At 48.0% G+C, this 67,320-nt stretch overlaps 10 protein-coding genes and 1 long non-coding RNA gene across 14 annotated transcripts; 6 read left to right on the forward strand and 5 right to left on the reverse strand.

Annotated features, from left to right (window-relative positions):
• Window positions 1-5,008: 5,008 nt before the first annotated feature.
• On the forward strand, window positions 5,009-7,039 carry LOC117851838 (F-box/kelch-repeat protein SKIP25). The gene has a single exon (XM_034733740.2). The coding sequence runs from the start codon at window positions 5,482-5,484 to the stop codon at window positions 6,775-6,777; it is 1,296 nt and encodes a 431-aa protein (XP_034589631.1). The 5' UTR covers window positions 5,009-5,481; the 3' UTR covers window positions 6,778-7,039.
• Window positions 7,040-10,202: 3,163 nt separating this feature from the next.
• LOC117853711 (zinc finger BED domain-containing protein RICESLEEPER 2-like) lies at window positions 10,203-13,097 on the reverse strand. Its single transcript, XM_072293498.1, has 3 exons — window positions 13,049-13,097; window positions 10,684-12,450; window positions 10,203-10,237 (listed from the first exon to the last, which is right to left on the reverse strand). The coding sequence occupies exons 1-3, from the start codon at window positions 13,095-13,097 to the stop codon at window positions 10,203-10,205; spliced, it is 1,851 nt and encodes a 616-aa protein (XP_072149599.1).
• Window positions 13,098-13,583: 486 nt separating this feature from the next.
• Window positions 13,584-15,369, reverse strand: LOC117853151 (inorganic phosphate transporter 1-6). The gene has a single exon (XM_034735523.2). The coding sequence runs from the start codon at window positions 15,342-15,344 to the stop codon at window positions 13,710-13,712; it is 1,635 nt and encodes a 544-aa protein (XP_034591414.1). The 5' UTR covers window positions 15,345-15,369; the 3' UTR covers window positions 13,584-13,709.
• A 5,107-nt stretch (window positions 15,370-20,476) lies between these two features.
• LOC117851349 (cyclin-A2-1) lies at window positions 20,477-25,377 on the reverse strand. The gene is made up of 12 exons (XM_034733149.2): window positions 25,040-25,377; window positions 23,636-23,947; window positions 23,223-23,520; window positions 22,823-22,929; window positions 22,549-22,641; window positions 21,972-22,105; window positions 21,726-21,801; window positions 21,558-21,634; window positions 21,442-21,475; window positions 21,209-21,358; window positions 20,993-21,127; window positions 20,477-20,882 (listed from the first exon to the last, which is right to left on the reverse strand). The coding sequence occupies exons 2-12, from the start codon at window positions 23,939-23,941 to the stop codon at window positions 20,826-20,828; spliced, it is 1,467 nt and encodes a 488-aa protein (XP_034589040.1). The 5' UTR covers window positions 23,942-23,947; window positions 25,040-25,377; the 3' UTR covers window positions 20,477-20,825.
• Window positions 25,378-27,872: 2,495 nt separating this feature from the next.
• Window positions 27,873-28,909, reverse strand: LOC117851550 (21 kDa protein). The gene has a single exon (XM_034733374.2). It carries the CDS (start codon window positions 28,767-28,769, stop codon window positions 28,137-28,139), a length of 633 nt encoding a protein of 210 aa, XP_034589265.1. The 5' UTR covers window positions 28,770-28,909; the 3' UTR covers window positions 27,873-28,136.
• A 2,866-nt stretch (window positions 28,910-31,775) lies between these two features.
• Window positions 31,776-33,349, forward strand: LOC117851917 (uncharacterized). Of its 2 annotated transcripts, none has more exons than XM_034733828.2 (3): window positions 31,776-32,337; window positions 32,781-32,846; window positions 33,106-33,349. In XM_034733828.2, the coding sequence occupies exons 1-3, from the start codon at window positions 31,971-31,973 to the stop codon at window positions 33,207-33,209; spliced, it is 537 nt and encodes a 178-aa protein (XP_034589719.1). In that variant the 5' UTR covers window positions 31,776-31,970; the 3' UTR covers window positions 33,210-33,349. The 2 variants fall into 2 exon arrangements, with proteins under 2 accessions (XP_034589719.1, XP_034589720.1); XM_034733829.2 differs by having other exon boundaries at window positions 31,787-32,337; window positions 32,784-32,846.
• A 1,862-nt stretch (window positions 33,350-35,211) lies between these two features.
• On the forward strand, window positions 35,212-37,471 carry LOC117851643 (probable pectinesterase 67). Its single transcript, XM_034733500.2, has 4 exons — window positions 35,212-35,820; window positions 35,953-36,159; window positions 36,233-36,480; window positions 36,574-37,471. Exons 1-4 carry the CDS (start codon window positions 35,389-35,391, stop codon window positions 36,728-36,730), a joined length of 1,044 nt encoding a protein of 347 aa, XP_034589391.1. The 5' UTR covers window positions 35,212-35,388; the 3' UTR covers window positions 36,731-37,471.
• Window positions 37,472-38,198: 727 nt separating this feature from the next.
• On the forward strand, window positions 38,199-39,381 carry LOC117851644 (uncharacterized). Its single transcript, XM_034733501.2, has one exon. It carries the CDS (start codon window positions 38,428-38,430, stop codon window positions 39,214-39,216), a length of 789 nt encoding a protein of 262 aa, XP_034589392.1. The 5' UTR covers window positions 38,199-38,427; the 3' UTR covers window positions 39,217-39,381.
• A 2,859-nt stretch (window positions 39,382-42,240) lies between these two features.
• LOC117852068 (lysophospholipid acyltransferase LPEAT2) lies at window positions 42,241-46,759 on the forward strand. Its single transcript, XM_034733999.2, has 13 exons — window positions 42,241-42,845; window positions 43,827-44,007; window positions 44,081-44,140; window positions 44,515-44,678; window positions 44,770-44,833; window positions 44,951-45,019; window positions 45,119-45,214; window positions 45,396-45,440; window positions 45,676-45,746; window positions 45,840-45,906; window positions 46,019-46,069; window positions 46,198-46,356; window positions 46,434-46,759. The coding sequence occupies exons 1-13, from the start codon at window positions 42,361-42,363 to the stop codon at window positions 46,578-46,580; spliced, it is 1,659 nt and encodes a 552-aa protein (XP_034589890.1). The 5' UTR covers window positions 42,241-42,360; the 3' UTR covers window positions 46,581-46,759.
• Window positions 46,760-47,012: 253 nt separating this feature from the next.
• LOC117852067 (uncharacterized) lies at window positions 47,013-53,037 on the reverse strand. 2 transcript variants are annotated; one of them, XM_034733998.2, is made up of 12 exons: window positions 52,658-53,037; window positions 52,438-52,556; window positions 52,168-52,274; window positions 51,992-52,079; window positions 49,738-50,743; window positions 49,573-49,627; window positions 49,416-49,497; window positions 49,200-49,280; window positions 49,008-49,112; window positions 48,889-48,926; window positions 47,950-48,121; window positions 47,013-47,341 (listed from the first exon to the last, which is right to left on the reverse strand). In XM_034733998.2, exons 1-12 carry the CDS (start codon window positions 52,857-52,859, stop codon window positions 47,279-47,281), a joined length of 2,118 nt encoding a protein of 705 aa, XP_034589889.1. In that variant the 5' UTR covers window positions 52,860-53,037; the 3' UTR covers window positions 47,013-47,278. The 2 variants fall into 2 exon arrangements, with proteins under 2 accessions (XP_034589889.1, XP_034589888.1); XM_034733997.2 differs by having other exon boundaries at window positions 47,013-47,344; window positions 52,658-53,036.
• A 2,700-nt stretch (window positions 53,038-55,737) lies between these two features.
• On the forward strand, window positions 55,738-59,895 carry LOC117851932 (uncharacterized). 2 transcript variants are annotated; one of them, XR_011898098.1, is made up of 5 exons: window positions 55,738-56,258; window positions 56,430-56,590; window positions 56,821-56,894; window positions 57,844-57,897; window positions 58,500-59,895. It is a non-coding gene; the product is annotated as an uncharacterized lncRNA (long non-coding RNA). The 2 variants fall into 2 exon arrangements; XR_004639683.2 differs by having other exon boundaries at window positions 55,744-56,258; window positions 56,821-59,895.
• The last annotated feature ends 7,425 nt before the right edge of the window (window positions 59,896-67,320 follow it).

Consider the following 67,320-nt stretch of genomic DNA (forward strand, 5'->3'; position numbering starts at 1 on the left):
GCAGGTATACAGGTCCGAGAATATCAATCTCTTTTACTAGGTGAACCAGTAAGTGCGTCATAATATTGAAAAAGGATGGTGGAAACACCAACTCAAAACTGACAAGACATTACACCACATCATTTTGTAGTTTTGATAGCTTGGATGGATTGATTGCTTTCTGCAAAATCGCATTAAGAAACGCGCATAGCTTTACGAGCGGCAACCGGACATTTTCTGGTAGAACACCCCTCAGTGCAACCGGAAGCAACTGGATCATCAACATGTGGCAGTCATGAGCCTTGAGATTTGTAAACCTCTTTTGTTTCATATTTATTATTCCCTTTATATTCGAGGAGTACCCAGACGGGACCTTCATACTATTCAAGCATTCAAACATGATATCCTTCTCTTCCTTGCTGAGAGTGTAACTGGCAGGACGTAAGTAATGCTGTCCATTATATCTCTTTTCCGGATGTAGGTCATCTCGTTGCCCCATGGCTTTCAGGTTCTGTCGTACTTCCAATGTATCTTTCGAGGTCCCATAAACACCCATGAAGCCTAGCACGTTCACGCAAAGATTCTTCGTCAGGTGCATCACGTCTATTGCGTTGCGAACCTCTAAGATTTCCCAATAAGGTAGGTCTCAAAATATTGACTTTTTTCTTCCACATGGGTGCACGTCCGTCATCGTCGTTCGGAACAGGTTGGCTACCATGACCCTTTCCAAAGACTACATTTACATCCTTTATCATCTCGAAGACACGCTTTCCATTATGGTGTGCAGGTTTTTTACGATGGTCTGGCGCCCCTTTGAAATGCATCCCGCTCTTTCTCAGCTGGTGGTGAGCAAGGAGAAATCGACGATGACCCATATAGACGACCTTCTTACAGTGCTCCAAATACATGCTGTCTGTGTCGTCTAAACAGTGGGTGCAGGCCCGATATCCCTTATTTGTCTGTCCCGAAAGGTTACTCAGTGCAGGCCAATCATTGATGGTTACGAACAACAATGCTCGTAGATTAAAGATCTCTTGTCTATCCTCATCCCACACACGTACACCTTCTTCCTTCCAGAGCTGTAAAAGGTCATCAACCAACGGTCTTAGGTACACGTCAATGTCGTTGCCGGGTTATTTTGGGCCTTGGATAAGCGCCGACATCATAATGAACTTCCGCTTCATGCACAGCTAAGGAGGAAGGTTGAACATACATAGGGTCACAGGCCAAGTACTATGGCTACTACTCAACTCACCGAATGGATTGAATCCATCAATGCTTAAACCAAACCTTATGTTCCTTGCTTCACTTTCCAAGTCCGAGAATGCTCTATCAATTGATCTCCACTGGGCCCCATCTGCGAGGTGTCTCAGCATCTCATCTTCCATACGTTCTTCTTTGTGCCATCGCATCAACTTAGCATTCGCCTTGTTCCTGAACAAGCGCTTCAAGCGTGGTATTATAGGGAAATACCACATCACCTTCGCGGGAACTCTCTTCTTGGGAGACTGCCCCTCGACATCACCAAGATCATCTCGCCTAATCTTATACCGCAGCGCTTCGCAGACGGGACAAGCATCCATTTTCTCGTATTCATCACCACGATAGAGGATACAGTCATTAATGCATGTATGTATCTTCTGAACATCCAATCTGAGAGGGCAAATAATCTGTTTAGCTTTATATGTTGTGGACGGTAATTCATTATTCTCGGGAAGAATCTTCTTAACAATGTTCAACATCCCCCGAAATGACTTATCGGACTAACACCATTTTTTACCTTCCATTGCACAAATTCTAGTGTCGTACCTAGTTTTTTATGGCTCTACTGGCAATCTGGGTACAACAATTTTTGGTGATCATCTATCATGCGCTGCAACTTTGCTGCTTCCTTCTCAGTTTCGCAATCTCTGTGTGCATCTCGTAGCACCTGACCAAGGTTATCAGTAGGGCCATTTTCTGCAAACTCATCTTCATCAGCCTCGCCCATTATAGTATCTGCAAAACCTTGGCCTGCAACCCAGTCCGAAATGTTGCCATCCTCCTCCTCCTCCTCGTCATCTTCCATTATAACCCCTCTTTCACCATGCTTGGTCCAAACCAAATAGTTAGGCATGAAACCGTATCTAAACAAGTGGTTGTGAATAGTACCCCAGAAATCCTTTGAATAGTCCTTCTTGTTATTGCATTGGAAGCATGGACAACATACGAACCCATTCTCTGGCTTGTTCGCTTTGGCCACTTCGAGAAAAAAATGCAAGCCATCAATAAACACCTTTGCTCCGTCTATCTGCTTTATACATCCATTGCCGGTCCATCTGCATCGTATTACGCATAAAAATTGATTACACTTGAAAATGGATTACGTGTGAAAATTAATCACACTTGAAAATGGATTACGCATGAAAATTGATTACACTTAAAAATGGATTACGCGTGAAAATTGATTACACTTGAAAATGGATTCACGATTGAAAGCATGTCAAACGTTGTAGTGCAAATAATGCTAAAAGTTTAGATATAGATACAAATACGCATATTTAAATTAAATATCCAAACAACATGATACAATACAACAAGCCATCCATTGGTTATTATCTAGGAGGACTTTAAGCATCCTTGGGCGGTGAAGACGAAGGTTCCGCTGACCCAGCCTCATCCTGTGGTTTATTTGTGCCGCCTGAAACGGTAGTACTAAGTGGATGTGAAACACCCGGGACTGAGGGTGGAGCATAACGACCATAAAAAGGAGGTTCCTGACCCGCGGCAACATCTTCTTTATGACGTTTCTGCAAATAACGAAGCATTGCTTTCTCCAACGCGCTCATTTTCTTCGGCTTATCCTGAGGGCCAACTATGATTTTCCCCTTGCCGAAAGAGGAACGACGATCGCCCCCACCATCGCCACTTCCTCCAGTAGCAGAAGCCATCTATGTACAAAAATTCTTACCTTAGCACTGCAGAACTTGTTGAACTTGAAGACCGTGATCATCTCGGTGAGCATGTTCTCAACTGGGCGGCACCGTACTTTGTCATGGAAGAGGTTCGATTTTACGAGAAAGGGGACACAGTCTTCCAAGATGTCTGTTGCCGCTCTTTCTCGTAAAATCGAACCTCCTCCTTGACGTCCGTTGCTGCTCCACGGAGAACATGCTTACCGAGATGACCACGGTATGCCTGCAGAAATTGTTGAACTTGAAGACCGTGATCATCTGGCGAGCATGTTCTCAACTGGGTGGTACCGCACTTCGTCATGAAAGAGGTTCGATTCTACGAAAAAGGGGACACGGTCATGATGTCCGTATCCACTCTTTCTTGTAGAATCGAACCTCCTTCTTGACATACGTTGCTGCTCGGCGGAGAACATTTTCGCCGACATGAACACGGTATGCTAGTTCAACAAGTATGGATTTTTGAAAAACCATATTGAATTTGATAAGATAAACCGTCTAGACAAGGTAGCATCATTATTAAACCACTGCAAGAATACATACTATATATGACACATCAATCTCCCTCACATTCTAGCTCAAAATACCTCTCCATTTTCTACTGCATCACATTCTAGCAAATAAACTTTCCATCTCCAAAGTATAAATCAAAGCGTAACACGAGGATGAAGTAGAAAACCTTCACAACACTTGTGTTGGCTGAGTGAAATTCCCACAAAAATGAGGGGAAAAAATTCGGGTAGCACCTCCCTTGCTTCGGCACCACCGGAGAGTAGGTGAAGTTGAGCTCTCTATCTTTGTGGTGGACTAGCTCGGGCTGGAGGAGGAAGAAAGGCCTCTATCTTGGTATATAATAGGGATGAGTTTTTATCCCGATTAAAAACTCGAACCGAGACAAAAAGGAACACCTTTTGTCCCGGTTGAAAGTTTACTCCCGGTTGGAACCTCCAACCGGAAGTAAACTTTTTGTCCCGGTTGGAGCCGTTACAATCGGGATTAAAGGGGGACCTTTAGTCCCGGTTGCAAATACCAACCGGGAGTAAATCTTTCCTCTATTTTTGCCTACCGTGGCGCACCCCTTTTTCTCCCGGCCTACTTTAAACCGGGACAAAAGGGGCGCATCGAAAGTCAATTCTCTACTAGTGATTGCACTTGCATGCATGGTTCCTGGTGGATGGTGACCAAGTTATAACCGGCGTGCTGTTTCCAACCTTTTATTGTTTGTTATCACAAATTAAAGCGAACCCATCACTGTCTCCTATCCTTCACCATGACACCATATTATTAGTATTTAGTTAGCAATTGGTACGTGAAGCGTGACACATGTTGTGCAGACGTGGCCTGCCCCGATTTGGTGTGACCCAACATGGGCAGGAAATGGAGTAGCCTTTTCGGTGCAAGTTTTGCATAGTGGATGTCCAAAGCTAACTGCAATCGGGGCTGTACCTTTACGCAATTATTTGACATGAACCTTTACCTTTTGTAATCAATCATGCGATTGTGCGTATATAGGTTGTAGGTGGACAATGAGCACATATGGCTTCACCAGCAGCTATATTGTTTCCAATGATTTTGAGTCCATGACTTTAATCAGTGCCCTAGAAGAAAATATGTACAAAAATAGGGAAATAGTTCCCTTCGACAGAGCCTGCGGCTAGAACAATGTAGTCATCACTCTTACACAACAAAGATGGATAGTGGTTTTCCATAGGATTCTGGGATCTAGTTACAAGGATCTACCTTTTCGTTTGAAATTGTAGGTTGTTTTTTTTTTGAAAATTGTAAGTCATTTTAGTAAGTCAAATTTGTCTACCTTTGTTTGCTCAAATTTAAGTTTTACTCTAGACAAAACAAAAGCACCACGTAAACACGATGTTGTACGGTTGGCGGTTAATATTTTGAATTATCCCATTCTCAAATATGCGATGTTTAGAACAAACTAGGTAATTTATTTTGAACCACTTTAGCTTTGTAAAAAGAGGAAACATGAGACAAGCCTTCAACGTATTTTTGGTGGTGCCCGATTGTTGCGCACGACAGCATGGGGCTGTGCAATGTGCATCATGGTAGCGACCGCGTGGACGAAAGACCCCAACCAAAAAGGCAAAACCAAAGTAGCCGGCCGGCCTCCCCTCCCTTCCCGCGTTTCCGGAATTGCGGCGGAGAAGCAGAGGAACTGGACGACTGGAGGAGCACTAGCTGCTGATTCGCTCACGCCCAGGCGGCAGCTGCCCTGCTTGCCGGTGCTGGCCTGGCCTGTCCACCACCACTTGCTTCAATGCTTGATGCTGCCTGCTCGCCTTCCCCATGCCATGCACATCATCAGCACATGCCCTCCTCCTCTTCCTCTTCCTCCTCCTCCTCCACATACAACTAGCCCTCCTCCCTCCTCCGACCTTCCCCTGCCATACGCCGGCACCTTTCCAGATTAATTGCGCCACGCCACGTCGCCCTCGGCCACCACCACATCCATACGCGCGCCATATAATACTATCGCCGTGCGAGCGGAAGCAAGGGCCTGGTACTAGTAGCGCTCCCCCGCCCGCCCCGCATGGCTGCACCCGCCGCGGCCAAGCGCCCCTGCTGGCCCCCCGCCGCCGCCGCCGCCGCCGCCGCCGAGCCCAACAAGCGCCACCGGACGGCCGCCGCCGCGCCCATGGACAACGCCGCCGCCGCCGCGGAGGCGGACCGGTCCCGGGCGCACGCGCAGCAGCGGCAGCCGTGGGAGCGGCACCCGCAGCAGCAGCCCCTGCTCCCGGGCCTGCCGGACCACCTGGCCCACCTCTGCCTCGCGCCGCTCCCGCCGCGTCTCCTGCACACCGTCTGCCGGCCCTGGCGCCGCCTGCTCTACTCGCCGTCGTTCCCGCCGTTCCTCTCGCTCTACGCGGTCCTCGACGGCGGTGCCGATGCCTCCGGCGCCGGCGTCTCGTTCGCAGCCTACGACGCCGTCGCGGGGCGCTGGGACGAGCTGCCGGCGCCGCCGATGCCGTCGCCGCCGCCGAGGCTCTGGCACCCGTCCTTCCTCTCCCGCCGCCTCCCGCTCCAGTCCGTGGCCGCCGCGGGGCGCCTCGTCCTCGTCGCGGGCTCCACGCGGTCGCTCAGCCCGGCGCTGCCCCGCCCCGTGGTGTTCGACCCGTCCGCACCGTCGCCGCGGTGGCGGCTCGGCCCGCAGTTCCCGTTCGCGCCGCGCCGGTGGTGCGCCGCGGGGAGCGCAAGGGGGCGCGTGTTCGTGGCGGGCGGGGTGGGCGCGGGGTACGACGCCAACGACGCCCGGTCCGGCGCGGTGTGGGACCCGGCGTCGCCGGCCGCGGCGTGGGAGCCGCTCCCGCCGATGCGGGACTGCCGGTTCAGCCGCGACGCCGCCGAGGCGGTCTGCTCCGGCGGGAAGGTCTGCATGGTCAGCCTCCGCGGCCGCGGCGCCAAGGAGGGCGCCGTGTTCGACCTAGCCGCCGGGCGGTGGGAGGACATGCCGCCGGGGATGCTCGCCGGATGGAAGGGCTCGGCCGCCGCCGTGGCGCCCGCCGGCGGCGCCGAGACGATCTTCGTGGTGGACGAGGAGCGCGGGGCGCTGAGCGCTTACGACTGGGGCGGCGACCGGTGGAGGACGGTGGCGGAGTCGGAGCGGCTCAAGGGCGCAGCCGAGATGGCGGCCGGCGGCGGCAGGGTGTGCGTTGCGGCCGAGGGCGGCGAAAAGGTGATCGTCGTGGACGTGACGCCGCCGAAGCCACCACGGTGGGCGGGATCGGGACCGTCGACGGCGCCGCCGCGCATGTGGGAGGTGGCGGCGCCGCCCGGGAAGCGGGTGGTGGCGCTGCACGTGCTGCCCAGGATGCCACGGGCGGAGTAGCCAGCCGGCAAATCCGGCAGCTTCCGGCCGCGCGCCACGTCGGGAACCATCTGGCTGCATGCATATGGGATTCGATACACGTGCTGCTGCTACTACTGTACAGAGCCATTCGCCTTCCTCCGTCCTCCTGCTCCATTTTTTGTTGAGAAATTTCTTCCCGAGTTTGATTCTTTCGCGTTACATAAGAGAGATTCTGTGAGATGAGATAGACAGCTTGAACAAGTTTGAATTGTAAATCCAAAATTTGACTTTTCCCGGGGTTTCTTTCCGTGTGAAAAAAAAAATGATGCTGTTCGGAACTTGCATGACCGTCGCGGTCGGCTCCGTTCTTTCTCGGCGGCGGAGGCTCGACGCGCGACGCGACCAGATCTTTCCTGTGGGATCCCCGCGGTGCACAGATGGATCGCGTCCCGTCCACGGATTCGATCCGCGTCTCATCCGCCGTGGGTCACGGGCCACACGCCGTCTCCAAGGCGGAGGAATATCCTATCCCTCGTCGCTTGCCCGCCGTCGGCGTTGCCTCCCCGGCTGGTCACCCATGGCAGCCTCGCGATCGCCTCGTTCGCGTTCCGGTCGCGCGGGCCAGGAAACGAGGCCGGTAGCGCGCCACCCGTTCGGCCGTTCCTCCCCCCACGAACCGGGCACCGGCCGCCGCGCGCCGCACGCGACCCATCCCGCCCGCCCGCCCGCCCGCCCCACCCGTAGACGACCGCGACCGACGCGCGCCGCGGGCGCTGACGGGAGCAACAGGTGCCGGGCAGGGGGCGCGCGCGTCGGTCTCCTCCCTCTCGTTTCGTTTCGCACCACCACCACCACCTCGTCTCTCGACATCTCCTCTCCCCCACATGTCCCGTCGCCGCCATAAATGGCGCGGCGCCAGTGGTGGTAGTTGCAGCCCAGGCCGGCAATGAATTGAGATGGTTTGGCTCATTCAATCGGGAAAGGCGGGAGGGCCGGCCGGCGACGGCGACCGGCCTCTCGGTTCTCTTTTCTCTCCCCCGCAACCGCATCCTTCAAATGGGGTGGGGTTGTGCTGGGCGAAAAGGCGGGGCGTAATTGCGATGGGCACACGGCAGCGTCCGGCTCCGGCCGCCCCGGCGAGCGCTTTCGCCGTTGGGTCACGCATGATGTCACTGCGATGGCCAATAAATTGCAGCTGCGGAAAAAGAAGCACACCTGCTCGTTTTTGTTCTGTTGCCCTTGTTCTCTCCGTCCTTAATTCCTCCATTTGCGGGAATGGAATAGCTACTGCATGCAGAAAATGTCATGTGAACAGGGATGGGCCCGCGGCGCCGTGCCATGCCACATTACTACTGCTCCACTTTACGCCGCGACTTTAATTCCTCAAGGACCACGGCCCATTCTTGATGGGACCGACTAGTCAAGTCCTTAATTCCTAAACACTCACGACTTTGTCTTGTTCTAGGGCTTTCACATATATGTGTAGTTATATCACTGAGGGCCTCTTGGAAACGAAGAAATCTTAAAATGTTGGAACGGGAAAAACATAGGAATAGAGTTGCACGACATTTGCAATCCTATAGGAATTGAGACTGTAGAAAAGTTTGTAATAGAGTGTTTGGATACAACATTGGAAAAATGAAGGAATGAGAAGAGAGAGATAGACACAATGGAAAGTTTCCAAGATACTGGGCCTCATGTTAGATTTCCTCCAAAATTCTTCTGGGTTGAGCCATTCTATAGAAATTTTGAAGGATCGGAGAATGTCCCATCCTTTGTTCCAAAGGACAACATAGTAAAAATTCCTATAGGGCTCGAATCTTACAATATTCCTATAAGAATCCTTTGCAAAGGGGCCTGAAATGTTTCCTGGCCTCAGCAGCGTCGTCGCGGTTCCCGCCTCTGCCGTCGCGCCGCGTGTCCTGCATTGGATTTGGGCCTGCTGGCCTGCTTTCTGCGCCGTTCGTGCCTCCTCATGTTTTCGGCCTCATTTCGTTCCTTTGGGCTCCTCATTTTTGCTTCCTTCTTGCCTGGGCTGGCCTGCTGCCAGCGGCCCGGACGGGAACTGCGTCAGCTTCACGCAGGGGTGGTCCCTCCATGTACATCCTGCTACGCCGCTGCTGCCTGAATTCGTGGCAGCCGAGTTGTCCGTCGTCTTCGTCAGCCTCCTCGGCTCCCTTGCCTGCCTGCTTCATCCTTCGTCGGTAAGCATGGCGATACACAAGCTGCTGAACCAAGATATCGTTGCCACTCATAAGTCATAATGAATAGATAAACTTTTTCCATGACTTGCCTCATTTAGTTTACATGGCTGATGTATTAATGTGGTCCTCTTCATAAAAACCAAGTAGAGGTTTAAGAACAAGCCTCATGGTTTTGGAAAATAAAGTGTGTCTTATTAGAGTTAAATTTGTGTTCTTTTATGATGTCATCAAAGAGCTAATGAGAATACCACTGCTTCTGCTTTGTTGTTCAGGCTGACAGGAACCCTCAAGGTTATATCCTACTACAGATAACAAGGTTTTATGGACATAATGCATGTTTACGGTGTCTGTGTATTACAATGACCCCATCAGAAGGCAGAAAACATTTTTCCTGCTGTAATTCAACTGGTTCTGGGCCATTTCTTCATTTCTTCAAACATAGGATGTCGCAAATCAATAGCTCTAACCATGCTCCTATCAGATTATGCAAGCACCTTAAATCAGGGACCGGCAATATACTGCCTACCTCTGTTGTATTTTTTCTGCGCATTGTTCATCTTTGGTCTCTTAGACAGCAATTGCCTTGCCTACACGAGATGCTACTGTTCTGTATTACATTTTGTGTATGTGCCATGCTATATGTCATGAAGGACAGAAGGAGAATGTAGAGTAACTTATCAGTTTTTATTTGTTTGAACTGCGATATCTTGTTTTTCAGACAAGGGAGTGGGAGATGATCGAAACAGGGCAGAAGGGATTATTTGTTTGAGGTCCCTAGGGGGACGGAGCTTGCTGACGAGGGAGAATCAAGGAGCAAAACGTCAACTCCTTACACAGTTGGAATTGGCCTTGGCATGTTTAGGTCTGCTATCACCCGCCCCTCACCCGCTCCTACCCGCAGCAGCTAAGGTTAATCACCCGCCCTACCCCACCCAAAAAATGAATTAATCACCCCGCCCCACCCCGTCCCATCAAAATGGGTTAAACCGCACAGGAACCGTTGCAGCTGGCCATGATGACAAGTCTATATCTAAATAGAGGAGCCGCATGCCACAGGAGCTGCATGCCACGGGAGCCGCTGCAGCATGCCACGGGAGATGCATAGCAATAAATTATATCTAAATACAATCCATCTCTATAGCAATACATTATATCTAAATAGCTTAAAAAACAAGTCTCTTGAGCTACAGTTAAATCAACAAAGTTCCTAGCTCCTGTGGGTAAACCTTCTCCTTGTACCAAGCTGGTTTGTCCTGAAGATCAATGGCCACCAGCTTGATCTTGTCCTGCAAGCCCTGGGGAGAAAGCAAACGAAACAAGATCAACTGTTGAGATAATTTTTCACCAGTACACAAGAGTAGTAAAAAGTACGCAAATTTTAAGAACTCTGTAGAACTGAAACTAGTTGAACCTTAAAGTTCCTGATAACTTGCTCGATTATACATCTGAAAACTAAGTGCACCCTAAATTTTAGTGAACAATAGATAAAACTAACATAACTGAAGCAGCAAAGTGTGTTCGGCGAACCGAAAAAATAAAATAACAGTCATGAATCAAACTTAGCACTGTCTCATGAATCTCATGAAAGATACTACAGGATAGTGATTCCAATTATAAAGCCACGTCGGCATATCAGTTACAATCAGAACCATACAAAGCAATAAGCCTTTTACTGCTTTTCACAGTGGTTGCAACAGAATTCTACAAATCCAGCAGACTGCTAACAGACCAAAAAAATTACCTTCATTGGTGGGATACTTGTACAGCCAATCTTTGCAACAAACCAAAGCTTTAAGAGTTTCTGGCGTCATTGAGCTTCGATTGTCACTAAGAATCCGACCACTCAAACTGAATGCTGATTCAGAAGAAACGGTACTGAGTAGAATTGCTAAGAAATCGCATGCCATAGCTGACATCACAGGGTACTTGTTGGAGTTTGTCTTCCACCAAGTTAGAATTTCAAAAATTTTATCTATTCTCCCTGGTGGTTCATCTAGATATGCATCAAGTTCTGATTTTTCAATCCAAGTCCCTCTCCTCTGATACCTATATTCAGCAAATTCTTGTTCTAGTCTTGTTTTTCCAAGAACTAGCATTGGAGAACGGTTCACCATGCTCCTGGACACACCAGTTTGTGATACTTCATTTCTATCATTTTGTTTAATAACCTCTTCATACTTCCTGAAATACTTGCGAAGCCACTCTTTAGCTAGATTTTGGCTCAAGTCAATGCCAATAAAGTTCCTGCACACCTTCTCATAAAAGAAGTCTAAGAAGTCAACTTTTGTTCTTGGATCAAGTATGCTGCAAATAACAAGGATCATATTGTAATTTCCAGTCCAATACTTATCAAATTTCCTCTCCATTGCTTTTGCCAAATCTGCGATAACCTCATCCTTGGACCATTCTGGACTATTTAGAGTTTGATGGATACAAAGCACATTATCCAGGAACATGTGGGAAGTAGCATATCTATCAGCTGAGAATGCCCTGGTAGTTTCCTCAAAAACTCCAAGGAACTCACCAATGTACTCAACTTTGCTAAACTTATCTTCAGTTAGAAATGGTTGCTGATTTGCTTGGGCATATCGCTTCAAGACGATCTTATACTTTACTACCTCCATAATCATGGCATGGGTTGAGTTCCAACGGTTGGGAACATCAAGGACTAAACCAGCCTTTGCCGCAAGACATTCCCTTTGAGCTATCTCATTGAAATCCTGGATACGCGATGGTGATGAGTTAATGTGCCTAATCAGGTCTCTTATCAACTCTATCATAGCACTAACAATGTTCATACCATCTTGGACAAGAATGTTGAGTATATGAGCACAACATCTAACAAGAAGATGCTCACCACCAAATAACATGTCAGACTTTCCGCTTTCTTGCAAAAGATCACAAGCTGCCTTGTTATTTGCTGCATTGTCGAGTGTGATGGTAAACATCTTCTCTTTGATACCATAATCTGTCAGAACAGTTGTAATGGCTTCCTCAATAGCTACACCCGTATGTGGATACTTCAGATCCTTAAATGCAATTATCTTTTTCTTCAAAATAAAATCAGGACCAATATAGTGAGCTGTCACACAAACATATCCCAACTTTTGGTTTGATGTCCAAAGATCAGATGTGAAGCATATGCGAGAGTTAAGACTCTGAAGTTCACTTCGTAATTCTGTCTTTGCTCTCTCAAACTTAGCAACACATTCATTACGAATCATTTGTCGCCCTATGCATCTAAATGCAGGTTGCAATGACTCCATCCAAGGCTCAAAGCCTTCATCGTCAAACTTATTGAATGCTACATCAGCTCTAACAAACCATGCAATCATCAAGTCACGACTTCTCTGCTGATTAAAGGTGAATGAACCATCTACAGGCTTTTTCTTCATTGTAGCGACAAATTTGTTCCTATCATCACTAGGGACTGTGGGGCAATACTCTGCAACGTGGATATTGCTATTGTTGAGGCTGCTTAATTTGTTATCTGTGGAGGAAATCCTCCCTTTTTGCAAGGAGGAAATCTCCCCCTTGAGTAACAATTAGGTAATTGGATGTATCCTTGACTTGTTTCGTAATTAGCAAGCTTGGATGGATGTTATCTGTGAATACTAAGTAAGCAGCCACGGGACCTTGAACCCTTCCCGTGCTCACTGTAAGCCCTCACCACAAGCTAATTTCTTGTTTCGTAATCTGCAAGAGTGGTAAGTAGCACACATGGCATGTTGGATTAATTTATTCTTGATTGCAAGGTTGTAGCTAATTCTGTTTTTTTTAAAGATCTAATTCTGATTTTGTGTAGGCAGATGATGTTTGATTTTGGTTCTCAAAGGAATGATCTGATCTGCATGCAGTTCCTCTACTAGTTATATATGGTGAAATAAACAACATTTTTGCAATTTGCTTATTATTGAATTTCCATGTAATCAGGGTATACTAATAGCTGCTTATGACCAGAGACCTTGTTTCGTCGATCAGAGATGTTTAAATTGCATTGGGTATCTAGCTTAGCTCATGGACGTTTCTCGCTTTCATGTTTCTTTGGTCAACTTGATGCATTGTAAACATGGTTGTAATAAGATGGCTCGCTTGCTACCAGGTACCACAGCAACGAAGCAGCCACACAAAGGTGGTGTCTAGTGCTGATCCCATGTTCCAAATACACTTTTTATGAATTAACAAGGTTGACACAGGGATGCTGAAGGGAGCCAACACTGCTGTAGGGAGCAGTGACTAGGTCAACACTGCTGTTTGAGACACTACGCAATCAGCAACAAGGCTCACCACATGATGGGAGAATCATATACCCTCCAATCTGCACATATGCGAAAGTTGGGATCAAGAGTCAAATAATAAGATTTACTATCTCAGTCATACTTGCAATTCTACCACTGTATGAATCTGGATCAACCAAAAAATTGGTGCTGAACGTGTGGGAATTCTACCGATTCTGTGGTTCTCAGTTAGCCAGCATCACTAATGTCTACACAAAACCTGAAACAAAAATACAAATTTTCCCAGCACTGGGATTGATCCACCAAAACATATTAGTAGTATTACATTACATTGCTCGCGCCTCTGATTATTTAGGAGCTAAAGCTACGTTGATCATATCGATCACGACAAGGTCTATCGATCGATCAACTACTGAAAACGAGAACAATGACTCAACAACCTCGACCAGATCGAAGGGGGGCTCGTCCCTGCAAGCCACGTCACCAACATTTGCATATATATAGCAACGAGAACCACGCATGTAACCGGCTACACGGGCACGGTGCGGTTGTCGCCGGCGTCGTGGTCGTTGTCGCCGGACATCTCCTCCAGCGACTTGCCCTTGGACTCGGGCACCAGCAACGTGAATAGCAGGCCCAGGGCGTTGCAGCCGGCGAGGAGGAACAGCGCGTTGCGCACGCCGATGCCCGCCGGGTACCCGTGCTCCGTCTTGGCCGGGTCCCTGCTCTGCGCCAGGTACAGGAACCCGAAGGAGCCCACGATGGCGCCCAGCTTCCCCGACGCCGCCGAGACGCCGTGGCACGTCGACCGCAGCCTCGCCGGGAAGATCTCCGCGGGCACGATGAAGGTGGTGGCGTTGGGCCCGAAGTTGGCGAAGAAGAAGGTGAAGCCGTACATGACGACGAAGCCGGCGACGTGGTTGCTCGTCCAGTGCTGGTACGGGAAGGCCATCCCCAGCATGAACACCGTCATGAAGAAGAAGCCCATCATCTGGATCTTGAAGCGCCCCACCACGTCGATCAGCGCCACCGTGAACCAGTAGCCCGGCACCGTGCCGCACAGCGCGATCAGCGACTGCGCCCGGGCGATGCGGAAGAGCTCCTCCAGCGCGCTCATGGTCGCCGCCCTGGGGATCCACCCCACCGCCGCGAAGATGTCCTTCTGGAACAGGTTCTGCGAGTAGAAGGCGATGTCCAGCAGGAACCACGTCGCCGACGTGCCCAGGAGGTGGAGGCCGTGACGCCGCACGAACTCACCCGAGAACAGCCCGAACTGCTTCTCCTTCTGCTTCTGCCTGTGGTCGTCGTCATTTGCATTGCCGGCGGTCTGCTGATCCTCATCTGCAGCGGCAGCGCCAGAGGCAGACATGATCTCCACCTGCAGCACCTTGGACATGTCGGCGGCCGCCTGCTTGGCGTTCCTGGCCACCAGCGCCGTGTACCGCGCCGTCTCGGGCATCTTGGTGCGCCAGTAGTAGGTGAGCACCGCCGGCATCGCGCCCAGCATCAGGATGATCCGCCACACGTAGTCGGCCTGCGGCGGCGTCGAGGCGGCGGGGTCGACGGCGTACGCCGGCGCCGGGAAGCGGGCCTTGAACGCGGCGGACACGACGATGGCCACGAGGCCGCCGGCGATGATGCCGAAGCCCTGCATGGCGAAGACGGCGGCGATGAAGGCCCCCCGCGTCTTCTTGTTGGCGTACTCGGACATGATGGTTGCGGAGAGCGGGTAGTCGCCGCCGATGCCGAACCCCAGCCAGAAGCGGAAGAAGCAGAGCGTGGCCATGACGGAGGCCGGGGTGTGGCCGAAGGAGAGCCCCGACGCGACGGAGCATAGGACCATGAGCATGAGCGTCATGCCATAGACCTTCTTACGGCCGAGCTTGTCGCCCAGCCAGCCGAAGAAGAGCTGCCCTGAGAGCGTGCCGACGAATGCGACGCCGTTGACGGCGGCGGAGACGTGCGGCGGGAGGGTGCCGGGGGCCGGGGAGCCGTCGACGCGGTAGTAGATGCGTCCGAGGAGCTTGGTGACGAGGGAGATGCAGAAGAGGTCGTAGGCGTCGGTGAAGAAGCCCATCCCCGCGACCACGATGGCCGTGAAGTGGTACCATTGCGTCTTGGCGGCGTCGAGCGCGCTCAGCACCTGCAGGTCGCCGCCAGCCATGCTTGCCTGCTTGGTTGGTCTGGGGCGGCCGCTATTTATACGCGCGCGGCGGCGACAAGGAAGTAAGGAACCAAGGACCTTGATGGCGCCACGGCCGAAAGCCCGTTTGACCGTCGTCGTTGGTGGTCGGTGGGCCCCACGCCATGGACAGGCTGTTTGACTACTGTTTCTTGGTGCAGAGTTTCATTCTCGGGATTTTAGTGTTGGTGGGCCAAAAAAAAAAATCTCGACTCGCATTCACACAGATAGATAGAGATGAGGTGTTTAGTTGTTTTTAGGCCCTTGCATTGTTGCATTTGAATCCAACAGCAAGGAAAATCGATAGAGATTTCGATAGAAATCAACCACCTTGAACAAGGATAGAATAGACCCCTCACAAGAAAAATGAGGGATTTTGCTCTAGCTTGTGTTTGACCCAAAGACCGTAGTGAGAGCTGGTAACTCATTTATTTGTTTTGTTTTTTTGAAATAAACGAGTTATTTGTTGACCCAAAACAACAACAGTGCCTGGAAGAAAAGAAAAACAAAAACTTACATGCATCGTCCCTAAGAAGTACATGTATGTAATCTCGTCAGAAAGGTAGGTGTACTCCGAAAGAGGAATACAATGTCGTCGTCGATCATGTGGTGCGCTGCTGCACTGCGACTCATGCATGCTCAATTTCTATCAAAAAAAAAATAATGCTTCTGAACTCTCAATCACCACCGTATACTTGCGCTTGGATGCCACTACTGTATATTATTACTAGTAGAGAGGGGGAGATCAGTTAGACAATTGTTGTTACCTTTGCCAGTTGGATTGCAGTGGGGGCGGCCCCGTTGGAAAACCTAGCCACCACCAGCCGGTTTCCCTCCCCCTCCGCCCTCCTTGTGCCCTCGCCGCTGTCTGTGCGCGCCGCTGGAGGTCCGTGCAGGCACGAGGAAGGTGGCGGTGGGGACCACTTCCTCTCCGGCCGTGCGAGGTTGCCCACCGCCGTTGAGCAGTTCTTCTCCGACGTTCCAAGGCGGCGACACGTTCTTCTCCAGCATTCTTGAGCGGCTCACGGGTGGATCCGCCCGGCATCGGTCTGAGGCGCCTCCAGACGGGCGTGGCTTGACTCAGTGGCGGTGGCGGCAAACAGTCCTTGTTGGGGTGGCAGATGTAGTGCCGGCGCGCCCAGATCTCCTCTCCCCGATGCTCCAGGACAGTGGATTCCGGTGCCCCACAGGTGGATTCGCTCGGCCGTGGCCCATGGTAGCTCCTGGCAAACGTTGTTCGGCTCCATGGAGGTGGCGGCGGCCGACACGGTGAGAACCCGAGGTGGACGGCCTAGGGTAGCAAAAAGTGGTGTTTGGTAATCGTCACTGTGTCCAGATTCTCAGGCGAAAGTCATGACCGGTCTTGACCAGTGTGGCGACGACGGTGCGCCATGATGCATCGTTCTCCTTGTTGAAGGCGTTGCGGTGAAGACTTCGGCCTCCAGGGACTTTTTCAGGTGAAAACCGAAGAACCAGATTGCAGGTTCGGGCGGCGGCAGCGTCTTGGCATTGCTTTCCTCTTGAGGTGCTGTTTTGGAGTCCCAGGGATGGCACTACAAGATCAGCTTGGAGGGAGGGCGGTAGAGATTGACTAAGTGCAGTTTTCTACGAGATGAAAGTGCAACAGGAAGAAGGTGGCTACCAAGTAGGATGATCCTAACTTTTGAAGTTTATGAGAAAATAGCAGATATGAGGGATTAGTTGTTGCATAAGGTCTAATGCAAAGTTGAAGCAAGAGTAGTCTTTCTAGCTTTCTTTCTTGGGTTCTTTCTTTCTTGTTTTCTTTGTTCCTCGTTTTGAGATGTGGAGTCTAAGTACTCTTGTATCTTCTGGCTTTGTGGCCGGATTGTTCCTTTGTAGTCATCGACATTCACATGTAAATGTTCAAGATCGGATAATTTTCTTAATTAAAAAAAAAAGTAGAGAAGGAAAAAAAGGCCGAGCCTGCAATGGAACGGAATGGAATGATTGAGCTCTGAGCAAAGCATTGTAGCTAGTGACGGGGCGGGTCGCATTAGCTAGCTAGCAGTATAATAAAAGGTAGTGCACTGTCAATAATGATGGTATACTATAAAGTGATATAGAAATGTAATTAAGGTGCGTCCGGTCAAATAAAGTGGTAAGGAGAGAGAGAGCTGGCTGGCTGGCTGCTTGTCGAAGAATGTACGTTATTAGGAGAGAATATATGATGCGGAACGAAGCATATCGAATAGTCACAGCATGCTCAGGGTTACATTACATGGGAGCTCAGCTAGCTGATGTTGCTGGCATGCTTCTTTAGTTTGTGTCCTCACAAGGTGCTGCCCTCCAGCGGCCACTTCATCGAGACGCCACGTCCATTCTCCCATATTTTTCTCATCTTGCCCCTTGCTTTTACCCCGCTAGAGTAGCTCCCCCGCTGTATTGTACTCCTATCTTTTCTTTTGAGCAATATATATATAATCCCGATGCAGATGCTGATTATTCTCGCCTCATCATTTCCCCAGGAGTTGATTGTGCTTAAATATTACGCATGGTTATTGCTCCGAAGAATGTGTTGAATTTTAATCACTGGTACTGTAGTAGTCAAATTGTCGTTAGCTCGTGGTACCAAGTTTATCTTTCTTTTCCTTTCTTTGAATAATAAAACTAAAGCCTGCTTATTCCCAATTAATCCCAGGCAATTTACATTTTTCGTTCGTTCTAATTAAAAAAGAAGATGCATTTATCAGGTGCTAGTTGTTGCATTGGGTGCAACTGCAACAAGCAAGCAGCCAAGCATCGATCCATCATCGATCATACTAGTAGCTACAAGATCGACTAGTATATAATGAAGCCGACGGCGTGGTTCCTCCTCATGATGGTGACGGTGGCGGTGGCCGTCGCCGCCGCTGCCGACGAGACGGCAGAGGCCTCTGCTACTACTGAAGATGACAAGCCGGTGATTGCTCCAAAGCCCAAGCCACACCACCCCGACCAGCCAAAGAAACCAATGCCTCAGCCATACCAACCCAAACCAAGAACCAGACCACCGAACAAAGTCAACTCCAGAACCCACCAAACCCAAGCCCTACCCGATGCCCAAGCCACAGCCCTCCTACCCGAAGCCGAAGCCGGAGCCTCATCCATGAGGCCGGCCCCAAGCACAAGCCGCCGGCACACTCGCCGGGCGGCAACTAACTGATCGATCACACCAGCGCCGACGAGCATCCATCATCACCATGTATCATCAACCTTCTTGCAAGTTGCAGGATGTAGTTAATATAAAATAAAATAAGCGGCTGGGGCATGGCAAGCAAGCATTCAGGCGAAGAAGATCCTGCAACCTGCAATGGCATCGTCTGCGTGCTCGTGTTACGTATAAGTATGTATGTAGTATGTTAGATAAACTTGGCACGTTCACTGGTCTAGTTAGTTACTTGTTTTCCCTCAAATAAGATGTGCGGACACCAGATGCGTGCTGCGTTCATGCAGTGGTGCTCCAGGTTTTTAGCGTCCACGAGCGGCGCGCATGGCGCAGTGCTCGGTCGTGGCATGGCACGGCCGTTTCAGGCGCTCGGAATGCGCGGCGTCGTGCTGAGTTCGTGTGGTCATTAGGAGTCGTTGAGTCTGTACTTGAGTTTCAATTAACAACAGAAAGCGCTGCGCTGTGCGGCACCAAAACTCTCTCGCGTTCCAGTGTGTTCAGTGTGAGTTCTTGAGTGCGTTCTTCCTCAACTCCGGCAGAGCTCGCCGGAGATTGGGTCGTCATAGTATATGTGTACTGTCCATCCGTGTGTATCTTCTTTGCTTCTGCTTGCACCTTTATACTTACCAACCAAGCTACTTGAATTGGTGTGTAATATTTTGTGGTCGTCGACCGGCTCGATCATCACCTATATATCATTACAATAAAAATAGTGTTGCATAATTTCCGGTTGATTTCAGTATCTGTTAATTTTGGCTATCGTCGCCTCACCTAGCTATATATAGTATGATCGATGAGCGTCTATAGCTGTTCTAAAATATAATGCGTGTTTTATTCGTTCAAAAAAAATATAATGCGTGTTTTCAGGTTTATAGAGGATGGATACAGATAGGCTCATTAATTCTGTTATTATGGGCCTACTTCCACCCTTTCTTTGTTGTTTGGCAAGCTGCTGCTGCTGCAACGGATGGGGTTTATGTTAACGGAATCTTTTTACGGTGCACTACCAGATGGTAGTATAGAGTATATACTGTTTTAATATGGATAAAATTGTAATCAGCGCAACATATATTATTCTGGGTTTTTTTTTCCGCACGCTATTTTCTCGAACGCCCTCTCCAGAGCTCGGCCGTGTGTTGGCATCTTGATGGTGCCATCTAGCTACTCCTGACCTCCTGTGACTAAACAGATTGATCCAGGACAACTGGGATGAGTTGCCTGTTGCAGAATCAAAGTCATTGTGTTCAAATTGTAAATTTCCATATATTTATAGCCAGGTTTTAAAATACTTTGACTCAAAATATTTATACTTAGAATTTGGATCATGAAGACTTGGATTTTTATTACTTCAATAGCTTGCAGTTCTACCATGTTACTTGTCCATGAGTGCAAATTCTTTATTTTGTACAACAAGCAGAATAGATAAGAATATCCATCAAAAACACTAAATATTTCATATGTGGATACAAAAGTATTGCAAAAAACATGCAGGACGCGCGAGAGACGTAGTCAATCACGGCATAATCTTTTTCTCAACGAACTCTGCAAATGACAATCCGTGCAAAAAGCAACCTGGAACTTGAATACGTGCCTTGGTCCACCACGTCTCATGCGGGACTTGGGAGCACTGCACGCTGGTTTTTCACGAAAGCCGGTGCCCGGTGGGAAAACCGTGTAGCAAAGGGAGCCACGCACGTTCGCGGGTGGGAAAAACCGGCAGGCAGGCGCTGGGTGGCGCCGCGCGCGGGTGGGACGCGGTCGGATGTCGGAGGGGGCTCGGTACGGAATAAGCCCAACCAAATGGCCAAATCTGCATGCTGTCACTATCTATCCGTAACAGACCACTTCCTATTTCCAGTAGTTTACACACCACCTTAGCCCGAAAAAAAAAAGAATTCAACAAGGCAGTGGATTGTCCAAAAGAGCATTCCATGTTGACAGAAAGTAGTTGGATACAAGCAACAAACTACCTTCCATTTTCAGGCTAACAATGAACGAATTATGTCACAACAAACAGCATTCCGTTGTTTGTTATACAAGCTGGACACGTTACGGTTATCAACTCAAGCCAAGCCTACACAGTGTTGTTTACAATCGGGTAAACCTCATGTCAAGCCAAAGCGACGAGCCATCTGTCTTCTTACTGCACGACTCGAAAAAGGTCGGGAAACAAAAACAGCTCGGGACAACAGAACCAAATCAGACGAGGGGGAAGGGATGCTACATAATGTTAACGCAGTCTCAGCTACGACTGCTGCTAACGTGATGATCAACAGGTAATTGATGTCATTGGCGTGTCAGCTGAAGAGTGACTGGTGAAGCTCCGGTGAAGTCAGGTTTGCTACGCATTCAAACTGCAACAGAACAAGCGAAACTTCAGTTTTAATTGCCACTACCAAGTGAAACTTAAGGCTTCACTCAAGCAGTGTGCTAGGAATACAAACAGCAAGAAGTGGTTGCGTACCTTTTGATTTCTATACTTTTCACGGACGGCATTAAGAGGGCAGTTACTGGTGTTATGCTGCAGTTCCCGTAGAGCGCAGACGCATAATTGAATATCAGAGCTTTTGTAAGAGGTGTAGTGCTCAAGAGTTTGATTCTGCATAAGAATAGCCCCAAGTTAGAGATGACACCAAGTTTTTTTTTAAGCATGTATGTACCAACTGCCTTTCATACATACCCATGGGAGGTCAGACTGGTCAAGCGTCCATCTAGCAAGAAAAACAGCCGATGCTGCCACCACTGAAGGAAGAAATTTCAAGAATCCATATTCAACCAATGTCAACTCCGCAAGATAATTGGCCAGAAATCCCAAAGTGACAGAAGGAGTCTGCAAATAAACTTCAGAATTTAGTGCTGAGTTAAAATGTAGCATAACTTGAATGGACTCGTAAGATCTGAGGCCAATCTTACTTTACGAGATGCCTGTGCCGCTCTAAGGAATCTCCTGATAAAAACATACATGTTAGTAATGGTGCATGCCTTTCCCATTCGAAAAGAAATATTAGGCAAATTTGGCCAAAAATAACCTGAGAAATGTTTTTGTTGTTGGAACAGAAAGATGAAATCCCAGGTCATTGAGCACTTGGCACTCCATTTTCAACACCTACTGGATCAGGAGGTTATCAGCTATAGAAATTCAATGGTTCCTTCCATACATGTAATTTTTTTTTCTCAACTTCACATGAAACAAATACCTCTGCCTTTGTATATGTATTGTCGGTTATGAAACAGAACTCTTCAACCCGAGGAGCACATATCTCTTCATATTTTCTGCAAAAGAACAAAACTTTACTTCACTTGCAGAGGTACTCATTTGCAATACGTTAGCCACAGAGGAAACTGGTCCAGCTGCTAGGCAAAACTTTGTATGTTACATTTCCCTATGTATTTTGAAGTTTTTCCACTATTAAAGAATAAAATGGCTAGAGCATAAAACTCACGAAGCAACAAGCATGCTCGTTATTCCCAGAAGTTGTAGTCTCTGTCTTTCAATGTAGTTCCGAGAAAGAAAGCGGTCAATAAGATATACAGTGAGGTACAGCGTGTCCGGTACAAGCTTGTATTCTTCAGAAACCTGCAACAGAGACAATATATAAGACATCACAAGCTGAGGAGTCATGAGAAGTAAACAGCAAAAGGTATAAAAGATTTTCATCATAAGAAAAAGAGAAGCCAGATGACACATGTATGAGAGATGTGCAAACTAGGCTTCTGACTCTGAGGAAAATGGATATCCTTATTCTGAGCACTTTTAATATATCAGGCTCTGAGCAAGTTATGTGTTGCAAAAACAAAGGCTAACTGATTCAAGTATATCATATAGTTATCTCATGTTTACTGGAATCAAATAATAGTAAATTCCTTATCTGCTGGACTATACTTTGCATTTGCTAGCTTTGTGCATTAGTTCTGTGCAAAGTATATGCTGTGAGATGCCAAAGGCAAATGATCTGATACCAACTTCAAATCATGTATAAAAATGAACAGAAATCCAAATAGAATTATAGATATAACAACCTCCACAAGCCAATCAATGAGTATTCCTCTCATGCCCTTTGTGATGTCCCGTTGCAAACCCTCCATGTAATTTGGACTGGGTCTTCTCATAAGCTGTGGAATGACATAAACATAAAGATTGAGCATGTACCCTTCAAATAAGCACAAGGTGACAAAACATAACACAGATATCTAAAACTGGAGTTATTCCATGCTCAATACGACATCTGAAATATAAAAAAATTGAAGCAGAACGAAGAAGCATTTCCTTTTTAACCAAAATACAATAGAATACCTCTGAAGCCATTAGGTTTGAGTATATCTCTACAACATAGGAAGCGCACATCTGAGGATTGCCATTGTCTTTGTCAATGTCTACAATGTCTAACGCAGGAGAGTCCCCTGGAACAAAGGACAGGATATTTAGCAGATGGCCACTAATAAGAAAAGTGATTATGTGAAGACTATCTACAAGTATCTCAGAAACGACTAAATAGAGAAACATTTGCAGCATGCTTTTGTTATTTCAGATCTCTAATATTTCTTAAATCATCAAGATTATACTCGAGTAAAAGCAAGGGTACAAGCTGCAACATCAAACATGGTAAGCAAAGAAAAGCCTTGAACATTTTAAATTCACCAGTGGCTGTGAATGCTAGCAAATGTTCAATGCTCAAAAATAAAATGCAACTAACCAGTCTTTGACACCGAAGGTTCAGATTTATCCCTGGCATTTCTTTCCTCAAAGAATGCCTCATGACAAGCACTGTCCCTGTTCCTTTCAACATCCTGTAATGATAGCGACCCCCTGTTCTCAAGCAAAGGAGCAGGCTCCTCTCTCTGCGGCAAAAGTGTCCCCTCTTGTGTTTCTTCAGCAATGTTTGACTCATTAGCAACTGAACTTTTAACAGCTGGTGGGGGTATCTTAGGGACCTTTTTTGCACACTGCTTGTTTTTGCTCGTGGTTCTTCCAATCCGCTGGGAGGGCCTTGTCTGAAAAAAAGGGGTTACTTTGTCATTCTACTATATTTGCATAAATATTTGAGAATTTGTTGACATCGAGAACTCCTCGTAGGAGAATGCAGTAATGTGTGGAACACCTCAATACCTGAAGCTTAGTTGCAGCAGTGTAATTTCTGTTGGAGTTAGCACGGCTGACATTGGTTACATCCCTGAGTACTGTGCGTCTTTTAGGCTGGGGGCCTGAAATTGCCACACTTGCACTAGCGCTCTCATATGAAGATCCCCTTTTTGTCTTCCCTTGTGCAGCCTGTTTTCGTTCAGTTTTCGCAGGCAGTGGAACAGAAGGAAAAGGTCCAAAGGTTCCCCGATTAGCAGCAGCTTGAGCTCGCGTGATTCGACCATTGGGTGCTTGACAAGCAATGAGCATAGGGTTTTCCTTTCGTGAAGCCATCCAAACCTGAATAGGTTAAAGTAACTATGTGATTTTATATAATGAGCAATTAATAATCCAAAAGCAGAGGCAAAATGGCATTGGGGAACTCAACAAGTGAAGAGCAAGGTTGGGTAAGTTTTTTAAGAAAACATCTTCGACAAGCTCATGACATCATATTTATATTCAGCAATGTAATGTCAAACTATGTATGTCTTCAGCTTGTAAGTCAGAGAAAGAACAAAGTACTACAGGGCATACAGATGACATAACTATAAGCGCCACATTGGCTTGTTCATGTTTGTATCAGAGCAACAAACTACTTGTTCATGTTGGAATTTTTTTAGATGGACAGACAAAATTGCCCTGCCCCATTTTCATTAAAAACAAAGCAGAACATTTTTTTGGAAACATCAAAGCAAAACATTTGCATGTTGGCATTTTACATCAAAAGAACGTGAAGACCTGCAATTTGAACTAAAATAATCGCAATTCAGAACCAGATCAGTTCCTTTTTACTCTTGTATGACCAAGAATTTGGCATTTCCTAGGTGCAGCCGGCCTCAAATTTCGTATTTTTACTGCAATTTGTCTCCCATCAAGATAAGGATTATATGGATCTTTGAGAGAATGCTGCATTTGCAGTACGAAATTGACACAGAGGGGTGCAACAGTGACTTTGCAATACAACAAAATCTGCGGATCAAGAATGCAGCATGTTCAGACCACATAATCGGCAGTAAAAGCTCATCCGACGCAGCAACGAGCACGCGTCAGCAATTCTTTCGCAGGCTAAAAGGCATCTTGGCCGCAGCGCAAGCACAACGCGTCCACAAGAGAACAATCACATCCAAAAGAACCTTTATTCGCAGAAAGAACAAGCTCCTCCTGGGTTCTTGGGGGGCAGGGGAGGGGGATTCTTGGACCCACCCCAAGCCCCACGGCCCCCTCAGCCAAGAAACCCTAACCCCCGAGGTTCTTGGACCCAAAGAAGGGGGAAAACCCCACGCACACGCACCACACGAAATTCGCACCCCCGGGCCATCGACATCAAGAGCCCCAAGAACCCGCCTGGAGGGGGGGCGGGGGGGGAGGGGGGGAGGGAGCGAGGAGGCTCACCGCTCGCGTGCAGCGCGGCGGAGGCGTCGATCCGGGGGCCCCCGTGCCCCAGCGCCGTAGATCCGGCCGCGATCTGCGCGGCGGCGGCGGCGGCGGGGGTCGGCGGCGGCGGCGAGGGCTCCGCTCCCTCCGCTTGGTTTTGGTTTTCCGGTAGTAGAGGGTGGAGACTGTGAGTTTGGGAGAGGAGGGGAAGGGAAGGGAGGAGGGCGGTGCGTTTTCTTTTCTTTGCCCTTTTGGGATGAGAGAGAAGGGGGGCGGAGCGGAGGAGCGGAGGAGAGGGAAAATGGGTGGATTCGGGAGGGTTTCAAATTTCGAACAGCCCCTCCTCTGCTGGTCTGTCCGTTTCCGTTCCGGCCTCCCCTCGGCTCCTACCTGTTCTTTAAACGCCAAGTGGTGTGGTCCTCCTGGTCTCCCCTCCCTGTCTCTGGTCCTGGAGATCTGCGTCGCGGCCCGATAGCCGAGTGGGCTCTCTTCGCCGGACTGACTCAGAAGACCGCCAGTAAATAGGCTCGCGCGGAAGGCCCAACAGCGGATGCAGGCAAATTGGGCGAGCCATTCGTTTGAGCCAGCGGAGTGGTGCTCTTTTTAAATATTAATAGCAAACTAGCAAATAAGAATATTAGAAATAGTTTATTAGGGATGGAGTGGTGCTCTTTTTTCCTTCCCCTCATAGTGAAGTTGTTTTTCTTGAGGGGTCAGATTCAAATTCTAGCAGAAGGCGGAACAGTTCCACTGCTGGGGGGTCACCGTCACCTCATCCAAGTCTGACAATAACATTTCTGCAGTTTCATTGCTGAAAAGTACACGTGATTCAAAACGTAGAACAATAACAGGAAAGTTGTGCAGTTTGAATCAGAAAGGAAGGGTGAAAAATATTGACCCCGCGATGGGAGGAGATACAAACGGACAGGAGGACGGAAGAAGAGCGGAACAGGAGGATATAAAGAAGACGAGAATTGCGTCTCGGTTCGTTTCGTGCAGACGACAGACGACACGATGGCCGTCGTCTCCGATCTCCCGCCGGAGCTCCTGGACCTCATCCGCGCGCGCCTACCGCTCCGCGAAGCAGCGCGCGCCAGCGTGCTCTCTGCCGCCTGGGGCCGGTCCTGGCGCGACCTCTCCGACATCGACTTCACCTCGTCCACATGCGACCGGGCGGCGATCGACGCCGTGCTTGCGGGCGTGCGCCGCGCCCGCCTCAACGTCACCGACGGCTTCCTCCGATCCCCGGCGTGCATGGCTGGATGGAGGCCCTCTCCGAGAAGATGCTCCAGTCATTCGACCTCAACTTCAATGCAGTGTCGTCGCCGCCGCCGTCGATACTTCCCAATTCCATGTTCGCGTACGGCGCGCTCAAGGACCTCTTCCTCACCTGCTGCGTCCTACCGGCGGCGTCCTTCACAAAACTCTGCCTCATCTGCTCCAGCTTCGCAAAGGGCAGCGACGTGGAGGCGATGATCGCGATGCCCCAGAAGCTGGAGGAACTAACGATGAGAGTCATCGAAGTAGCTGAAGCCTGGGGCACGCATGGAGTCTTCTCCGCGGCATGCATGGAGTCTTCCGTGGAGAATCTCCTCTACAACTATTACAGCTTGCAGGTACGAATTCGCATTGTTCAGATGATTTTTTTGTATCTATGCCTTGTTTCAAGTATCTTGTAGAACAAAACTAAATTCTGATTTCCTGTTCAGATCCCATTACCGAAAGAAATCCCCGCTTCCTACGAAGATTTGAGGAGATTAATACTTCGAATGGATTATAACAAGGCTCCAGACATTTCAACTACTATTTACTTCCTGAGGAGCGCTCGGAAACTGACTCAGTTGGTGGTTCAGGTATTTCCTACACGAAGTTTTAAAAACAAGTTTGAACACCTACAAATTTGTAATTATTTCAATTCTCAAGTTGACTAACGGGGTATGTTTACCCAACCAACGTCTGACTATAATTCATGATTGGCACATATTTACTGTAGTATCACATTATCAAATTATGGACTAATTAGTCTTAATAGATTCTTCTCGCGAATTAACCTCGCAATTGATTTTATAATAATTCATGTTTAATCTTTCTAATTAGTATCTAAACATTCGACGTGACAGTTTTAGTGCGTTGAATGAGCCTCCGTACAGTTGGGCTGTGGGATGGTCTGAACTGTGCCTCTGCCTTGGGTTTCTGCACGTAAGGAAGTATCGTTCCACTGCACATCGTGCTGGATTTCATGCGTTTGGTCTTATCCAAAGCAAAGAGTACTTGAAACAGTCGAGGTGGATATAAGGAGGAAAAGAAGAACCCAAATGATTCAGGGAGTGTTTGGGAGGAGGGGGCTAAATTTTAGTTCCGTCACATCGAATGTTTGGATACTAATTACGAGTATTAAATCTAGAGTAATTACAAAACTAATTACACAACCTCTAGGCTAAATCACGAGACGAATCTATTAAGTCTAATTAGTCATTGATTTGACAATATGGTGCTACAGTAACCATTCATTAATGATGGATTAATTAGGCTTAATAGATTCGTCTCGCAATTTAGCCTAGCGGTTCTGCAATTAGTTTTATAATTAGTTTATGTTTAGTCTTCCTAATTAGTATCCGAACATCCGATGTGACAGGGATCCGATGTGACAGGACTAAAGTTTAATCCCAGCTATCCAAACGCCCCTCCGGAGGACAGAACCCCCATGCGAGTCCAAGGCCACATGGCCACCTAAGCCTGACAGGTCATGTAGCACAGCAGCAGCCACGCATTCAGTTGGGGTCCTTGAATAAATCTTATTCAAGGACGCAAAGCAGCAAAGACGACGCATAGTATCGCCAAGAGAACAATCTGGAAAATGGAGCACTAGCAAAGACGCTAGCTGTTGGATCAAGCACAACACATACTCCTCCCCTTGAAAATGGGCTTATTTGTCACGGGAGGAGCACACCATTCTTAGCAAACTTAATTCTGGCCATTACAAGTTTAATTATATCGCCCTTAACTATATCTTACACAAACATAGGTGAACAAATGCCAGTTAAGCGACGCAGGCAGCACAACACACAGCTAGCATGTAGTGAACATCTGGGCCTGGGCTTGGCGTACGGGCAAGCTAGTACCCCGGCCCGACCTTGTTGACGAGGGCGAGCGCGTTGCTGGTGACCTGCGCCACCTCGACGACCTTGCCGCGGATGGCGGCGCGGGTGCCGGCGTCCACGCCGCGGCCGCCGGAGAGCCCGTCGAGGCAGGTGTTCTCGTCGGTCAGCGCCGCGCTGCACCAGGTCTGCACGTTGCTGAGGTGCCACTTGAACGACGGGGAGCCCGCGCGGCCCATCCCGGCGCCGCCCATCTCCTGTGCCGCGTCCCGGAGGTGCCCCACGCTGTCCGCCAGGTTCTCCAGGCAGTCGCGCACGGGGCCCGCCGCGCCGCCGCTCTTCTTCCTGCTGCCGGCGCCCCTGCTGGCCCCGCCGCCGCAGAGCCGGCCCACGTACGCCGACGCCGCGTGCGCGCGGTCCGCGCTCACAGACAGCGCCGCGCGGGCCAGCTCCCGCGGGCTCCGCGGCTGCGGTGACCCGCCGTACGACGCCAGGCTCTGCACGCACACCGACGGGTACTGCGTCTCGCGGCACGACTTGCGGATGAAGTCGCTGGCCGACGCCGCGTTGCTGTTCGCCGGCGACGCGGCCGCCACCGCCAGGACCGCGGCGGCGAGGAGCAGGAGGGGAGCACAGGGCGGGCGAGGCATGATTGCTGAGCTGGTGGGGAGGGAAGTGTGGCAGAGGAGCACAAGGCTCACGGAGTCACAGTGTTGGAGTGCTGGGCTGCTGGCTCTTGGTTTGGTTGGTTTCTTGAATGATTGATTGGCTTTTGTAATCAGCCACCTAGCTGTGTCTCCTTATATAGGGAGATGAGGAAATTCCAGTGAATTTTGCCGACAAATTCAAAAAAAAAGAATTTTGGAGATATTATATTCTTGGATTTTTGCTTTTGAGCTTGGACCATGCATGGACAAAGACACTGGCGATTTGACGTGAGTGGAGATATTTCTAGAACGGTCCTCGACTTAGGTGAGAATTAAATATGCCAACAAACACTAATCTTTGCAATGGCAATTCACACACACAAAAACACAATAACCTTTTCTGAAAGACCAAAATGGAGTAACCTTGAGGTGGGGAGCGGATAATGCCTCCATAAATAACGAGGGGGTGCGTGTGAATGTGCGACCACGTGATGGGCCAGCAGGGGACAGTGTTTCCCTGTCGGCCTCTCGCTTGGGCGGGAGAGGGAGAGATGTGGATCAGCATGAATGCTGACGGCATCTTGCTTGCCTGTAGGCTGTACCAGTACCAGTGCCTCTCCGATCTCTCCGTGCTGCAGCCAGCAATGTGTTTAAGATGATTTTCTACTTGTAATGTTGTTTGGCTAGTGATGATTAGTCAGGTGGTTAGCTAGCTTCTTCCATGAAAAGAAGACGCCATCAGGACCGAAAAACTAGCGTAGCTAACATAAAGAGCAAAAAAGGTGGCATGAATGCAGTCTTTGTTGGTCCTATCCAGTGCGTAGTACTATGTAAAGGGAAAGGAAAAAAAGAAACATTAAAAAAATTCATTACAAGTAATTGCAGTGGTGGTACAGTGTACTGTGCACGGTTGGATGTGGCCTAATAATGTTCGGTCCACGTACACCCCCAGCCCTACTAGCCAACCATTGTGGTGGGTTTGGCCGGGCACACACACCAGACGATCCCAGCGACGACGGATTTTTCAACGCATTTGATGGCCGTTTGTTTACGCATTAGTCAAATGCTTAATGCAGAGTTGGAAACTACCTGATAACCGTGTGTAAACTCGTCTAGATCTCCGTGGACCGTAGCGCACTTTTTTTCTGGCATGGTTGACGAAATGCTGCTGCCGGGAATCCAGAGTTCCATGACCTTAATCTTCGCAAGGGACTGAGCTACCACCGCAAGCCCATGCCCTAGCCTTGGCTCCATCTGTCTGGACAGCCTGAGCATGACGACGACGCTGCTCCACTCACAGTTTCCGGCGCCAAACCTGCAATACACTTTATCCTTGTTGGAGGCTTGGAGGTATGTCTAGCTAGAGTAGCAGTCTAGCTGCCAGCGAGGCAGGCCAAGCATCCGTCGTTTTCGGCAGGCTCCCACGATCCATGAACAGGAACTGAAAGGAGGTTGCCGGCGCCAATCACGTGAGCCTGTCCTCCTCAGTCCTCGGTCCTCCCACGGTTGTGCGGTTTGTGGCTGTGCAAGAACAGTGAAGATTGAAGAATTAAGCAGAGGGCATCGGTCCGGGGCTCTGCTCTGCTTTTGGTTGCTGATAAAAGGCTGCGCGTGTCCTCTTCACTTGGTTGCTGAGAAGCGGACACGTGATTCTACCACTCTTCTTGATGATGTTAGCATTAGCTAGTAGCCTAGTACTAGCAATGTGTAGTGCTGCCAGTCGGCTCCGACAATGAGCTATAGCTGATCTGCCTCTCTTTTTGCCGAATTTGGGTAGGCCAACTCCCTACAAGCCTCAAGCCGATCTTAATTAATGGAAGCTGGGCATGCTTATCTATGTCCATATATTTGATTTATAAATATGTGGATAGATGGATAGATACTCTTTTTTGCTGTTATTCTCTCTGTCTCTTGATAACTGTCGCTGGGAAGCGTGCTGCCTTCACAAGCACACTCTGCTTCTCAAAGCAACAGATAAAAAGGAACGGAAGGAGTAGACGTTAGGTTAATTTGTAGAGTTGAGCGATTCAGAGAGATCCTAACTCCTAAGAGAATAAGCAGATGCCAAACGAAGCTTGAAACTAGAGTGTCTAAATTAAAACCCAGGTGCTCAAGCCATGTGTGAACGGTGTGGTCGTCGCGACGGCGGCACCCTCGATCTGGTACGGAGGGGCCGGTATAGCATGTGGACTCCATCGTCAGCGACGACGCGGACGGATGCTGCCCACGACCACGAGAGAAGCGGTCCGGCTACGAGGTGGTGATCATGCACGGACGGCATCGGCATCTCATCGGACCAAGCTGCATTTACTCATGCCGTCGCTCGCCATCTGCCGCTCGCTGCGATTCTAGGCCCTTCCATGTTCTATTCTATCCTAGCCCAAGGCCCAACTACGGAGCCCGTTCTGGCAACTTCTCTGTCAATTTTGCAATTGGTTTTATTCAGGCTATAAAAATCAATGTACATTTCATATATAAAGTTGAATTAACGGACTAGTAGTCCGGATGATGGGAAACGAGGAGGACCTAGAAGCTGCATCGCTCTCGGTTGGCACGAACGACGTACGCGATGGGGGGCAGCAGCAGCACACGAGGCTCTCACGTGAGGTTGCCGGCCTCGGTAGCTGTCGGTCGACGTGCGTGTACAGTGCACACGCCACCAAGAATTGGCCAGCGCTGTAGAGCTCGATCGCGCGGCCCAATGATCACTGCTCCTGACGCCTCAATGCGCGGCATCTACGTGATCAAGGATGGCCAACTAGGCCGCGATCGCGATCATCCGATGGGACTAGCGAAATTTTTTCAACCTTAATCCGCCATTATTTGTGATCCTATGATAACTTTTTATCCTATTATCCTTGGATTTGGATTATAATCCAGTTTATATGTTTTCCTTTTCTTTTCTTTTTTCCCCGAAAGATGAACCGTTTTCTACCTCCCGATCGACCACACGCGCCGGCGCCCGCAATCCCGCATGCAGCCGGCCGGACAGCGCAAGATTCCGGCGCACGTACGTGCCGCCAACCACCCCATCCCCGCTGTCCCGCCACCAACCGCAACCGGACCCGAGGCCCGCCGCACCACCGTGTCGCGCGGCGCCACCTCCGATCCCCCTCCATAAACAACGCATCGCACACGCCGCGCCGCACCGATCACTCCCTCACTGCCACTCTCGCTCATCTCGCACAGAGCACGCGAAGCACAATGCAGGGCCTCCTGGCCGTCGCCCTCGCCGTCGCCTGCGTGGCGGCGGCTTCCGCGCCTCCCTCCCACGCGCAGGGGCCAGCCGCCGCGGGTGCCGGGGCGGTGCCGTCGTGCGCGGCCAAGCTGGTGCCGTGCGCGGCGTACCTCAACTCCACGTCCGCGCCGCCGGCGGCGTGCTGCGGCCCGCTCAAGGAGGCGGCGGCCAACGAGACGGCGTGCATGTGCGCCATGCTCCTCAACAAGGCCGCGCTGCAGGCGTTCGGCGTCAAGCCCGAGCAGGGGCTCGGCCTCGCCAAGCGCTGCGGCGTCGCCGACGACGACTCCACCTGCGCCAAGTCCGCCACCTCCGCCGCCGCCGCCGGTGCAGGTAATTGAGCTCGCTCTGTCGCCGCCCATCTCATCTGCCGACCGCCTGAACGTGCCTGATTGCTGTGCTTGTTCCGTTTTAGAATGCAGTGCGTACGTACACAGAGATTAATGCTTGTTTTTATCACTAACAGTAGCTAAATCCCGATCAGATGAATAATCTCTTTACTCGAAACTTTGTCGTGTCCATACAATGGATCGGCAGAAAGCTAAAGCTGTCTGGCTTGTCTTTAACCTCTTTTAACTGCCAACGCACAGCAGCTAACGTATAACACTACGCAAAATGGTATTGTCTAGCTATACAAAATCCTCTGTATGTGGAGAGATTTGGATGTCAATGGGTTATTTTTGGTAGGAGAATCATAATCCATCGTGTGACTGCTCTAGATCCATCTCTGCAGTTGACCTTCTGAACCTGAATGATGGAGATTTCGTTTCTTCTAGCAGGTGCAGCCACTGGCAGCGGCACTGCTGCATCTTCAGCTTCCACTGGCGGCTCTGCTTCTACAGGTATTAGTTGTCACTTCACTAATTTGTCGTGCTTGTTTTATCAGCACTTACGATCAGTACTGACGACGAGAACAGTTCATTGCTTGAACCATCATCACTGGTAGATCTCAGTTACCCCACAGTATAAATTGTTACACCAAACTTCTCTATCACTATCAGAGAGAGAGAGAGAGAAGAATTATACTCCAGACTTACCTAAATTTTGATGATCACTTAGTTGTAAGTAGTAGCTGAGCATTTTGTGTGGCCATTGTTGCAGTGACCAAACCAACAGCCAACGGAGGCGCGACGCATCGCTTGAGCTTGACCGGAGCGTCGGCCTTGGTAGGCTTCAGCTTCATCTGGTGCACCATCATGGTCTGATAGGAGTTACCGAGCTGCTTCAAATTTTCCTGGAGCAGTATTTGAGTACCTAGCATGCATAGTACCGGCACAATTCTTTGGTGGATTTTGGACCTGTGTAATGTTGTTCTACATGTGCTTATCATCTGGCTATTGTTTCATTTCGCATACCGTGTGATACCTTTGTTGTTCTGTGCAAAACAAGAGAAGTATTAAGGAGAATGGGAACAGCGAAAAACATGTTTAAAATCTTCTTAAACAATACGTTCTGATTGCAACGTGAATTAAAATGTGAAAAGATCATGAAAGTCGACAGCTATACCCAATAAACTGAACGCGACTCCTTTTTATTGCAAGGTATATCGAGTGAGAGTCTTTGGAACAATGAAAATTTCATTCAAGGGAGGAACAGAGCCCAGTCCACCGAAATAGAATATGCTTCTCACGTTCTTGTGTTCATCGACCACCCATCATTCTCCAACCTCGGCAGGGGTCATAAGTTATGCTTCTGCTCCTCCCACCTCGGCAGTGGTTAAGTTATGCTTCTCTTTCTTGGGCAGTCATACGTTATGCTTATCCTACCGTTCTTCATTTGTTCTCCGTAGCTGTCTGTGCTCAGGGGTGGATGACTCATCATCTGAGGATTTGGATCTCAAAAACATTGGCTTTTCTGGACTCTGAACTTGGTGCTTCCTTTCTCCTTTCACTCGTCTATCTGAACTTGGCAATTTGTCCATCCTACCTGATGGTAGTGATGGAGCGGTACAGTGGACCAGCCTCGTCCATCTTAGAACCACCTCTGCGCCCCCGTTTCACACTGACAATGTAGAAATAAAATTGCATCAACCTTGGGGCAGATAGGTAGCACATACTGATGCAGATAATGCATAGGTTTTCAAGAACATGCAACGCACATATTTCATTGAGCACTATTTCCCCTCAAGATAAGGAGACATGATCTCACTATTAACAGGTAACATAAGATGAGACAAAGGTCGTATATTTTGATTCTTCTAGCTGATCCATTCATCCATAGAATCATATATTTAATTGATTTGTGATTCAGTAAATCCTTCTATCCAACGATTTGTCAAGGCAATGGCAGGATCATCTTTGACAGAATATGATAGCTAACCTTGGACGAAGAAACTCTAAGTTCATCGTCGAGTAAGAGACCCTGCATGAATACTTCAACGAAGAAAAGCAGAGCTTTCATGTGTTGCTATCGCCTGTGTGCCACTGTTGTGAAATCTGCTATGATCATGTTAGAATGTAAGGGCGAGAAATTTGAAGTAGTGACACACAAGGAACATGATTTTTTTTTATCAGTGACTGATTGAGGATTTCGATAAGTACAAATTATCTGAAGGGATTTGGTGAGACAACATCATGTAGTACCTGATTTAGTTAATCAGATTATTTAAGCTCTTGATCTAAATCAGGATACCAGAACAGATAGAAACAAGGATCAGCTAATCAATGAAAGCCAAAGCACAGGAGAAATAAGAGAGAAGAAAACGAACCTTGCTGAACTCCAACACCAACAGCCGTGGCAGCGATGAAACGCAAACTGGGCGTTGCCTAATGCCAGGCTTCGGCGAACAGGCCTGCACGCCTTCCTTGTCCTCCTGCAGCCGCAGCCTCTGGGGAGTAGCCGATTCTCCGTCTCCAAATCCATCGCACTGGGGAACGGAATGTATAAAATCCTTTCCTTTTTTTTCTTTTTTAGAGAGGAGTTATCATCAACTTACTATAACGTGTATAATGTAGTAACGCTGATGTTGTGGTTGTTGGGAGCATAAAATCGTACTAGTGTAATTTGGTGGCACTAAAGGGTGAAGAGTTGTATAGCTTTGCCATTGAGCATCACCTTCTTGCATTGTGCCTTTCGGGCTTCGGGGCATGCTTGGAGCACGGGAACCTCATTGAAATTATATTTTTTTCTTCCAAATCTATTACTATCTTAAGGTAGAGTTGCAGACCACACACGGTGACACCGCGAGGACAACTAGCATCCGTTTTAACCTTGCTTGAGGAAACATGGCCTCCGCATTTCCCTCCCGGCCTTCCGCTGCACCGCGGCAGCGAGCGGCCAGGAACAGAGCGCCGCGTTAAGAGCCCCCGGCCCTTCCGCTGCATTGCCCTCTTAGAACCTAGCTGAGCTGACCTTGCAGAAACCGCACGCGCGAGAACCGACGAGATGGCCCGGCCGTGCCTCCTCCTCCCCTTGCTGCTCGCCGCCGCGGCGGTGCTCGCTTGGGCGCCCGGCGGCGCGCTCGCCAAGTCGAAGCTCGCCAAGAAGAGCGACGACATCGTCAACGGGCCCCTCCTCACCGAGAAGCTCAAGGCGAAGCGGACGCTGATCGTGGGCCCGGACGAGGAGTTCAAGACCGTGCAGTCCGCCATCGACGCCGTGCCCGCCGGCAACACCGAGTGGATCATCGTCCACCTCCGCTCCGGCGTGCACAAGGGGAAAGTTGTGATCCCGGCGAACAAGCCGTTCATCTTCGTGAGGGGCAACGGCAAGGGCCGGACCTCCATCACCCACGAGTCGGCCTCCTCCGACAACGCCGAGTCCGCCGCGTTCGCTGTGAACGCCGACAACGTCATCGTCTTCGGCATCAGCTTCAGGGTCCGTGCACTATTGATGATAGGATCTCTCTCCCCGTTTCTTTAGCCTGAACATCATATTGGCGCCACGGCGTCGTCCACTCTTGAATGATCGCTTCTGACTGAGACGATCGATCGATCCGCTGGCCAACAGAACAGCGCGCGCGTCGGGCTCGTCAACGACCAGGGGATCCGCTCGGTCTCCGCGATGGTGGCCGGCGACAAGGTGGCCTTCTACCACTGCGCCTTCTACAGCCCCCACCACACCCTCTACGACAGCGCCGGCCGCCACTACTACGAGAGCTGCTACATCCAGGGCAACATCGACTTCATCTTCGGTGGCGGCCAGTCCATATTCCAGGTAACATACAATTAAGAGCTGTTGGCATTGGCGAACTCTCCTCCAACACGTGGTGATTGGTGAACGCGTGCAGTGCCCGGAGATATTCGTGAAGCCTGACCGGCGGACGGAGATCCTGGGTTCCATCACCGCGCAGGACCGCAAGGCCGACGACGACGGCAGCGGCTTCGTGTTCCTCAAGGGCAAGGTGTACGGCGTCGGCGAGGTCTACCTGGGCCGCGTCAGCGCCCCCAACTCGCGCGTCATCTTCGCCGACACCTACCTCTCGAAGACCGTCAACCCGGAAGGGTGGACAAGCATAGGCTACACCGGCAGCACCGAGTAAGTTGCGAGCAATAGTCGTAGCACATGCGCCATGAAAAATCGTGATCGTGATTGGTCTTTGTGGTCAACTGCCCGGTGACACGCATGCAGGAAGGTGATGCTCGCGGAGTTCAACTGCACCGGGCCCGGCTCCGATGCGGCGAAGCGCGTGCCGTGGTCGCGGCGGTTCACCATGAACGAGGCGTCCAAGTACCTCACCGTCGACTTCATCAACGGAAAGGAATGGCTGCCGGCGTTCTACTACTGATGATCGGACTGAATGATGTGATCGAACTTGTACACACATGTGTTGCTGCCGTGCTGGGAACTTGTTGTAGCACTTCTCTTCCGTGTTCCTCTCGTGTGTACCCGTAAAAATTCTGATTGAGACCGAACGATCCATTTCTTGCCGTATATATAGGACTGTGATTGAATTCAAACTGGGCGTTGCCTAATGCCAGGCTTCGGCGAACAGGCCTGCACGCCTTCCTTGTCCTCCTGCAGCCGCAGCCTCTGGGGAGCAGGCGATTCTCCGTCTCCAAATCCATCGCACTGGGGAACGGAAGGCGACGCGACGCGGATTGGCAGATGCGCGATTGCCAGGAACAGCCGGCGGCATGGCAATGACAATGCAGCGGCTTCGAGGACGGCGGTGGATGCCGGCCGGCGTGGAGTCTCGGCGCTGCGAGGAGGAGGATGTCGGCTAGGCGTGGCCATATCGAAGCAGAGAACGAAGGAGAAGCGGACGCGGCTGGGGCATCCGGCGGGGGAGGGGGAGAGCGGAGATCCGGAGGAGGAGCGCAAGCCCGTTCCCGACGGCCAGGCGAGGCCGGCGTCGCCGTTGCCGGGCGGCAAAGGGCGCACACCGGGAGCCACGAGGGGCTATTTCGCAAATACGTTGGATCGTGATTAATAGTCGTGATCCGATTCATGGGGTTGTATGTAAATAATCAGATCGCGATCAATTGTCGCGATATAATTTAGGGGTAAATGAAAATTATGAAGGGTGTTTATGAAAAATATTGGATCGCGATCAATAGTCGCGATCCAATTCAGGGGGTTTCTCAAAAATGTTACATCGCCGTCCCTGTCGCCATGGCCGGCTCCAAGCTCCCCGAACCCCGCCGCCTCTGCTCCTCGCCCCACCGCCATGGGCACCGTTTCTCCGCGCCCGACATCCCCGCCCCCACTCGAATGAGGAGGAGGGAGGAGATGAGACTACGCACTACGGGAGAGAGATGGACGCCGGCCGGTGCCGACTGCCGAGGACTTTTTCCGATCCACCGCGCCCGGCCATGGAATAGAAACCTTCGTCTTCGTCGACGGACTCCGGCAAGGCCGCTTGCGGGCCCCGCGTTCCTCCGCCGCCGCGGGATTTACCGCTCCGGCTCCGGCCGAGCGATTCTGACTGAGTTCTGATGTGTTTATTGTGCTCTGCTTCCAATGTACGTACTCGCCACCTGCCCATCGGCCCCTTCGTCCTCTCCTTGCGCGGTCGAGCTCCCAGGCGGTCAGCTCCGATCCATCCAGCCGGCCCGCCATGGTGGTTGCTGCCGCGGCTCGTAACGCACTGCGCGATTCTCCTCCACGAGCAGGCGATTCTAGTTTCAAGGCACTGGGGGAGAAGGAAAACGAACTGATTTTCAGTAATTTCAGAGATAAGCAGCAGAAATCGAAAGCAGTTTCAATTCTATTTGGCTGGTCTGATCCATCGACCATGGAAATGCACGAGCGGCGAACCTAGATACTCTATCCGCCTCCGGTGGCGATGGAACGACCCGCGGTGGAGGAGGACGGCCACCTCCGAGGCTCCGACGGCCGATGGAAATGGTGGTCGTTTCGACTTGTTGGGTGCCCAGGTGATCAGGCCCATGGATCACCTTTGGGCCTTCGCCAATCCGGTAGAAAGAGAGCTACCTCCTCCCTACCCGGTGGGCCCATCCCAGCGAATTCTCCAGTTGCAGCATGGAGAATTCCCCACCACCAGCAGCGGCGACGGAGGAGGCGCAGGCGACGCAACCCGATCCCCTCCCCCCACGAGACCCCGCGGCGATGCGGCCGCCATCGCCGCCGCGCGCGCCGCTGGCGTTCCCGACGCTGGACTCCCTCGCGGCGTTCCTCCGCCCTCGGCTCCCTCCCCAGGCGCTGTCCTCCTGGGGCGCCGTGCCGGGCACCAAGACCCTGCTGAACCTCTTCCTGGAGCTCTCCCACGGCGACTGCACGCTCATCGCCCCCACCGCACCGCCGCCGTCGCCGCAGGTGGTCCGCGCGGTCCACGTGGCGACGGTCCGCATCCGCAACCGGCGCGGCGCGCGGCTGGTGGAGGCACGGCAGCTGCTCTCCGACGGCACGGTCCGGTCCCGCGGCCCGCGCCCGCTGTCGGAGAAGATGCGGCCCGGCGAGTCCCCCGAGGCCGCGGCGGCGCGCGCCGTGAGGGAGGAGCTCGGGGAGCGCGCGCGCGTCCGGATCGGGGTGGCGCGGGAGGAGGCGGCGGCGCCGCGCGTGGAGGAGCGGGAGTCGGTCTCCTACCCGGGGCTCCCCGCCAGGTACGTGCTCCACGCGGTGGACGCCGAGGTGGTAGGCGGCGTGCCCGAGGACGGGGCGTTCGAGACCGAGGAGACCGGCGAGGACGAGGGGGATGCCGGCGCCGGGGCCATCACCGTGAAGCGGCACTACTGGGAGTGGGTCGACGACGACGGCGACGGCGACGACGAGCACAAGGAGGTCGCCGCCGCCGGCGCGCGCGCGCACTAGAGGCTGCTAGCGCATGGGCGAACGAACAAATCAACAAATTGAGGGGGCTCGTTGCCTTATGAATTTGTTTGCAAATTCAGATCAGTTCACGTGTGGTACGAAGTTGGTATCAGCTTAGAATTGTTTCAGAGAGATGAATGAACTGTGAAATGTGACGTTTCTTCCTCCCCAAAAATCCTCCATCTGGGACCTGCTTGCTTGTGGAAAGCAAAGCAGCAGGAACAATTCGAGCGTCCCGCAGATTCTGCGGCGTCGGTAAGCCCGGGACAGGTCAAACACGTCACAAGCCTGATTTCTTTTTTGAAAAGCACAAGCCTGATTTCTTGAACAACTGTTACTGTGTGTCTGTAGTCCGCCGTCACACGACGCGATGCCTTTTGTGCATGGAAAATCTCAGCAACGTAGCAGCAAGACCGAGGAGTCGAGCTGTTTCAGCGGTCAACCAATAGCTGCTGCTATTTGGCTGATACTGTATATAGAACAGATAGATGGAGTATTAGCAGTCGAGATTTGGCTTGCATCATCCGAGATCCTCCAATGGCTCGGTCAAGTCAGCATAGGCCTGCGCGCTAATTGCATCTGAACTCTGAACAAACGGTGAGACTTGATGAGGGAAATATGGCTGACTTGATAGGATAGGACAGGACAGTATAGTATCGCTCTGGGCTGGAATCTGGATCCAAAAGACCAGAAATACTGGAGGGAATATGCACCGGTGCTCTTGAAACGATGAAGATTGCAGAACAGATGTGCTTGGATCTAATTTCGTTGTGGCCAGAACCTGGCCAGCTGCACGCTGATTCAGTCATTTTTCTCAAGGATCACGCACCTGTCGTCTGGCAGGAAAGGATACCGATCGCCTAAAATATCCCCATGGCGGCGTTCATGTCATGTGCGCTTCAAGTCTTCTCCACATGCGAGATTAAAAAAATTCTCGGCAGCACGCTGTACTTTAACTCGAGTGTTCGACGACGCAAGATCCGCCCATCCCGACTTACCGATGCAATGGGCCGGATCGATGATCCGATCTGAAACAGATTAAAGAAAGTGTCGTCTTGTTGTTGGGATGGATCCAAGTTGTGTTGTGACCAAGGTGCACAGATCGATCAGCAACGACGCCTGGTCTTGCTTAAACGATATAGTTAGCGCTGTGCCTCATGGGACTTCGTTTTGAGTAACAATCGGTTCATCTTGACTTTTCAGCGTGCTCTTGGGGACAATCGGTTGGTGCATGGAGGAGCTCAACCAACCCTTTTTATCTCCAAAAATGATGGGTAACCCATACAGGTCCAAGTCGTTACTGAAAGGAATGTGTCCGCTTGCATGCGCTCCCTCTGACATTTTTATTGACATGATCCGGACAACATACGCAGCAGAAACAAATTCCACGCAAAATTCAAAAATGCGTCACGGAATTCCACGCAACATAGCCTTACCTATTAATTTTTACTAGCATTTGTTTTGCTGACGAAGTTTTTTATTCTATGCCGACGATGTCAATTCAGTCGCCTGGATCAAATCAATCACAATAATGCTCCTGCGAGCACCGACCAATTTCATCACAGCTGAGCTGACTGCCTGACGCACGACGGCGACCGGGCATTCGGCAACCTCCTACACAAGAGCTGAGGTGCTCGTCCACCACGAGGCCACTTGTTCCGTCCCCAGGGGCCCACGAGGCAGCCAGCCGCGGCCGGGCGCCCCCACGGCGGTGCCCGCGTCGCCGTCATCGCCGGACGCGTCGCGTCGTGCTCTCTCCACCCCGAGTCCACCTGCCCGCGCAGGGGGTGAGCGAAAAAACAAGCGGCCACGAGAGCCGGCCGCGCTCTCCCTTTTCGTATTTTCTCTTTTCACGCGTGCCTGCTGACCAATCAGGTGGGCCCGGAAGGAGGGGATACATGTCAGTGAGTGGGTGGAGAGGGGGTGCGGGAGGCGGAGCGAGGCCCACGTACAGCGCCACGCTCGGGCCGGCCGGCTGTGTGTTGGCGCGTTTTGCTGTTTGCGCCCTGGAAGGTCACTGAATTGCAGAGCACGAGCAAGCTTGCTGCTTTTGCAGCGTGAAGCAACCCGATTGGCTAAGTATTTTCGTTTTGCTGGTAGATTGGCTAAAGTATTTGCTGGCCACTAATCCGATGTTGCCGTGTCGGTCGAGTATTTGTACGCCAAAATTGTTGGGATATCAGGTAAATAAATTTGATTTAAAATTACTTTCTGACCTTGATTGACCCATTTTTGATAAACTCAATCACTCCACAGCCTCTATCTTGGCATATCCAAGATGTTCTCTATTGATTGATTCTACTGTCTAAACTACACGTGGAAACACGAGAACGTTTAACTAAAGGAGGAAAGAAACGGCCGGTTCCGAAACGATTCTTAAAAATGCCGATAAATGCCCTCCTAAATTGCGAGCGCATTTTGCTGTTTGCGCCCTGGAAGGTCAGTGAATTACAAAACACGAGCAAGCTTGCTGCTTTTGCTGTTTTGCAGCGTGAAGCAACTGGGGGGGGGGGGGGGTTGCAAAAGTCCCTAAAATTTTTAGACATGGAAGAGAAGGAAGAGGAACAGAAGGAGGAGAAAAAAAAGCCCCTATGCTCAAGAGAAGGAAGAGAAGGAAGAGGAACAAAATTGTTGAAATAGCAGCTAAATTTTATTTAAAATTACTTTCTGATTTTGATTGAGCCATGTTTGATGATCTCAAGCACTCCACAACCTCTATCTCTTCGAAAAGAAAACTGGACTTGACATATCCAAGATGTTATCTATGGATCGATTGATTCTAGTAATCCATCCTTAATAATACTTACTATCTAAACCACACGTGGAGACACGAGAGCGTTTAAACAAAGGAGGAAAGAAACGGCCGGTGAAAACGAAACGATTCTTAAAAAAAATGCCAATAAATGCCATCCTAATAAATCGCGAGGGCCAATAAGTAAAAACCGCAAAAAAAAAAAGAAAAAAAAAAGAGAGACCACGACCACAAACAAAAGAACGCCTCCTCCTTCCTCCCTCGCTATTGGCCTATTGGCTTGGCTTTGATAAAAGCCATAACTCTCCCCCTCCATTGCTCCGCCTCGCTCCTCCGCTTTCCGCTCCCCCTCCCCACGCCGCCTCCGGCGACCGCGCGCTCGCAATCCATCCATGGCCTCCACGAGCCCCAGCCCCGCCTCCCTCTTCACGCCGCTGCTCTCCGGCTCCGTCGCGCCCGCCCGCGCCGCCAACGGGCACGCCAACAACCACCGCCACCACGGCGACAGCGACGGCGCCGCGGCGGTCTCCGTGTGCGACGACGGCGGCGGGGACCCGTTCGCGTTCCTGTCCGAGGATCGGCCGCCGCAGGACCGGGGGCCGTCCCCGGCGGACCCGTTCCGGAACGGGACGCCGGCGTGGGGCGGCGGCGTGTACGCGTGGGCGAGGACGCTGCTGCTCGCGCCGGTCGCCGCGGTGCGTCTGGTGCTGTTCGGGCTCGCCATCGCGATCGGCTACGCGGCCACGTGGGTGGCGCTGCGAGGGTGGGCCGACGTGCAGGACCGGCCGCGGGAGGGCGCCGGGCCCATGCCGGCGTGGCGCCGCCGCCTCATGTGGATCACGCGGATCTCCGCCCGCTGCATCCTCTTCTCGTTCGGGTGAGTGGCTCCTTGCTAGATCGCTGGACGCAATCGCAAGCTCGGATTGGGTCTGGATCGGTGAACTCGTGTCGTTTTGATCCAATCTGAGCTACTAATCGGTTAATTATCTGGGTACCTCGCTTAAAATTTAGATGATTAGATTTGTGTGGCGAAGATGCGGTGTTCGAATTCTCTGGGTGGATGACGCGATTGTGAGATGCGCGGGTTGGTTTGCTGGATTTGGGGGGCTCTTCAACACGTGCGGTCTTGCTGGGTGCCTCAATGATTTGGTTGGTGGGACGACGCTGTATGGAAGGTGAATGTCCGTGCGCGAGCTGTCGTTTATGGCGTGCTGGTGCTGCACCACTTGCGGCTCGGAGGAGACCAGGACGGGTTAGGAACCGCCGGAGAACTGTTTGTACGACGTGTTCAGGTGGCTTACATCTGGAACTGGAGGTGAAAAACGTGATGGACAGTTCAAACTGATATCCTTCGCATGTGCATGCTGATAGTTCGGAAGTGACCACGCAAATGGGAGTTCCTCCCGTGTGGTCCTTTGCAATGATTTCGGTAGGGGGGGGGGGGGGGGGGGGGGGGAATTGCCCAGGATATGTGGCTGACCTGACCTGTGAGGAATGGCATTAATACCATGACCATCAAGTATCAACTGTACCAGAAGTTGCCTGGTGAAATTAAATACCCAACCATCAGAATTCTCATTTCTGAATAAAAGCTTTCGAAATCACAGGAGGATAGCAAGCAAATGCATTCAAAACTTTAGAACTTGGACTATTGTGCCATCTTATTTTGATACATGTATTTATTTTCAAATCTAGTTTTCTTCCGGGCATGGAAGTTCCCTAGGACAGCTGCCTTTTTTTGCTTTCTTATGCTCAGATGAGCTGAGCAGTATTTGGCCGCATACTGTTTCTCATAGTTCCTCTTCTGGCGATGCTAGTGTATCTTCTTAGTTGGGCACTTGTTTTCTTTTTCAATCAGGTACCACTGGATCAGAAAGAAAGGAAGGCCTGCTCCTAGGGAACTTGCACCTATAGTTGTTTCCAATCATGTCTCATACATAGAGCCCATATTCTTCTTCTACGAATTGTTCCCAACAATTGTTGCGTCCGAATCTCATGATGCCCTGCCGTTTGTTGGAACGATTATTCGAGCGATGCAGGTAAATATTTCCATATTCATGTGACGTCTAAATTTGCAAAATCTCTTCTAAGACGTGTACCTTTTTTTTTCAGGTTATATATGTTGATAGATTCTCACCAGCTTCTAGGAAGGCTGCTGTAAATGAAATAAAGGTAAGAACGGCTCCTCTCATACCCATAGCTTCTCATGATTTTATTAATCTTGTGGAATCACCTGGTTGGTTTTAAAAATGTTGTATTGCATCCGGTCACATGTTAGTCAGTCATCTCATCATTTTTTATGACCTGTAAGCTATTGAATATCATTACTTTAAATTAACTTAATGTATGGTAAAAAGTAACAAGCAGAAAAGAGGAATCACAAGTTAGTGCTTGCAGTTGCCTGTTTTGCATGGTCTTTAATGTCATTTCCAGCAGACATCATAATTAATCCTAAAAATCACTAATAGCCTACTCGTCCTAGAATAACATGATTGCCTTTTAGTTATTTGTTCATATGGTACATACTCTTTAGGATGTCCTTTCAGAGAAAGGCCGCTTGCAATAGCTTCCCGCGGGTCCTGTTATTCCCTGAAGGCACTACAACGAATGGGAGATTCCTGATTTCTTTCCAACATGGCGCATTCATACCTGGCTACCCTGTTCAACCTGTTGTTGTCCGTTATCCACATGTGCACTTTGATCAATCATGGTGAGCTTTCTCTATGGGTATTCTTTTCGATTGACATCCTTCTTTTTGTTGCCTTGACATTTTTAAATTTAGAACTTATTTTGTGTTTCAGGGGAAACATATCGTTGTTAAAGCTCATGTTTAAGATGTTCACCCAGTTTCATAATTTCATGGAGGTATGCATGGCTGGCTGAATTTGGCCTAGCAAATGTCTGAACTGTCACCTATTTTATCTTTTTGGTACGTGCACCTTACACAATTAGCTCACTTGATGGATCGATCATCTAATGCAGGTAGAGTACCTCCCTGTTGTCTTCCCTCCTGAGATCAAGCAAGAGAATGCCCTTCATTTTGCAGAGAATGTAAATATGTTTAGCTCAAGTAAATTTGTCATTCAATATCCTGTGCATTTCAATAGAAGCATGATAATAATGTCCTCCTACAACTTTTTGTTCCTGCAGACCAACTATGCTATGGCACGTGCCCTTAATGTTTTACCCACTTCTTATTCATATGGTGATTCAATGATTATGGCACGGGCAGTAGAAGCTGGAAAGGTAAAAAGGCTATGTGTAGGTGTATAACATGATCTCCACTCTGAATTCCCGAACACTTTCTCTAATCTTTGTTTGCTATGCCAATTGCAATCCTTCAAAACTCTATGTACTCAAAATCAACTCGATACCCCATCCCTCGAAAAGGAATTTATCCCTAATATGCTGAGTTTTCTATTTGCAGGCTAATTGCTCAAATTACATGGTGGAAATGGCTTGGGTAAAAGATGTAAGTCTCTCCTAAACTACACTATTTACATGTGTTTGTATTATGATAATGCTGCTGTTGTCAAAATCTATCATGCGATGAAAAAGGAAAAATATTGTATTTAATTATTAGTGACTTACGTACGAGATTGATTAAAAATGACTAAATATGTTTTGGTGTACTTGTATATGGTGTGCCAATTCCTTTGTCTGATCATAAGATGAAGTATTGTATCTGATTTTGTTATGTCTTTCAGATGTATGGTGTAAGCACAGCAGAAGCAATGGAGCTATTGGAACACTTCCTGGCTATGAATCCTGACAGCGAGTAAGACTCCTCATTCCTTAATGGAGAACTGCCAAGTCTATGTGATGTTGTTTCACAAATACATGATAAATAACGCCATTTAAACCATGGCAGTGGACGTGTGAAAGCACAAGATTTTTGGGCTTATTTTGGTCTAGATTGCAGTCCTCTGTGCAAGAAGGTACCGATGAAGTTTCAGCACATGTTACCTAGCTTAACTGACGGAGTTTCTGCAAATGTTACCTTTGCTTAACTGTATTTACCTCTTTGCTGACCTTCTACTCTGTTTCCAGATATTTCACTACTTTGACTTCAGCATTAAGGAATCCATTACGTTCCGTCAGGTATCGACTTTGATTAGATTGATTTTGCAGTTTCCGTACTTACGAAGCCAAGAATTCTTTAATGCAATGGTACTGTATATTTGCTTAACGCTAAGGGTTCTCGGTGTATCATGTATTCATGTGTGCAGTTCTTGGTTGGGTGTGCGCACCTGAGGAAGCAACCGTTGTTCCAGGGTGCCTGTGAGACCGCCTTTGAGAAGTGCAGGGATCCTGAAACATCCGAAATTTCCAGGGGGCAGCTAGCTGACATCCTGCGGTTAAGCATGCTGCTGCTGTCTGATGACGGGGTGAGTCTTGCCTACGCTCGTAACGCCGTGTTGCCATCAAGATGTCATGGCCATCTAATCACGTAAACCTTTGACAGATGCAGAAGCTGTTCAAGACGTTCGATGTTGATGGTGACGAAAAGATCAGCAGGGACGACTTCATCACGTGCCTTGGGAGGTTCCCGTTCCTGATCGCGTTCTTCGCAGCCCCGATCAATGGGGAAGTGTACATCGAGATAGTCTGAATGTGTGATGCAGTGGCGTGTAAGAGTAAAAGGCTGGAGCTGCCAGACGCAGGCAGGGGATCCTCCGTTTATGCAATGGGATACCCCACTACGGCTTCTCCATTTTGAAACCCAAAACAACCATATTTATTCTTCAGTTGCATCTAATGGCTAACCAGTATAGTGCGACAGTTTTGTTTCGTTTCTTCGTTAAAATTATTTTATTGTTATTACGAAAACCAGCTGTGAGAGTAGCGCCGGACTTGCATATGGAATGGAAGTAGGACATCCATCGAACTGAGTGCACATAGAAATCGTTTGTAATCTTCATTCCTGTAACAAGACATTTTTGGACAAAGAATGGCTGTAAAGTTGATCCTTGTCTGCCGTATGGAATACGTGGCCAGATTCGCCGGTCTTTACTCTAAAAAAGCATATGGAAAAGTCACAACCTTTAAACGAACAGGTTTAGTTGGGTTACGAATCAAATCATGTTGCACCGGGCTATCATTTTGACAGCATCTGTTTCTACACTTTATTTGTCGATGTTATTTACATACACCAGAGACAACAACATAGAAAAACCAAAGAAGCTCAAATGGGGAAAGCCTCAAAGGTGGCGAAAAACGGACACTGCCTCCGCAAAGGAACCAATTCTCTACAGTATAATGCATCTCTTATCTCTTCTTTTTTTTTTCCTTCTGTTTCGAAGATATTTTTTACATCACAATGCACTTCTCTTTCTTCGACTCACTTCTTGGTGGAGGTGGGGCGTTGGGCCTCTGCTGCAAGGATGATCACAATATTCATATCCATCAGTTAAGTAGCCACATAGAAGCAGGCAACGGTCAACAGGAAACAAGAAGTCAAAGCCTCAGAGATCCAAGAAGCAACAAGACAAGCCAAAAATATAATCAATAACTAAGCACACAGCACTAATTGGCACCTTCCAATTTAAAGATGCTAGGAATGAAGAACAAATCGTGCTTGTGTAATATAGCTAGATGGCCATGCATTTAACCTCTTTGTATGCTATCTCACATCACATAATCACGTCTTACTTGTTTAGGGCCTATAAAAGAGCTTAGACAATAACTGATTAATTCGCCGGTGAAGTTTACTGAGGAAAAACAGGTGACTGTGTGGGTTCACAAGTGAATGTTGGAAAGACCTCCAGGCAATAACGTGTACTGGTGTGAATACAATTGCTACTTTAGGATTCATAAGCAAGGTCATGGTAATTTCAAGACAACAGGCTGCAGCCATATTTGAATCCAAACTAAATGGACCGCACCAGACGCAAAGTCAATAAATGCCAGGTGGTAATGAGAAATGAGGTTTTGATGCGGTATGAGTATACATTTTCTATAATTAAAAAAAAGGAACTTACCCTTGGACCAACAACAAGTCCTGGTCGGCCGGATTGAGTCGCTTGGTGCTGCGTTGGAGGTTGCTGCTGCTGCTGCTGCTGCTGCTGTTGCTGTGGCGGTGGAGGTTGAAATCTTTGAGGTTGCCGCTCAAACTCCTGCTGTTGAAGTGCTATAGCTAGCTCTAGATCAGAGCTGCCAGCATAGAAAAACAAAATAGACACGTTAGAACTTAGGTAATACATGTGCAAACATAAGTGAAACAACAACATAACATACACAAAGAGCAGCTGGTGCAATGATCGTATTTAAGTCTGAATTCAACTTGTGCCACTGTGCATTGTGCAATTATCTTCCCATGTCATTCACATCTTGTCAAACAAACTAATGTAGTGCAAACTTGAAAATGGGCTTCCAGGAAGAACAAGTAGCTCAGCCATCAATTAAACATCAGAATATCTCTCATACCGAACTGACTATGGATCAGCTAAAACCACTAATGATGAAGGTATTTAATTAAACCAAAGGTCAGATAGAGCTAATGAACATGCTCAGTTCACATATATGGTGCAACACATTGAACAAAATCAAGATCTATAAACCATGCCAAATACTGGTCATTTAAATACATGTTCAGCCAAAAGTCCAACACATGATCCCCAGCCAAAACATCAAATAGCCAAGTTCAAAGAGAGCCATGGTGCTTGGTTAACAGCAAAATAGTGTGCCCCAAAAAACAAGTTAAACAAGCCAAAGGACTACAAAACAGAGAGCAATGAGCAATAGATAGGGAAAAAAATACGGCTTCAATTGGCATAACATTATAGCCCAACTGATGGACACTTGTTGCACAGCACAAATTCAAACATGTATTCACATGGTTGCAGAGACCGAAACTTAAAAAATTGTACAATACCTGGACAATTAGACATAATAAGAAAAGATAGGTAGGAAGAACATACTTTCCAGAAGTGGAGTTGTCAAATTGAGAAATATAATCCTGTGGACAGAAATAAACTTTAACTGGTTAACATTACTGTACCTAATAAAAATTACAGCAGTTTATTGATGTTATACATACAGCAGTACTCGTCATAGCTTGCTGTTCATTCCATGAATCGTTTCTTGGAGTTTCAGCCTTAAATGGTGTGAAGTTGCTAGTAAGAAACACCCCATCTCCATTCACCTGATGATTGCCGGTTGAGCATTAAAAAATAAGTAAGGATTTCATTTCAAGCGCGAATAAAACAATGACAGAAATAGTTAAACATACCTCATCCAACTTTTGCCATACCAAATCAGTTTGGCTTATAAAACCTTGATCGGTTGCTAGGAGATATAAACTTCCGTTATACTGCAGAATAAATATAGAAAAGAAATAAAAACAGTTGCTAGGAGATATAGACTTTCGTTGTACTGCAGAATAAATATAGAAAAGAAATAAAACAGCTCCAACTTAACTAATCAGATAGTGCTTGATTTAGCATACCTTGAACATAGTGTTGAAGTGGTTGTTACGGAAGAAGACACAAAGCTCTCTTTCGTTAAGTCCCTCTTGTAAACAGAAGAGACTGTGACATTGAAATTTGACAATGTGATAAATAAGAATACAACTGAAAAAAATAACACATAGAATAGAGATATACCCATAGACAGTTAGCTGGTTAGCAGTGGTCTGCAGAAAATTATCGATCAGCTCCCCTGAAAATAAATCAATTCAAAGTGTGAAGCCAAATATAGTAAATAAATCATTCACAGCCACAGAGATTCATAAAAGTAGTAAATAAATGTTAAATAAATGAAATTCTCACATTGATGTTCTGTGGCCTTGTCTTCCAAGCAATCACTGGCTTCCCCAGACTTGTCAGCCTGCTGAGCAAGAACCACCTCCCCCTCATACACTGGCTCTTGATTTTCAAATGCCACATTTGTGCTGCCAAGTATATGCTCCTCGCCTTGATATATTGGTTCACATTCCTGGATGCTTGAAGGTAGAGGCTCCGAACTATCTAAAGAACCACTGTTCTCATCCAGTTTTGTTGTAACATCACCTGGAGCAGCTTCACAAGCTACAACTGAGGAGTCACAAGTGACCTCAATATCAGTAGACTGTCCATGGATTTGTACATCAAATTGTTCTTTGAAGTTTTCTTTATCAGCTTCAACAAGAGTAGGTGCAGCAGGCTGGTGGTCACTGGGAACAAAAGATTCATGAGATGGACAAGCTGGAGTTGATTCTGAAGATTGAACAGATATGTCGAGGTCCCCTGGTAACATATTCTCGATTCCACTGTCCTCTGGTTCTTTAGATATCAAAGCTTCTTGGGATTCTTCGGGCACTTCACTGCCATTAACAGCACCATTTGTGACTGGTAGCACGGAACCATCATCACTCACAGCATGATTACCATGTTCTTCTTTTTTTGTTGCCTCCACCACCTCAGGTGCCTCTGACCGAAAACTCTCACTTTGTGTTGTTTCCTCCATGTTGGAGGATGAATGACTATGCGAAGTGTCAAAAGAAACAGTTTCAGCTTTGGATAGATTAAGGACCCTCATCAGTTCCTCTTCTTCCTCGCGGTCGCCTCGCCTTATTTGTGCTTCTGAGTCTGATAGTGTATGTTCATCGAACGATCTCCCTTGAGAAACACTGGGTGACGGAATCTTTAATGTTGCAGTTGTTGCAGCAGCAAAATCCACAGTTTCTTCCTCCATATGTTTATTCTCTTCTGTTGGTTTCCCTGACTTGAATTCAGCAAGCCCAGAAGCAAGAGCATTGTAGGACTTTGATCCAATAGCACTAGCAGTTTCAGTATCCTAAAGAAAATATAAATCAGCAATGGTAAGTAGGTGGCTTGAATTAATTCTTCATCTATTATACAAGGCAAATATTAGGATACTCCTAAAGCAGTACGGATCTCCCATTCTATTTGATCAAATGGCTAAGATTAAAGAAGGCGACCTATTACCTCTTGAGGGTAATAGCTCATCCATAACTATTAAATATGTGGGAGTGATTTTCCATCTGGAAACTTAGCATAATAGGAAGTAACGCATTTGGAATGCATACATATTCTACTTGGACTATATTCTATTGTGTCACAGTGTCTACTATTTGTAATGACTTATTTTTCTCGAATACACAGGAGATCTGCATATCATATCAATAAAAAAATATGGTACAGAACCACTGAACCAGTTCAAATCATTACAGTATTACAAAGGATGCATCATAACTAATTACAAACATGACCAACAGAAACCCAGACATGGTGTTGTTACGAATTACTGCAGAGCTAATGTACATATGGATCCAACATGTCACGCAGGTGAGTGGCAAGGAGAAGACAACATTAATGTTGCAGGTGAGTGGTGCGGAACAAAGTTTTTTTTGTCACATGTAATATAAAATGTGGCATAAGCGACAAGGAACAAACTCTAATTGGCAGTAGTGCAATAAATCAAATCAACTCATGTCGTATTCGCAAATATTTTGTCAAGACAATGCAGTACACCTTACCGGTTAAATTCATGCACACGACCAATAAGCATTTAATTTAGGTGGTTTCCTAATACTCGTATCAGGGGATAACTTTCCTATGTAAATGAAAACGGTCAGCTGGCAGCAAGATCAATAATTAACTTTCCTTTTAAATCTTTCCTACTGCAACCACGTGAGGGCACTGGCTAGAACCAGCTAATTGGTAGTCAATTCAGGAACGGAAGGTCTAAATTTTCCCACCTAGGATGTAGAGTAGCCTTAAAAGAGCTAATTACGTAGACTTCACAATTTTAAACATGCATCAATATCGAACCAGAAGTGCATCAAAACCCCAGAGACAAGCATTCCAGGACTACAAGAATTACTTCTATCAGTTGAATCTTGAAAGTGCAACTTCAACAAAAATAGTAACTACCTCAGATAGTTTAGGCCATGGATCGGAATGCTGTAGTGATTGCAAAACTTAGGAACAGGAAGGATGATACGCACGAACCCAATTGAAATCAGAAACATCATGGGACAGTACAGACTATAGCATTAAGCTAAGTGGTAAGAAAGCACACCTGAGGGTCTACTATCCATCCATGGTATAGAGGGATGTCCAGAAGATCAAATATGGCACGTTCTCGAGTGAACTCAAAGTCATCAATCCTGCAACATACACGCCACAGTGAACAAACACATAATCACATGGGCACACGACAAACCACTGATGAACAAGCTGAAAACCCTTACGCACTTCCTGAACATCACATTCACATCAATGCCTGTTGCGAGGAGCGGGAGAAGGTCGATCGCGTCCGCGATGTTCTGCTCCCGGTTGCGGACGTACTCCTCGTCCTTGTCCTACGAATTGCATCCCAAAACCATTATCACACCGATCAATGCCACAGCCAGAAACCTATTTTAATCTAACCTGCACATCGCTGTTGCATCCCAACACAATACCATTCCCACATTGATCGACTGAGCATGAACAGCCCCCATTTCGCGAGAGTTAAAACCGAACCTGTACGGCGCTGTTGGAATCGATGAGGCGCTCGGCAACAAGCGAGAGCAACTTCTGCTGCGACACCTCGCTGGCATCTGGGTTCAGGCTGATCACATTCTTCAGTAGCAGCACGTTACCTGCAGAAACGAAAACAGGAGACATGAATACCGCAGGCAAGCGCTACGCACGCGCGATGAACTGCGGGGGTTCGGAATCGAATGGCGGAATGGTAGCTCACAGATGGCGAGTAGCGGGCAGGGGCCGTTGTCGTTCTGGTAGACGATGGGCGTGCGGCGTCCCAGGAAGTCGACGGCCCTCGTCCGGTGCATCACCTCCGGCGGCTCGGCGGGCGGCGCGGCCGGCTGGGACTGGGGATCCACCTCCGCCGCGCCCGGCGGGGCCACCGGCGCGGGGAGGTGGGGCGAGGGGTCGGACGACATGGGCAGATCTCCCACGCGATCGCCGGGGCGCGGAAGTCGCCGGAACCCTAACCCTAGGGCGTCGCTGCAGGAGTCGCCGTCGCGGGGAGGAGGCGCGCGTGCGCGATGTCGCGAGGTGGATTGGAGTTGGAGAAGGCGAGGACGGCGGAGATGAGGAATAGAATACGAGGCAGTGGGTGGGGTGGGCTGGTAGAAGGTGAGGGGAGGGAGGATGTATTAGTAAAAACGTAAACGCAAGGAAAATTGCAGATCAATCCTCCATTAGCGGCTTTTATTTCTATTTGGTGCCTTAGCTTTGAGATAATTAGGGGTTTTAAGAGTTTTTTTCAGCTTAGGCTAGCGTGGTTTCTTGGAGTTTTGCAAGTACGGACCGCAGTTTCCAATGATTATCGATAATGTTCTATTTAGGGAGGTGGTGGCCTGGTGGGGCGGCTCATCATATCTGGAGTTCATTCCTACAACTGCAAGTCTAGAACGCGGCTGCAGGCTGCAGCGACTTGCAACTAACAAACATAACTACTTCAACTGGTTTCTTTTTCCTTTTTAGAAGTGCCAACTACTTCAAATATAGGATTTGGCATTGATGTGTTATATCTCCATTCATTTTGAAGGCCTTCTTTGGAACATGGGATTGTAAAAAAATGGAAATAGGAAAGACATAGGAATTTTATAAAACATAGGATTGGAAAACGTAGGAAAAATTGTATAGGTAGGTGTTTGGATGGGCGTAGGAAATTCATAGGAATAGGAATATTAGGAGGTGCCAATGCATTAGTTTAACTAATAACGTGACAAAGTGTTATGTTTTGAAAAAACATCATACGCAATAAGAAGGTCACCTACATGTGGACCAACATTATAGTAAAAGCATCGATCTTATCTCCTCACAGAGCTATTTTCTTTCCCACCGGTCAAGCTTTCCTCTCGAGATGTGGGGCAGCTCACAATGGTGAGAACTCCAGTGTTTTTTTTCTTTCTTTCTTTCCTTTTGATAAAGGAGAACTCCAGTGGTTGTTGCGAGCCTGCGACCGGCCTGTCTTACTCCTCCATTCCGGCAGTCGCTCCCATTCTTGCCAGATTCCTGCTGCAGGGGTAAGCTCGAGCAGTTGTGGCGGCGGTTTCAAGCGGCTGCAGGTGAGCTCCAGGGGCACCGGTTGCCGGAGGGAGCACTTCTCAACGTCGATGGCCGGTCCTTCTTCTACTAGTGTTTATCTCTTCGTGTTCTAATTGAGTTTGGTTTGTTCGGCCATTTGTTCTTCACTCGTGTTCTTTTTGCCTGGTCCCTAACGACGAGTTTGGCCGTCGTTGTGCCTTGATCTTACCGCGAGCTAGTGAAAGAAAGAGGTTCGAGTGGATGTTTTTTTCCTGTAAAATTCCTGTAAAATCGTAGGGTGCCAACAGTATTCCTCTGGATTTCCTAAGATGCTTTCCCGCGTTCCAAAGACATCTACAATCCTCATTCCTTAGGATCGCTGAATCCTACGTTTTTCCTTTGGTAATCCTCCATCCCAAAGGAGGCCTAAGTGAATGATATAGATGTATGATTGAATTGTTGATTGAAGTTTGAAATGTCTTATTTCTTCAAACATAATTTGACTAGTCAATTATTTTAGTACGTGGCAAATGATAAATTTAGTGGGAGACGATGGGAAGTAGGTCACACTGCGGCGATGTGGGGCAGTGTGGTGCCTCTATTAGCTCTGGGAGGAGATGACCACTTGTTCAAAGAGTTGAGGATAATACAAGAGAATTAATAACTCGATCAATACGAAAGCAATAGAAAACGTCATAGATAGGAGAAGACAGATGAGGCAGTGCAGAGCGTGGTGGTCAGAGAAGAAACAACGTTAGCTTGAGAGGCTGAAGAAAATAAGAGTTCTCGTAATCGCAGCGAGAGGTGAAGGAAGTAGCATGACTCCATTGAGTCGTTCAACAAGAGATCATGTGGTCATGCTTGCCCTAACAACTCTCTAGGTTTAATTTCCTACATTTCAAAAAAAAATGGAGCAAACCCTCCAGCGCATGAGATCGAATTACCTTGTCAATTCAGTGTAATTTTATGCAACCTTTAGTTAACTAAGTATTTGCTCCAACCTCCGACCATGTATAATAATGTAACACAAAAACACTGGCGCCAACTGGACAAAGCATATCACAAGATCTTTTAGCCGTGTCGGCCACAAGAGCTCCTTGACAAATCAGTCGCAGCAGGCCGCGAACGGCAAAGACAGCGGTACTCAATCCCTAGCAGATGACAACACGAGAAAAGTCAAAGATGCAAACGGCATCCTCCCTCCCACACATAGACCCATCTGGGAAAAAGGGGGCCGAGATGACAGCGACTTGCCGTGGCGGATCGGATCGGATCGGACGACACGCGCACGTCACATCGTCGTTTCCTTGTTTGTTTGGATTTGACGCACGCTCGTCTTAGTCTTAGCGAGGAAGGAAGGAAGCGGACGCGCTTTCCAGTTGGAGTCGTCGTCGTCCCAGCCCAGGACTCCTCGTATGTTTGTTTGGCTACCACGCACACGTTTCCTCCTGGTCCTCCCAAAAGTTATATTCTCCCACCCGCGAAATACCCGATCCTTCAGGGTGGAGAAAGCAAAAAAAAGCGGATGCAGTCTCTATCTCCAACTCGACCCGGCCGTCCAATGCGTTGCAGAAGCAGGAAGGCGCTTTGGAACGGCACATACTCTCCTAATCAACGTCTCTCAACAACTTGCCTAACATAATCAGCTCGCCCTCTCATTACAGAAAACCTTTTTTTAGAAGGCTCGCATTGCATGCTTAGTACTATTACGTAGTACAAGTTAATTAAATACTACTACATGGGGTGCATCTTTACCTAATAAGTACCAAGTTGCAAATGATTTTTTTTTCGCAATTTTTTTTAGTGAAAGAAGACAAATAGTCGGTCGTCAATAACTATACGCTATGCACTGGGCCTTCAAAGTACTGTCAGCCCATGGGTTGGGTTCAGTCCACACGCATTCGCTCGGCTCGGCCTTTTCGATCGAATCCGATCGAGAGACTACGGACCAGCCCATTTCGGAGCCCAAAAGCCGCCGTATGAAGAAGGTTGCAGTCTGCTCAGCCCATTTTGGAATAAGAGTTGGCCCATCCCAATCCCATCGGGGAAACCGCAGCTCGCCTGCACAAGTGGTCGTCGTCGTCGTCGCCGCTGCCGTCGTCTGCCAGTCCACAACTCATTCGCGGGAGGTGGTGGCACTCTGCAATTTGCCACCCTTCCTCCCCTCGTCCCCAACCCCGGACCGCCATCGCCGGCGACGGCGAGGACGCACCGGCTTCTCTCTCGCTTGGGCCTTGCAGCTGCAGCTCAGATTTGCAGGGGAGTTCAGATGGTTCCCGTCGTGGAGGGGGAGGCGCCCAGCCAAGGTAAATGCGCTCTGCCTGCTTCCTGCCTCGCCCTGCTCGCAAACGCGGTATCGCCAGAGGTTACATTAGTGGATTGCCCTTTGCAGTGTGGGTGTTCTGTTGTTTCGCTGAATTTGTTCGCACGTTCCCCACTGCAGATATTAGATTTTGCTTTTTTCATTGTCTGAATAGGGATCGGATGATGGATCGCTGCATGCCTCATTGGTGAGGACCGGGATGCCTCCCCGAACAAGTCCACTCTGAACAAGTCCACTTGTCCAATGCGTGCTGAATTCGGTGATGATATGGTTGCCATGTCATGTACGCAGTAACGCAGCCGTGGTGCTTTCCTGGTTCGTGAATCAGTTGTTACTCATATACACAGAATTAGTACATCGTTTCATTTGTCTAAATAATTTAATCAGTTTAGATATGCAATATTTCCTCATTTCACCAAGAACTACACTATCTGTAATATTCGATTCTTCTACCATAAAGAGAGTTCGATACGATAACTGTTGGAGGACCGGATACACTTCTACAATCTGTGTGACTTGAGATGTTCATTATTGGCTTTGTGCAGGTCATAAATCTGCAAGACCGTAAAAGACTGATTCCTGACCAGGAGTATGTGTTTTGAGGATCTTCAGGTAACAGGTATACAGTATCTCAGTTAGGATACGACCCATTTTGTAGATTGCAACTAATTAGCATACTAGTTTGTTAATTATAGTTTTGCATGCCAGGGATCTTAAAAAGTTGTTTAAGACAACACCCTCTTCAGGCTCTTCTTTTAATTTTTGTTCCTAGCTTGATCTTCACAATTTAACTAGTTAGCTAGCTTAGGGAAAAAATGAGCTAGGTATTTACTAATGAGAAAAAGATCGAAATTGTTTTCAGTTAATCTTAATTGCCACCTCAAAAGTTTTTTCCTGATGTGTTCACTTGGGTGTGAATACAGATGCAAAGCAGTAGACCAAAGTAGGTGATTTGATTGAACAAGTGAGAATTTAATTGGAGGAGATGCATCATGCATGCCATGAAACTGAAATACGGGCAATCAACGACAACTGATAAATGCTACATCCATCATTTGGTGAATATGTACCTGAAGCTTGAAAGGCATGTTTTTGTTACGAACCCAAAAGAAGATGAATTGTATTGCCCAAAAACTAGGCTCCAGGAATGGTCGCTTCTCAGAAGCTGCCAAAGAAGTGAAAGCACCATTACTTGGTCTTTATTCACCAGTATGCTGTAATGCTGTATACTGAACATATTGCGGAGTCACCAAAAAGATGTATGATTACTAGAAGCTAATGTCACCAATCCTTTGGATGTGAGTCTGACATGTTAGGAACAGGCTCCTAGTCGAAGCAAAACAGAGACCTCGTTACATGAACCTGTTCATGGTTTTCCTATTAGAAACTGAGCGTCATATCAGTGTTTCAACATTGGTCTATTTATAAGACTAATAACTACTATTTGGTGACCCTTCCTTTTCAGAACCACTGTTTAGAACAGTCAGGACCAATCTTTAATCCAGATATCAGTATCCAATTGTCTGTTCTATATTGCTAGTGTAACTGATACTATGTTGATTTTACAGATGGCTTATATAATACCATTGCCTGGTTCCCCTACGTTTCATTCAGTTACTGGAGTAAGTCATGGAAATTACATAATGGTAAACAGTAACAATTTTATCAGTTATGCTACATGGACAATTTACAGTGCTCCCAATAACAACATCTGGTATATATTACTGATTGATGATGTCATCATCCTTGTTAGAAATATGTTGCAGTGTCATGTGTTCCACTATAAATGTCTCTTTCATCAATGCACACATGGCAATAGTATCCAAAATACCAATGCTTGCTCAGCGCTGTTGTTCTATTGTGTTTCTTTGAACTGCTTCATTTCGCACACCATTGTTGGCATCAAACCTTAGTTGGCCAATTCCTTTTGAAATCTTTTCACGCTTCGCAGCGCTCTCACTAAATGCCAACAGCTCAGTTGTAGCTCTGTAGTCCATATATTAGCTTTACAAGATCAAAACTGCAAGTGGCCTTTTGTTTCCAAAAGAAACAACCAGTAGGCGAGCCGGACACCAGGTTCCCTGACTGTCAGAGTGATAAAGAGTCATCTTGCTCAAAAGACTGCCAGAGTCATGGATCATTCTTTCCCTTGCTCTGTTTCCATTTCTTCAGCTAACACATCTCACCATCTGCAGTTTCCTCACTGGACGGCACTTCCTTGCAGGTGAAATGAAAACGACTGTCTTACACACCGCGTCGCCGCGAATAATTGGGTATGGAGAACCTGTCTCCCTGAAAACAATTCAGAGACTGTAACTATATGGTTCAAAGTTCAGACCAGGGGCATGGACTGGAGGGGCAAGGCAAGGACGGACACGGACGCCCGCACGGCCGGCCCGGGTGTCCGGCCGGCAGCTACAGTGCGCCACTCGCCGTGTGCACGTGCGCATGAACTTGTCCCCCCGGTGTTCCATCACGCATTCATGCGCGCTGTGGCTGTTGCTGATTTTGACTCGGTGCTCGTGGAGTCGGGACACACGGGGGGTGGCCCGAGCTGGTGTGCGGCCGGGCGGACACGGCACATGCCCGCGCAGTTGCCGCCGCCACTGTTCATCAGGGAGACGCACTGCAACTCCTCAGAGGCTGTGCTCCGGAGTCTCTCCCCCAACCGCTGCCGCTACAGTGATGCAGATGCAGCACGCGCTCAAACTTTTGCTGGGAGCGCTGCTGGATCACCCTGATATTATGTTCGCCGTGCCTGGTGTTCCGGTTCGCGGATGCAGACGTGCAGAGCAGAGGTGGTCAATTTCTGGTGCAGGGTGAAGAGGGAGGTTCTTGAGACTGGTTGCTTGCGCCAGCACTGATGATTTGGTCAAAGTGTCTTGCAACAGGGGATTTTTGGGCATAAACACAGTGCGTGGAGATCCCAGTGACACGTAGGCTTGGTCAAAACACTGGAGATCAGATCAGAGGACTGACTCCAGCTGACAAGCTGCGTGCATGGGCTTGTGCTGCAGCTACATGTCTGACGATATCTCTGACAGGGCATTCAGACATCGTCCTGTACCATACCTGAAGAAGCTTATGATTGGTTCACTTGGCCTCATAAACAAATGAAGGCTCCTCTACTAGTCATATAAGCATGGAATTCATCCATCCATGCAGGCACAAGTGCATGGCAGCATATGTACTATGCACTCAAGAAGCAAGCAAACATGGAACAAGCGAGGGAGTGACAGCATGATGGCAGTTGAGGTACGCAATGCAAGTGCTTTTTCTCCGGAGCAGCAAGAGCAAGCAGGGGGAGGCATGCAATTAGGGCATATTCTACTGCAAGCACTTACGGCTAAACATCACATGATCACCACCATTTGGAAAGAAAAGAAAGGATGCGGGGGTGGGGCCCGCCCCTAATGACCCTTTTCTAGCCCAGCACAGCAGGTGTTTGTGTCTCATCTAGTAGTGGGTACTAGGAGGGGGCTTAGGATACTGCCTAGTGATCTTGAGACATGTGCTGCTGCTAATGCTTCATTAAAGGGTGAATGGATCGCAGGACGCTGCTGCCGCTGCCGCTGCGAACACACCCGCGCGCCATTATTTCTAATCTCTTTTGTTTTGTTTGCTTTTGTTGTGGTAGATTAGTAGGGGGGCGGATGATGATGCACTACTGCGAGTCTGCAACCTACGGCCACCAAATATTTTATACGTTTTTAATTTGGCACTAGCATATCTTTCAGCGATCACAAGAAGCTACGGTGCCTACCCTGCTCATCATCTGCTGGCCCATTGGAGGCAACCTTGCTACAACTGGACAAAAAGTTTTATTTTTCATTTCTGTTTTTGCCCCTGCTTGGAAAATACAGTAGTTTTTATATATATATGTTCCACTACTAGCTTTTACTAGTTAGTAGACGCAATTCCATCTGATGCATGTAGCGTTATTAGTACTGCTGCAGATGCATCCAATTGAGATTTGCTCAAACACTAGAAAACGGGAAAACTAAGAAAGGCCGGTTGGTTTGAATTTTGAGGCTTTACATTGTTTCAAGGAATTGGCGTATATATCTAGGATTATGGGTTAGGGTGGTCTGACTTGACATAAAATTTTGATTACGACAAATACGGCATATATGCGATACAAGTATATAATTCACCAAAAGCACATAATGATATATTCATAAGGTGCACTACAATTCCAAACACATCTTAAGATAAACAATTAAGTCTGTGATTTACATAGATATTGGATTGTCAGATGAACAATTTTGATACATGTATCTTGGGCAGCAAAATACCCCATGTGCCATAAATGCGGAAGAAACATTCTCCTGCACTAGCTATACCTCATTTACATTCAACGCTCTACAAAATACACATTTCTAATTTGATTTGAGGTAACGATGTACTTACTACCTTGGAGCATTTGCTGTGTATATGTAATGATAGAAAAAAAAAGTAAAAAATGCAGGCAAAAGTAGGGGAGGAGGAGGTGTCGACCTACTAGGTGGCGTAGCTGCTAGAGGAGGGAGGGAGCGAGGTGATCAGTGCATGTGTGAGTTGAGAGGTGAAGGAGAGGTGATCGAAGAGAGACCGGAGGGAGAGAGGAGGTGAGTGAGAGGCATGCATGCATGTGACTCTTGGCCCAGCGGCCATCAAGTCGATCGGGCTTCGATCTATTGCGCTTTCTTGTCAAGCTGCTGCTGCGACAAGGGAGGGACGGGGCATCCCTATTGCATCTATGTGCTCGTGGAAACGGCCGAGCTGATGGATGAGATGATGAGGCCACCTGCCCTGCATCCGATCCATCGCCTCCGTCCGATCCGCCTCTCGATCCATCGATCGCCGTTGCCTGTGGAGGGAGGGAGAGAGAGGAAATATTTTTTTTAAAGCTACTGTTCTGCTACAGTGCAACCAGTACGAGGCCACCACATACTACACTTGGACACGCGAGCGACCCATAGCTGGCGTTGGAACAAAAGGCGTGGCCTTTTGCTGGCTTCAGTTTTTCTTGCTCCTCTCTCCTCGCTCTTTTCTCACCCCTCTTTCTTTCGCATTTGTTTTTCTTCTTTATAAAAATCCTCCTCAGAAACGTGTTTACAGTATAGATATAGTTAACTCATGCATGTACTATGGACAATTTTGTTGATAACGGTTCAAAAACAACAAAAAGAAAATTCAAAATATTTACATATGTGCTACAAAATTCTGGTAAATTAAACTTGGACATTTTAGCACAGAGGCTAATAGCTAAGTTAGGAGTTAGTTTGTTGCAGCCACTACTGTGTTGAACAAGAAGGTAGCTAGAACACAAGGGTGTGGGGGCCATCACTTGACTTGGGATTTTGTCTAGTTTCCCTGCCTGGAGGATTAAGCAGGTCCATAATTGCATGCATTACAGTAGATGATCGAGGTTCTGTGTTTTGTTTCCTCTGAGGTGTTACAGTAATCTTCAGTGTTGTCTTTCTGCAGCCGATTTTAGATTCACTGGCACAAGTGTTTCTGTTGTCAGCTTCATTGGCAGGTCACGTGATGTGTATGTCAGGTCGTAATTCGAATCATCATGTCGTGGCCATACCCTTTGTATGAAGCTCAGACTGCAGGGAAAAGCAGCTTCTCTAGTTAGTTACAGTTAGCTGAAAATTAGCAGCTTTTCGTAGTGCAACACAAGTCAATGGCAGCTTAGTATCTTTCTAATACCTCAGTTAATGCAAATTCCATTTCAGTATGGTCAAGAATAAGAAGAGGTGCTGTCGGTTTTTGGGGGCTGCAGGCTGCAGCATCCATTCGAATCCACAGGAGGATGACAGGGAGGCAGCCGGCCGGCCGGCCTGAGTGTGTCATTCAAAAACCTAGCTAATGGCACACCTCTCAAGGCATGCAGCACCTCTGGCCGGCATCCCTCTGCAGCAGGTTGCTCCTCAAGCGACGACCCCCAAACTCCAAAGGGAATGAGTTAGTTAAGCATAGGGATTTGGGCATTATGGCAGGCTCTCTCTCTCTCTCTCTCTCCTTTTTCCTTTTCTCTTTCTCTCTCCTCCTCCCTTGGGTGTGTGTGTATGTCCATGTCTTTGCAGTACATACATACACAACGCGCGCACATTCATGTGGTGTTGCGGATGGGGACAGAAAGGGACTGAAATGAGTGAAAGGGAGTAAAAGAAGAGTCAACTCGTGTATTGCACAGGGCTCGAGAGCAAAGGCCAGCAAGTACTCAATTATTGGGACCTCACCCACATCACTGTCAATGTCACATTTTAGGGGCCCTTTTAATCCCTTCTGTATCCAACAACGCCAAACAAATAAACAAAATAAACAATGCAATTCGATCGCCTCAGTACTTCCTTCAGAGTACAAGAATCTTCTGTGTGCAAATTTTTACCCAACACTTACTCCGATCCCCTTGTGTCTGAGAGGTGTTCCTTTTCTTTAACTTTAGGGCAACATATTGAAGTTGTTCATGGGACTTTTGTATTTTTTTTCCTGGTCAATTGCTCTATATACCAAAGAACTATGAAGCGAAAAGGAAATTAAACTACCGGTATACCTAATATGTGCGTGATTGGATGGAGAATGGCATTATATTTTAGAAGAAAAGGGAATTAGACTGCAGGTATTATTCCACGCTGACGTGGCCAACTTGCTGCATGAGCCGGTAAAAGTCCCAGGATTATCACACATAACATATCATATCAGATAAGTAGAGGCAAAATCCATTGCATTATTTACAATAACAATCAAGGGATGATTACGCAAACACACATATCAGTGGACACTAATTATTCTCCTTTTCCTTTTTGCCTTGGCTGAATGACCCATGGTGCCTGTTTGTTGCATGTAGAGCGCACTGTTCATATGTGCACTAAAGAAAAAGTTAGGCATGTTTCTTATCACAAGGTCCTTTTATTGGTGCTCTGTGGAAAAAATGAATTATGCTTTGACCCAACCCAATATAAAAGAGAATCTAAATGTAAGGTATTCCAGATGCAGTTACACTTTTCCATCAAATTCAGGGGCTTAGAAAAATGCACACGTCAAGGCATTGAATGAATAAGTCAAAAGGTGTGTTTTATGAATTTGACTGAATACACCTTTATGTATCACAAAAGAATTGTTACGTTCCAAATTGCAATGGTCAATGAACATAGTGGCTTAATTGGAAACGTCATAGTTTTCTTATGCAAAAATATTATCATTCTGCTGGGATCATGGTTCTTGCAAGTGCACATTCTTTTGCAAGGAGCGCGCATAAAAAATTACAATATACTCCATCCTTTCCAAATAATAGTCCGTTCAGATTTTGTCCTAACTTAAACTGCTATAATTTTGACCAAAGTTTAAGAAGAATAGATAAAATTATAGTCCCAAATAAATACACTACCAAGCTATATTCCATGGTCGATTTAATGAACTAATTGATTTTAATCTTGTAAATGTTGTCACAAATTGCCTATAAACTTAGTCAAAGTTAAAGAAGTTTGACTTAGGACAAAGTTAAGGTGAACTAATTTGAAACATAGGGAGCATATAAAAAGATAAAACTGTGGCTAACCATATGTGTTATAAGTAGTTAGTTATGAACATTTATTCTTTGTCAATATGGTCTTTGTTCTCTGTCCCAAATTCAAGCTATCATAATTACATTATATCATTAATCATTTTCCAACTAACATCTTAATTAGATTTTTTCTCTCCATTTTGCTGATGATCAAAACAAATTCCGTGATTGCATTTTTTAGTAAACATGAAGACATACTGTAACTTTTAATTTGGGTGGTCATACGCACCTTACTACCAAGCAAAGATTAAAGCTAATAAGGGAGTTATATTCTAAATATTGCTCCTAGATTGCATATTTGCATGTTTCAAATAGAAGGGTGTGTATATCATCAGGTGGTAACCCTAAAAAGATAAATATATCAAACCTAAAATTACTTGTTATATAGTAAAAAAATCGCGACCTTTTTATTGTGGATAAATTTCGCCCAAATAATTTGATATCAAGTTGGACCCACATGTACTGCTGTACCTGCAACGCAATGATATGTCTCATTTCTTTTGAGTCCGGCTGAAGAGAGATGAATGTGGTGATGATTAATTCACTCGATGGCAGGAAGAGAATATATGCATAGATATTCTTTTCTTGCCTGGTTCAGACAAACCGCTCCAGTGTTGTACAGGGGAGAAAATGGGACCTGGAGAGAATGGAAGCTGGCCGTTGTTTTATTCCAGCCCTTTGCTGAGTGTATAATTGGAATTCACCTGGCCTCATTCATCCATTATATTGTTTCAGGACAGCAATCTTTTCATCTAAATTTATTGAGTTAAAGGTGGGCTGTGAACTGACAACTGAGATCAAACTCGACAGTCAGATAATAATATCCGTTCATAAACAGATAAACCTAATTAAATCTTAGTAATTATTTTTTTAGATGATGGAAAATTTTTGGCTTCTGGTGGCCACTTCATGTCATCAAATCTTATTTCCGGGATCAATCTTTAATTTCAAGTGCACGCTACTATATATGTTATTTGGACATTTGAACTTTTTCCACTGTTTGGATAGATCAACTCCCATCGACAAGATACCTTGTCCACACATGCACCCTTTACACACGCATTCTTTCCTTCGTCTTGATCTTCGTTTTCTTTTTCTTTTTTTTTACTGAAACGACATAGATCGTCCATATAACCTACCGCTGGTTGGTTGGTCTAACCTTTTATCATCATCAGATCGTGAAAGGACTCACTAGCATCGCTACCATACAAACATCGATCGATCAGTTGAGATGAGAACTTGACTGGATCAAGCCGGCAATAATCTCGACCGATCGATCGATCGATGAGCATTGCATGGGTCTAATTTAATCTCCCTTTATTTGTAGACCAACAGCATACACACAAGATATACATTACACATGGTAGCTGATCATTTTGGTCTCTGGCTGTTGGCCACTCCAACATATAGTGCGTACTGGGCTATAGCTCTGGACGACGGAAAAGGACTTGAGTTGAGTTGGTCATCACTGTTTTGAGGATTGCATCATGAGACACGCTGTGTCTACATGGAGCAACAGATGATGGGGACCCACTAGGTAGAGACCAAAGACCTAATAAGCTAATGAGACTGCCTGTGGCTAACTTAACCAACAAAAGAGGCTAGTAGGGATCGATGGTATACAGATGTAGGATCAGAGGTAGTAGGAGAAGTGCTTGCAGCTGCTGGAACAGCCGGAGTGGAGACCCATGCATGTTTTTGCTATTGAGCTATACTATACGACCTTGTCATATGGCTTGCTGTCACGTCACACGGTCACGCAACAGCAGCATGTAAATGCATTAAGAAACTAATATAGTTGTCAACCTCAACTTCAAGTTTCAAGAAAGTATATATAGTAGCCGCACTTGTCAGCGTCAATTTTACTGTTACTTCCATGCTAATTAAACAACGGCAGGATGTGTGTAGTTCAAGGTGTACTTCAGTTTTGATCATTTCAATTACAGAGCTGGTCCTTTTTCTTTTTACCCCTGTTTCCTTTTAGCATTTCTTGGGGCCTGACTGTACATGCCTTTCGCATGTGTAGTCCTCTTTTGGAACAGGAATTTCATGAGAACTATGCATAATCATTTATTTGAATTCCCGTAGGAATTGGGCAAAATCCCTCATTCCAAATGTACAAGGGTCACACATGGTTTGTAACGACTCTTGTTCTTTGATCATGCAAAAACATATACTACTCCCAATGTTCTAATCTTGAAGTTTATAGAAAAATATAACATCTAAAATACCAAATAAATGCACCATCGAGATATATTTCATGGCGAACTCAACAATACTAACTTAATGTTGTATATGTTAATGTACTTTTATAAATAAATTTATCAAAGTGTAATAAGTTTGACGACTTTGGATAAAACTAAAAACACATTGCATTTTTCAACATCCGGAGTAGGACTTGTCATCACTCACTAATATGGTTCCATGCATTATTTGTGTTCACACCATCACATTAAGTCCTTGCTTCTCTTTCAGGCATTTATCCTCGCTTCGTCCAAAAAAGCAATAAACTCGCACGCAAATTCACCGTTCAAGACTAACATGATTTGCTCGAAATAAACCGGCGAGATGATGCTAAAGCGGGACGACGGGTACGTGCTACAGGGGACATGAGAGCGAGAGACAAGCACAAGGGAAGGTGCGCCTTCCCCTTCCCCTGGCGCAGCCGCAGAGGATCCCCTGCAGCCTTGGGCGTGCTTTACATGATGATCAGCGACCTTTTTAAGGCAAGGGAGGAGAATCATGAGGCGCTGACAGGTTCTAGACCAAAGTGGTGTCGACGCCACGCCATGCCATGCCGCAGCAGCAGCAGCGTCGTCAGAGCAGAGAGCCAGGGGGCATGTGGTGACAACAAGACACCAATTTAAAACGCCATTGCCTCAGCAACGAACAAGCTCAGGCTACAGGGAGCTGCTGCATGCAGGGATCCATCCATGTCGTCCATGCATGAAGCTTCTCTCACTAGTCACCAGTGTCACTGTTCACACTCTCACACCCCCCTGCCATGGCGTCGCTTGCCCTGCCGCCTCACCCTACTGCCGCCTATAGTGCCGCCGCGCGCGTCTGGCCTCTCCCTCCCATGGCGTTCGAGAACGTGGTCGAGGAGAGAGAAAGCCAGAGAGAGAGAGAGAGCAGAGTCAGAGAGGTAGGGCCGGGGCCCCACCGGGCAGCAGCGGCTTTCGCGGCCGGCCGGAAAGGGGGGTACCCGACACAGGCCCCGAATTCCCGCCACGTGGCGAGGCATGCGCCGTCCGCTGGCGCCTAGACGGCCGGGATGGCCCCACGCTACGGGCTCCCTCGGGCACTAGCTGATGGCCTGCTGCGGCTGCGCTCTCCCGTTCCGTTTCCCCTCTCTCTTTCTTCTTCGCTGCTTTGGTGCCCCTTTTTTCCACTGCTCCAACCTGCAAAAACAGCTTTCCGGTGATGGCACAGGCCGGCGAAAATTCCCAACAGTTTTTTGAGAGTGCGTGCAACATTTCCTGTCTGTAAG

The sequence above is a fragment of the Setaria viridis genome, chromosome 4 (assembly GCF_005286985.2).
Source record: "Setaria viridis chromosome 4, Setaria_viridis_v4.0, whole genome shotgun sequence".
In the NCBI taxonomy this organism is placed as follows: domain Eukaryota; kingdom Viridiplantae; phylum Streptophyta; class Magnoliopsida; order Poales; family Poaceae; genus Setaria; species Setaria viridis.

Coding starts and splice junctions, on each gene's coding strand:
- LOC117851838 (XM_034733740.2), top strand. CDS start 5,482: ATGGCTGCACCCGCCGCGGCCAAGCGCCCCTGCTGGCCCCCCGCCGCC.
- LOC117853711 (XM_072293498.1), bottom strand. CDS start 13,097: ATGGGATCAGCACTAGACACCACCTTTGTGTGGCTGCTTCGTTGCTGT. Junction 12,451..13,048: donor GTGGCTGCTTCGTTGCTGTG/GTACCTGGTAGC, acceptor CCTTGCAAAAAG/GGAGGATTTCCTCCACAGAT. Junction 10,238..10,683: donor CAAGTATCCCACCAATGAAG/GTAATTTTTTTG, acceptor CTTTCTCCCCAG/GGCTTGCAGGACAAGATCAA.
- LOC117853151 (XM_034735523.2), bottom strand. CDS start 15,344: ATGGCTGGCGGCGACCTGCAGGTGCTGAGCGCGCTCGACGCCGCCAAG.
- LOC117851349 (XM_034733149.2), bottom strand. CDS start 23,941: ATGGCTTCACGAAAGGAAAACCCTATGCTCATTGCTTGTCAAGCACCC. Junction 23,521..23,635: donor CTGCTGCAACTAAGCTTCAG/GTATTGAGGTGT, acceptor CCTTTTTTTCAG/ACAAGGCCCTCCCAGCGGAT. Junction 21,359..21,441: donor CGGCACAGGCATCTCGTAAA/GTAAGATTGGCC, acceptor GTTTATTTGCAG/ACTCCTTCTGTCACTTTGGG.
- LOC117851550 (XM_034733374.2), bottom strand. CDS start 28,769: ATGCCTCGCCCGCCCTGTGCTCCCCTCCTGCTCCTCGCCGCCGCGGTC.
- LOC117851917 (XM_034733828.2), top strand. CDS start 31,971: ATGCAGGGCCTCCTGGCCGTCGCCCTCGCCGTCGCCTGCGTGGCGGCG. Junction 32,338..32,780: donor CGCCGCCGCCGCCGGTGCAG/GTAATTGAGCTC, acceptor CGTTTCTTCTAG/CAGGTGCAGCCACTGGCAGC. Junction 32,847..33,105: donor TGGCGGCTCTGCTTCTACAG/GTATTAGTTGTC, acceptor CCATTGTTGCAG/TGACCAAACCAACAGCCAAC.
- LOC117851643 (XM_034733500.2), top strand. CDS start 35,389: ATGGCCCGGCCGTGCCTCCTCCTCCCCTTGCTGCTCGCCGCCGCGGCG. Junction 36,160..36,232: donor GCGGCCAGTCCATATTCCAG/GTAACATACAAT, acceptor GAACGCGTGCAG/TGCCCGGAGATATTCGTGAA. Junction 36,481..36,573: donor GGCTACACCGGCAGCACCGA/GTAAGTTGCGAG, acceptor ACACGCATGCAG/GAAGGTGATGCTCGCGGAGT.
- LOC117851644 (XM_034733501.2), top strand. CDS start 38,428: ATGGAGAATTCCCCACCACCAGCAGCGGCGACGGAGGAGGCGCAGGCG.
- LOC117852068 (XM_034733999.2), top strand. CDS start 42,361: ATGGCCTCCACGAGCCCCAGCCCCGCCTCCCTCTTCACGCCGCTGCTC. Junction 44,008..44,080: donor CGATTATTCGAGCGATGCAG/GTAAATATTTCC, acceptor TTTTTTTTTCAG/GTTATATATGTTGATAGATT. Junction 44,141..44,514: donor CTGCTGTAAATGAAATAAAG/GTAAGAACGGCT, acceptor ATGTCCTTTCAG/AGAAAGGCCGCTTGCAATAG.
- LOC117852067 (XM_034733997.2), bottom strand. CDS start 52,859: ATGTCGTCCGACCCCTCGCCCCACCTCCCCGCGCCGGTGGCCCCGCCG. Junction 49,281..49,415: donor ACTTCAACACTATGTTCAAG/GTATGCTAAATC, acceptor TTTATTCTGCAG/TATAACGGAAGTTTATATCT. Junction 47,345..47,949: donor GACTTGTTGTTGGTCCAAGG/GTAAGTTCCTTT, acceptor TCATCCTTGCAG/CAGAGGCCCAACGCCCCACC.